We start from the raw sequence: 72,089 nt of genomic DNA, 5'->3' as shown, positions 1-72,089 counted from the left end.
CACTTAAAACTGTTTCAGGCTTATCTTGCCCTATAATCACCTATTTAGACGTTTCTTAAAGTTCTTTCTAATTTTGTTCTTTGACTAAATTTACTTTTTAATAGGGCCCAATGAGACTGATTAAAATTGTGAGTTATTTTACATGGGCTTTATATAAGATAATTCATAGCAGAATACAAAAGTTTCTTCCCACCAGTGGGAATCATTCAGTCACCCTGGTGCATCCTATTGCTAATTATGGTAAAACAGATCAATTTGTTAGAAGAAGTTTGAGAAATTAGTACCCTACACCCTCAACTGTACTTTGAGACCAGAGGAGTCCCATTTTCTTGTTAACCTTCTCAAAGCCATGATTCCAACTCTCTTAGATACCTCTCTAATTGGCACAATTAACTATGAAAATGCAGTGTTATTTTAGATACGCATTAGGAATAACACTATTTGGAAACCATCCTAGTAGAACTGGATCCAAATATGCTACCCTGAGGATGACTTCATCTTTAATTAAAAATATTTATATAAATACTCTCCAAGGACAAAGATGATTAATAGCAACAATAGAAGAGTGTTTTGTGAGTTTTTGATTGGTCTCCAGGGTTTGCTGCATTAAAGACATAAATTTCTTTTAACTTTAACTCCAGAAGGCGCATTCGAGAATTTAAATTAAAAGGGTAGTTTAGAGGAATTCTTGTGCAAGAAGACAGAATTGTTTTGTCTCCACAAAACAAAAAGTTAACCAGAAAATGTCCTTACCAATTACACAAATCCTTAAGATTACTTGTAATAAAGCATACTTATCAAGAAATATTTGTTCTTATCTATTCTAGGTTTGGGTAAGGTGTTATGAAAAAATATGGAATTCAGAATAAAAAGAGCTGGATTCTAGTGGTGAATTGGTACCAGCAAGAAATGTGCACATAGGATATTCATTCTACATTTTAAATTCTCAAGAATTTTATATGCCACAGATTATTTTTAAGTCTAAATTTAAAAATCCATACAAAGGAATGTATCCTCCATTTCCTGGTCTATTTCCCTGACTGAATCATATGCAACACAAATGACCAGATACATATCATATTTTACAAAAAATAAAGCAAACATCTAAAACAGGAGACTTGTCAGCTTCTTTCAATTACTCAGCCTAGGTTTCATAATTCTGCTTGCCATGCACAAAATGTCGTAGTTAAATGAGTCTTCAGAAATTGCCATGTTTTGCTTCTTCAACTATTTCTTGGTCCAATTGATAATAAAGATTATAATATAAAATGATAGCAAAACATATTTTTTAAAATTTAAATACATGATAAATTGACTATAATGAAAACTGTATTAGAGAATATCTATATACTTCTAAAACTAGCAACTAAATGGAAGAATACATAAAATATGGAAAATGAGAAACTTTGATAAATTTTGTTACCTATATATTAAACAATTTATCATTCAAACATAACATATTTCCCCAAAATATTCACAGAAAATGATTAATTTGATAACACATTAAGTTAGAAATAACATTTATGAGATATAAATATAGGACAAGAAATTTTCAGAAAAGTTATAGTAAAAGATAAAAATAATTTTAAAAAGAGAAAAAAGTAAAGGGACCTAACTGATTTTGAAAATGAAGCTAACAATACCAGAAGTATTAATTCTAATAGGAAATTAAACTTGCAATTTGAGATAATAGAAAGTAATTTTATGTAGAACTACCAGTAGTAGTAGGATAAAGCTATAAAATGAAAATATGCTAATATTGAAGATACTATGATTCTTAAATACTTTCATTCTACAAAAATAAAAATAAACAAATATTGAATTAAAAAATAATAAAGGCAAGAGTAGAGAATTACCATGGTTGACATTAATGAACCATTTATTTCTCACAGTGTATGCATAATATAAACTTATGAAATCGTGTATGTATGTATGCATTTCTCTACTGAATTATTAACATATTTATGAACTTTTGCTAGAAAGTAAGTACATTACAGAATGACATGGAAGCCAGCCTTCAAACACAGCACAATTTGAGCATCAAGACTGATAAAATGGTACAACCCACTAAATAATATAGTGTGGCTCAGAAGGTAAAGAATCTGCCTGCAATGAAGGAGACTCAGGTTTGATCTCTGGGTAGGGAAGATACCCTGGAAGAGGGAATGGCTAACCATTCATGTTCTTGCCTGGAGAATGCCATGGACAGAGGAGCTTGACGGGCTACAGTAATGGATCGGAAAGAGTCAAACGTGACTGAGTGACAAAGCACACTCTGAATCTATAGTGACTTATTAATCAAATATGTACATAAACATGGATGTATGTGTTTTGGCTTCCCTGATAGCTCAGTTGGTAAAGAATCTACCTGCAATGCTGGAGACCCCGGTTTGATTCCTGGGTCAGGAAGATCAGCTGGAGAAGGGAAAGTCTACCCACTCCAGTATTCTTGAGCTTCCCTTGTGGCTCAGCTGGTAAAGAATCTGCCTGCAATGCAGGAGACCTGGGTTAGATCCCTGGGTTGGCAAGATCCCCTGCAGAAGGGAAAGGCTACCCACTCCAGTATTTTGGCATGGAGAATTCCATGGATTGTACAGTCCATGGGGTCTCAAAGAGTCAAACAGGACTGAGCAACTTTCACTTTCATGCATGTATTTCAAATTGAACAACGCTTAACTTTAAAGAGAAGGCTAGCAGACACTTTTGTGTTAAATGATTAAAGCAAAAATTATCAGGAACATGACCAAATGAATTCATCTGCCACCAACGTGGCACAATGAGAAGACAGCATCACTTCTGTGATATTCCTATTTCACACTGAAAGAGACTAAGAATGCGTGGCAACAAATGTAGGCAATCTCTGCTTCTAATATAGACCTTCTGTTATAAAGGTTATCACTGGGAAAACTGCTACAAATATATGTGTATATATCATCAAAACACTAATTTTATTGATATATCCTTCAGATATAGACCCAGAAGTGGAATTGATTGATCATATGGTAGTTCTATTTTTAATTTTTTGAGGAACCATAGAAGTGTTTTCCAAAGTGGTCTACCAACTTACAACACCACTAACAATGCACCAGTGTTCCCTTTCTCTATATTCTCACCAACACTTTTTATTTCTTGTCTTTTTGATAATAGCCAGCCTAAGAAGGTGAAGTGGTTTTGATCTGCATTTCTCTGATGACTGGTGATGCTTAAGAAATTTTCATATACATGTTTTCTTTGTTCAATGTGTATTTGGGTCTTCTGTCCATTTTTAAATTAGATTATTTGTGTTTTTGCTACTGAGTTGTAAGGATTTCTTATATATTTTAGATTTTAATTACTTACCAGATATGTAGTTTGGAAATAGGTTGCCTTTTATTGTTTCTTTGATATTTTGATGAGAAGTCCTCAATTTATTTAATAAAATGCTTATGAGTCTTTGTACAAAAGTTTCCATTGTGGCTCAGCTGGTAAAGAATCTGCCTGCATGTGGGAGACCTGGGTTTGATCCCTGGGTTGGCAAGATCCCCTGGAGAAGGGAATGGCTACCCACTCCAGTATTCTGGCCTGGAGAATTCCAAAGACTGTGTAGTCCATGGGGTCGCACAAAGAGTCAGACATGACTGAGCAGCTTTCGCTTTCACCTATGAGTCTTTGTCCAAAATAATGTGATGCCTCCAGTTTTAATCTGTTTTTTTTTTTTAATTGGTCTGCAGAGTCTTTTGCGGTTCCATATCAATTTTAAGATTGCATTCTTCTATTTTTGTAAAAAATGACATTGGAATTTTCAGAGATATTACACTGGGTTTATAAATGGCTTCATATATTATAACATTTTAACAATATTAATTTCTCCAACCCATGAAAACAGAGTATATTTCCCTTATCTGTCTTCTTCAATTTCTTAGTTTTCCAAGAATAGATCTTTCACCCCACTGGTTAAAATAAAAGACTGTAGAAGCCAAAACATTGTACTAATGGGGGAAAAAACTAAACCAATAGTTCAACAAGCAATTATGCAGAAAGCAATAAAGGCTTTAAATAATCTGATCCACAACATTTAGATGTAATATGTATAACAAATAGCACTAAAGAAGGAGGAAAGTGATAAGTTAACTGAGAAAATAAATATATGAAAGTAAAAAACTGGAAAAAAAAAACAACCTAAACATGCACTATGTAAGGATAAGAACACTGGGTTAGCAATATTAGTATCAGACAAGTTAGATTACAAAACAAAGTGTTTAACAAGAGACAACACATTATTAGCCCACTTATTAAAGTGATAAAAGGTTGATAACACAGTAAAAATCAACAATTATAAATGTGAATGTCCACACTAACAAAACATCAAATATGTGAAGCAAAAACTTATAAATGCAAATGGAAACATAATGAAAATCAGAATTATAGATGGTGAATATAAATAAGCTTCTCTTGTTAAAATATAAAACAAATATAAAAAAATCAATAAAAACATAGAAGACAAGTGATATTATCAACTGTCTTAATCTAATTGACATTCATTGAGAATTACATTAAACATTCTTTAAACATTTCTTGCAACAGCAATCTTTTAAATTGTACATAAAATATTGGCCAAATAGATAATATCCTGGGCCATATAAAATTCTCAGTATATTTTAAAATAATTGAATCACTCAGAATGTGTTCCCCTACTACAACATTTAATTAGGAATCAAAAATAATAAAAAATTTAAGGCATCTAGAAAGTCTCCAAATGGCTGGAATAACATCTAAAAATCCATGGGTCAAAGCAAGAATAAATAAAAAGAAAAAATTAACTGAATGATTTACATTGAATGTTACTGAAAAAAACTTATCAGAATTACCGAGATTAAGCTAAAGTAGGCCTGCAGGAAAATGTATAGGAATTAATGTATACATAGGATAACAAAAAAGTATGAAATAATTACTTAAGCATCTACCTTAAGAAAGTAATAAAATAAGAAAAACCAAGATGCAAAATAATCTGAAGAAAGGAAGTAATAAAGATAAGAAGAGGAAGCAGTAAAATTTAGAAATTTAAAAAACTTTAAAAAAAAAAAAAAAACAGGAAAAAAGAAAAGCAAATCATTATATATAAAAACATTTCCAAGAAAACATTGATAAAATTGATAAACTTTAGCCAACTAATAATTAGAAAATTGGACACATATTAACCAATGTCAGGAATAAGAGGATGTCTATTACTATTAGAGAATTAAAAGACTATTAGGGAATATTATGAACAACTTAGTGTGAAAAATTTTAATAACATAAATGAAAAAAATTCCTTAAAGGACAAAAATATCCCATTTACTCAAAAATACTTAAAAATCAAAAATTTTCAATAAAATGTGAGCAAACAGAATTTTGCTAAAGGATTTTAATAAGAATGATAAAGTGTGATTTATTTCTGGAATGCAATTTCTACACATGAAAATGGATCAACATACCACACCACATTAAACAAATGAAGAGGGCAAAAAGCAATTATTTAAATTGATGTCGAAAAAGCATTTAACAAAAATCAGTACACTTTCATGGAAAAAACATTCAACAAACTATGAATAGAAGGAAAGAACCTCTTCATAATAAAGGCCATGTAAGAAAAACCCACAGCAAACATCATATTTAATGATAAAGACTGAAAGTTTCCCCCTAGGTTAAGAAACAAGGCAAGGACGCCCACTTTTGCCAGTAGTTTTCAACACAGTAATATAGCTCTAGAAAGAGCAATTTTGACAAGAAAAAAAAAGCATCCAAACTGGAAAGAAAGAAAACTATCTCTGTTTGGAGATAATATGATTTTATACATAGAAAACCTTAACTATTACACACACACACGCACACACACACACACACACAAAATAAACTCTTAGAACAAATAAATTCAGCAAAGTAGCAGAATACAAAGTTACACAAAATCAGCTGCCTTTCCACATATTAATAATGAACAACTAAAAAGAAAATTAAAAAAGTATTCTAAGAGTAAAAATAGTAGCTAAAATAATAAAATATTTAGGAATTAACCAAGGAGATAAAACTACAAAATATTAACAAAAAACTAAAGACATAAATAAATAGAAACATGTAACATGTACATGGATTGGAAAAATGAAAATTCTTAGGATGTCAACACTACCAAAAGCAATCTACAGATTCAATGCATTCAATATCAAAATCCCAGTGAGGCTATTTTTTTTTTTTTTGCAAGAATAGAAAAACCCATCCTAAAATTTATACAGAATCTCAATGAATCTCAAATAGTCAAAACTGAAAATACTGAAAAAGAAAGAATAAATTCCTCCTTTTTTCAATACTGAAATAAGAACAACAAAGCTGAAGGAATAACACTCCCTGATTTTAAAACTCACTACAAATCTGTAATACTCAAAAGAGTGTGGAGTTGGCATAAAGACCAGCTGATTAGAAAAGAGAGTTCACAAATAAACTCTCATACGTATTGGTCAATGGTTTTTGACAAGATGCCAAGATTTTTTAACGGAGAAAAGGCAGTCCCTTCAACAAATGGTGCAGGAAAACTGGATATCCACACTAACAAGAATAAAGTTGACTCGTTACCTAACAATAGATACAAAGTTTTAACTCAAAATAGATGCATACCTAAAGGTAAGACCTAAAACAATAAAACTCTCAGGAAATAAAATGGGCGAAACGTCACAACTTTGAATTTGCCTATTATTTTCTGGATATAACACCAATAGAATGGGGTATCTATATCTATATATGTATATATATATACAAATTGACCCTCACAAAAATGTAAAAATGCTTTGCATCAAAATATATTATCAATAGAATAAATTGCAGCCACCTAAAGAATGGGGAAAATATTTTCAAATCATATATTTGATAAGGTATTAGTATTCATAATATATAGGAAACTCCTAAACTAAAAAAAAGAAAGAAAATCAGATTCAAAAGTAGTCAAAGATGCCACCTTATAAACAATTAGGATGGCTACTACCAAATAAAACAACTTTTATGAAGATGTAGAGAAATTCAAACCTTTATACACTGTTGGTGGGAATGCAAAATGGTGCTGTTGTGGAAAGCAGTATAGTGGTATCTCAAAAAAATAAAAATAGAACTAACTTATGATCCAGCAATTCCACTTTTAGGTGCATACTCAATGGAACTGCCATTAGGGTGTCAAAGAAATATTTGTACACCATGTTCCTAACAGCCTAATTTATAATACCTAGTGTGGAAGCAACACAAGCGTATATTGATGGATGATTGAGTAAGCAAAATATAGTATATACATAGAATGGAATATTACTCAGCTATAAAAAGGAAAGAAATTCCGACATCTGCTACAACATACATGAAATTTGAAATATTATGTTAAGTAACATAAGTGTTAGTTGCTCAGTCACGTCTGACTCTTTGTGACCCCATGGACTGTAACCCACCAGGACCCTCTGTCCGTGAGAGTCTCAGGGCAAGAGTACTGGAGTGGGTTGCCATTTCTTCCTCCAAAGAAATATAAACCAGTAACCAAAAAGACATATCCTCTATGGTTCCATTTATATAAGGTAGTTAGAGAAATCAAAATCATAGAGACAAAAAGTACAGTAGACGGTGGTTTCCAGCAGCTGGAAGTCTGGGGAATGGGAAGCTGTTGCTTTTACAGAGTTTCAGTTTTCCAAGGTGAAGAGAATTCTGGAGATGGATGATGACGATGGTTGCACAACAATACAAATGTACCTGCAATCAGTGAACTGTACCATTCAAATGCTTAAGATAATAAGTTTTACTTTTTAAATTTTTTAAAATATTCTTTTTTTAAAAAAAGAGTTTTTTATGTGGACCATTTATTTATTTATTTTTAGTTGCGCTGAGTCTTTGTAGCTGCATGCGAGCTTTTCTCTGGTTGTGATGAGCAAGGGTTACTCTTCGTGGTGGTGCCCAGGCTTCTTAGGGTGGCTTCTCTAGTGGCAGAGCACAGGCTCCAGGCACGCAGGGTTCAGTTGTTGCAGTCAATGGGCTCAGGAGTTGCAGCTCGAGGGTTCTAGAGCGCAGGCTCAGTAGTTGGGGCACATGGGCTTAGCTGCCCTGAGGCATGTGGTATCTTCCCAGACCAGGGATCCAACAGGTGTCCCCTGCATTGGCAGGTGGATTCTTATCCACTGAACCACAAGGGAAGTCCATAAGTCTTATTTTATATATTTTACCACATTTTAAAAAATCTGACAAGAAAAAGATAACCTAAATCACCCTTTATCTATTAAAGATATTGAGTTTATAGCTAAAAGCTTCTCCACAAAGTAAAGTCCAGATTGAGATGCTGGTGAATTCTTTCTAACATTTAAGAAGAGAATAATGCAAATTGTACAAAATAGCTTGCAGAAACTTTTAAGAAGCATGATATTCTTATTTATTTTATGAGGTCAGTATTACTCAGATAAAAATTCCTGCTATGGCCATTTGAAAAAAAAAAAAAAAAAACTATAGATAAACTTTCCTTACAAACCAAAAAGATAATCCTTAAAGATGTATTATTAATAGTATCCCAGACCATCTAAAAAAAATAATAAATACATCATGACCAATGGGAACATACTGCATGCCAAGTTATTTTAACACTTGAAAATCAAAGCTATTCACCATATTATCAGACATAGAGAGAAAATATAGGGGGGAAAAAAAGAGTCCAAAGGTACTCTTAACATATATGGTCTATTGATTCTTGACAAAGGCAAAAAGCTAATTCAATGGAGAGAAAATAGTCATTTCACCAAATCCTGCCAGAAAAATTGTACATCATTATGCAAGAAAAAGGAGCAACACCTCTTAGCTCATGTCATGTACAAAAATTATTATGAGTACAATTTTAAAAATCTACAAGAAATATAGCATAAACATTCTTATAACCTCAGTTTAGGCAAATACATCTTAGTTAAGATACACAAGAGAGAAAAAAAATAGATTCCATCAGTATTAAAAAATAGTTGGTCTTCAAAATATACTGTTAAGAAACTGAAAAGGCTAGCAATAGACTGGAAGAAAATATTTGAAAAAGGCTTATCTATTAAAAGATAGTTATCCATAATAATTTTAAAATTTTACAACTCAATAATTAATAGGCAAATTTTAACAGAAATATTATCAGGCAAGATATATGAGTGTTAAATAGCCAAGTGAAAAGATCCTTAACATCAATAGTCATCAAGCTTGTGCTCAATCGCTCACTCATATCCAACGCTTTTGCAGTGCCATTAACTGTAACTCGCCAGGTTCCTCTGTCCATAGGATTTCCCAGGCAAGAATACTGGAGTGGGTTGCCATTTCCTTCTCCAGGGGATCTTCCCAATCCAGGGATCAAACCCACAGCTCCTACATTGGGAGGCAGATTCTTTACCACTGAGCCACCTGGGAATCCCCCAATTGTCATCAGGGAAATGTTAATTAAACTATGGTGAAATAATACACATGCACTAGAATGGCTAAAATTACACATACTGAGAATACCAAGCGCTGATAAGAATTTGAACACTCACACATTCCTAGCAGTAGTGTAAAGTGTACGGCCACTTTGAAAACTAGTTTGGCAGTTGCATTTAAGTGGGATTCCCTGATAACAGTAAAGAATCTGCCTGCAATGCAGGAGACCTGGGTTCCATCCCAGGGTGGGCAAGATTCCCTGGAGAAGGAGATGGCTACCTATTCCATTATCCTTGTCTGGGAAATCCCATGGACAAATCCTGGAAGGCTATAGTCCATGGGGTCGCAAAGAGTCAGATACGACGGAGGGACTAACACTTGCACTTTTACACTTATCTAAAGCAGCAATTTCACACAGTTATATCCCTGAGAGAAATGAGAATTCATTCCAATACTTTTATGGAAAGGCAAAAAATACAGAATAGTCAAAAAAAATGTTTTTAAAGAAAAAGTTGGAAGACTTATACTGGTTTGAAGATTAATAAAATGCTATAGCAATCTGGAACCATTGTATTGACATAAGAATGTATCAGTATAGCGTAAAAGAGAGAGCAAAAGACTATACCTGTATAATTTACTGATTTTTTACTAAGATGAATTCACTGGGGAAAGAGAAGTCTTTTCAACAAATAGTGCAATGACAACTAACCATAAGCAATAAACAATAAAATTCTTGATCACACTTTATATCATACTCCAAAACTGAATTAAATGAATCATAGATAAAACTAAAATCATTAAACTGACAGGAAAAAAAAGAGTATCTTTGCAAACTTGAAGTAGGCAAGAATTCCTTATACATACAAAAAAAGTAAAAATAACACTATATTAGGATTCTAGAGAAAGTTATTAAGCACATACATGACACTACATTATAATTTTAATACATCTGGATTTCAAGTACAGAGGAAGGAATTAATCATAAGTCTTGTTTCACACTACAGTATCAACTTGGGCCCATATATGAACATTAACCAGGTGGTTTTCTCTTATCTCATACCAGCATCCTCCTAGCCTAAGGTAACATTCATACTCCCTTGTTAATCATTCAGTTGATAACATCTAATATAATTTAAGTAATATGCCATCTTATTTTATTTTAGTTGTTTTTACTTTATTAAAAAGTATCACATAAAGAATTTCAAATAATTTATATATTCACTCTCCCCTCAGGAAGGTAAAGCTTAATTCCTTCCCCCTTAAGTGGGAGCTATACTTAGTGACTGGCTTCCAAAGAGTACAGTATGGACAAAAATAGTATAACTCTATAGAGAAGAAACTGGATAAACACTACCTCAGCCCGGTGAATATGACCAGAGGTTAAGTAATACTGGTAGTCGTTCTTGTCCAGTCTTTCACGTTCTTGTCCAGTCTTTCAGTGGTGTTCGAATCTTTGTGACCCCATGGACTGCAGCACTCCAGGCTTCCCTGTCCTTCACTATCTTCCAAAGTTTGCTCAAACTCCTGTCCGTTGAGTCAATGATGCCATCCAACCATCTCATCCTCTGTCGCCCCCTCCTCCTCCTGCCCTCAATCTTTCCCAGCACCAGGCTCTTTTCCAATGAGTCAGCTCTTCACATCAGGTGGCCAAAGTACTGGAGATTCAGCTTCAGCATCAGTCCTTCCAGTCAGGGTTGATGTCCTTTAGGATTAACTGGTTTTATCTTTTGCTGCCCAAGGGACTCTCAAGAGTCTTCCCCAGTACCACCGTCCAAAATTATCAATTCTTGGGCACTCAGACTTCTTTATGGTCCAACTCTCACATCCATACATGAATACTGGAAAAACTACTATAATATATTACTATATTATATATACATGTATATATATACATGTGTATATATATATATATATATATATATATATATCTTCTCTTATATGAGAGAAGCTTTTTGTATTTAGGTATATATTCTTTGGAAAAGTGTCAATCCAGGTCACCTGCCCATTTTTAATCTGGTAATTTTTTGTTTTGCTGTAGAGTCCTATGTGGTCCTTTTAATTGTGGCTACTAACTCTTTATATAACCAGTTCAGTTCAGTTCAGTCGCTCAGTCGTGTCCGACTCTTTGCGACCCCATGAAACGCAGCATGCCAGGCCTCCCTGTCCATCACCAACTCCCGGAGTCCATCCAAACCCTTGTCCGTTGAGTCAGTGATGCCATCCAACCATCTCAGCCTCTCTCGTCCCCTTCTCCTCCTGCCCTCAATCTTTCCCAGCATCAGGGTCTTTTCAAATGAGTCAGCTCTTCGCATCAGGTGGCCAAAGTATTGAAGTTTCAGCCTCTGCATCAGTCCTTCCAATGAACACCCAGGACTGATCACCTTTAGGATGGACTGGTTGGATCTCCTTACAGTTCAAGGGACTCTCAAGAGTCTTCTCCAACACCACAGTTCAAAAGCATCAATTCTTCTGCGCTCAGCTTTCTTTATAGTCCAACTCTCACATCCATACATGACCACTGGAAAAACCACAGCCTTGACTAGATCGACCTTTGTTGACAAAGTAATGTCTCTGCTTTTTAATATGCTGTCTAGATTGGTCACAACTTTCCTTTCAAGAGTAAGTATCTTTTACTTTCATGGCTGCAATCACCGTCTGCAGTGATTTTGGAGCCCAAAAAAAATAAAGTCTGACACTGTTTCCACTGTTTCCCCATCTATTTCCCATGAAGTGATGGGGCTGGATGCCACGATCTTAGTTTTCTGAATGTTGAGCTTTAAGCCAACTTTTCCCCTCTCCTCTTTCACTTTCATCAAGAGGCTCTTTAGTTCCTCTTCACTCTCTGCCATAAGGGTGGTGTCCTCTGCATATCTGAGGTTATTGATATTTCTCCCAGCAATCTTGATTCCCCTTGTGCTTCCTCCAGCCCAGTGTTTCTCATGATGTACTCTGCATTTAAGTTAAATAAGCAGGGTGACAGCATACAGCCTTGACGTACTCCTTTCCCAGTTTGGAACCAGTCTGTTGATCCACGTCCAGTTCTAACTGTTGCTTCCTGACCTGCACACAGGTTTCTCAAGAGGCAGACCACCAGGAGGTGGTCTGGTATTCTCATCTCTTTCGGAATTTTCCACAGTTTATTGTGACCCACACAGTCAAAATAAGTAGTTTCCAGATATTTTCTCCCATTCCATAGGTTCTGTCATTTTATAATTATTTCTTTGCTGTGCAGAAGATTTTTAGTTTCATGTATTCCAATTTGCTTATTTTTGCCTTTGTTGCTTATGCTTCTGCTGTCATACCCAACAAATCAATGTCAAGACTGATGTCAAGGAATTCTTTCCCTATGTTTTCTTCTGGGAGTGTTACAGTTTCAGGTCTTATGTTTAAGTCCTTAATCCATCTTGAGTTCATTTTCTTGGTTGGTATAAGGCAGTCAGTTCAGTTTCATTCTTTACATGTGAATATCCAGTTTCCCCAACATCTTTCACTGAAAAAACTGTTCTTTTATCACCGAGCACTCTTGGCTCCCTTGTCAAATATTAATTGATAAGGTATGTATGGTTTATTTCTGGGCTTTCAACTCTATAACATTGGCCTATGTATCTGTTTTAATACCAGGACCCTACTGTTCTGATTGCCATAGCTGTGTAAAATAGTTTGATATCAGGAAATAAAGGCTCTACTTTTGTTATTCTTTCTCAAGATTACCTTAGCTATATCTGGTCTTTAGTGGTTCCACACAAACTTTAGAGCAGTTTTTCTTCTATGTTCATGAAAAGAAAAAAAAAAAAAAATACACACCATTAGAATTCCAATAGATATTCCATTAAATCTATAGATGAGTTTGGATGGTATGGACATTGTAACAGAATTAGTTTTTCCAATTCATGAAAAGAAGATATCTTTCCATTATTTTTCTCCTTCAATTTCTTTTATTAACATTACACTTTTTAGTGAATAGATCATTCATTTTCTTGGTTAAACTAACCAATCCGGAGTCATATCCACTCTCTCTGGCCCTCACACCACAGCAGAAAATATCCCTCTGCCTAATCATCTCAAGGCCAGGAAACTAGGTATAACCCCTATAACCCAAAACCCTCTGAAATTACTCAAAGCAGCCAATCCTAACCTGTTCACCTTGCTCTGCCTTGCCTTTCTCACAGAGACCCTAACAAAGGCATAGAGCTTTTTCCTTGCATTATTCGTTTCCTTTCTTGGTGTCATGTGTGTCCGATTCATTGTGATCGATGAAGCCTTGAAAACATGCCTGTGCATTTGAAGAAGCAAACACATCTTTCAGTCTTTATTTCCGGGTTCTGGCAGGTAAAGTCTTTCCCCTGTGGGATCCCTGAGCTAATGGAATTACCTCCAGAATCACAGTTATGCTGGACTGGAATCAGTTTAAGGCTGTCTTTGGGTCTGCAGTAGGGTCCCTGGATGGGGATGGTCATTCCTGTCTGGTCATTGGATGAATAAGACCGCTTCCTGTGTCTTGTTCAGTAAGATAGCACTAGAATAAGGACCTGCTTCAGGGTCCATAGTTGGGTCCTTAGTCAGTGGCCTGATACCAGATACATGGACAGAAAGGAATGTCTCCCACTGGGTGTTTAGACCTGTAGGACTGCTGTCAGACTATGGCTGTGAAGAAATTGGATCCAAATATAGGACCCTTTTAGTATCTCTGGGGGTGCGGATGGAAGTGTCTTCTGTCCAGTATCTGGGCCAGCAGGGCTGTTTGTAGACTGCTACTAGGATAAGCTGGAGTCCAGTTACAACTTTGAAATCTACAGCCTGACTGAGGTTTGGTGGGCTTACTCCCAGGGCTCCCAGACTGTAGTCAAGGGGTTGGAGCTGGTTCACAGGCTATAGCCAGGACTGATGTCTATACACCTATTACCTGACCCATCGACGGGCATGATTCCGGCCAAGTCCCTTGGTGTATGGTGCTGGTGACAGGAGACAAACAGCCATATTCCAGTCTTCCAGGGCATGGAGCTGCTCCCAGGACATCAGTGAGTGACTCAGCCACCTACGTGCAAGCCTGAGATCTAAACACGGCTCTTCTCCATACTGGACGGCACCAGAGTTTCGCGGACTCCTACCTGATCTCCAGTCTCCCACAGAAGCACTCTTGTCCCTCTTGTCCATGGTTGGATGACAAGTTATTGTTGTTCAGAAGGCATATGAAAGGGAGATGTCTTATTTAGTCATCAGCTGATTTCACTCCTCCCCTCCTTTTTGTCATCTTTGAACAATATTTTTGTACCACATGATCTAGAGAATTTTATAATTTTCCACATTAAAGTCTTATATATCTTTTGTTAAATTATCCCAAAATCCTTAATAATATCTGATACACATATGAATAGAATAATCTTTTAAATTAAATATTGTAGTTGTTTACTGCTATTGTATGGACATGCAATTGGTCTTTTGTGTTAATCCAGATACCTTCATAAATCCTTCTTTAGATTGTTTTTGTAAATTATCATATAAATGACAGTTCAATCCTATATTTGATCCCCTATACATTAAAATTATGTTTATTATTGTATTGCATTTGTTAGATTTCTAATAGCATGTTGAACTGCATTTAGGGATAATGAGCACTTTGTCTTTTTCGTAATTTTAAAGAAAATGCTCCTAATATTTTCCCAATGAAAATGTGTGTTCATTTAGTTTGTAGCTATAATTTAGCCTACTGTTTTTAAAATCATAAAATACTGTTACAACTTATCAAATATTCTTTCTACACTTTTTGTGACAATTCTTTTTAAAATATTTTAATCTGTTAATTTGTCAAATATTTTTTGAGTTTTAATGTGGCATTAAACCACCACAATATTTAGGGTAATTATCCTCTGATTAAATTAATTAATTAAAATGAAATAATATGTCAAATTTAATTCTGCATTGTCTGACATTGAACCATCAATGCCTACCTGCTATATTTACAACTTAGCCATAATGATCACCTTTTATCATATTCAATATGTTTAAAATCCAATTTGATAATGCATATTAGGATGACATAGTTTCCTTAAATTGTGGAATATTTACAAGTTTAATAGCTAACTAAATGTGCCCCAGAAATTCCACCATAAAGGTTTTTTTGAGTTTAAATCCTCTGAACTTAAGACAATAAAACTAGAAATTAACAATAAAAATATATTGTCTAAATAAATCTACTATACTGAAAGAACAAACCTCATCTACATAAGCCTTTAATAAAAAGACTATTAAAATGAAAAATTATTTATATTGAATATAATAATGAAAGCAAAGGAAAATTACATTGAAAACTATATAAAAGTCTTAAACATTTTCCATTACAGTAAAAACAGAAAATAAATCAACCAAGCCTTCAACAAATGAATTCAGAAACAAAAGATTAACAAAACCAGAAAAACTTTAGGTATATTAAAATAATCATGGAGATATGCAAATGTTCATGCAGATATTGATTAATGAACACAATGTGTGTATTTATCAATTAATTTAAATAGTACAATATTTATGAGTTGCAGTTTGGAATACATCTAAACAAAACAAAACTAGAACAGGAAACCTATGTAACACCTAGATGTCACATCATAAACTACTTTGAAAATAATTATATGGAACTCAAAATTCTAATGGTATAAAGTCAAATTCATGGGAGATTTAATAAAGGAACTAAAGTGGAATAAAATCCTAAGATTTAAAAATAAAAATGTATAATTACAGACATCAAAAGAATTACATTACTATAAGACACTATTTTATGTCACTCCATGTCAATGTTTTTTCCAACTCTAGAGGAAAATAAGGATTTTCAATCAATATATAGATTACAAACATTACAAGAAAGAAAGTAATGAGATCAATAATATGTGTTTAGTCCCTAAGTCGTGTCCAACTCTTTTGTGACCCCATGGAATGTAGCCCACCAGGCTGCTCTGTCCATGGGATCTCCCAGGCAAGAACACTGAAGTGGGTTGCCATTTTCTTCTCCAGGGGAATCTTCCCAACCCAGAGATCGAACCCGCACCTCCTGTATTAGCAGGCAGATTCTTTACCATAAGCCACCAGGGAAGCCCTCAATAAATATAAGTAATACTAAAAATATTACCAAACATTTATTATTAAGACTCCCCATTACAAATAGGTCTACAGCAACCATACCATATTTTTTTAAATTTTTTGTCCCTTGATGAAATCATTAATGTTTGGACTATTAAGGATATTATAGGTGTTAATACTTTGGACCACTCCTTCATATAATTATTTGAGCAAGGCCAATGATTTATATTACTGTAGGACTTTCAACTCTCATTTGCAAAGATTGAATACTGGCAAACTCAACTATGATTTGGAGAAAACAAATTCCATAGAAATTTTAATAGTGTCTCTTTCTTTTTCCCCCAGATATATAGATGGATATATAGATATTCATATAATCATATATATTTTCAGATATTATATTAATACATTTAGTGTGTGTACTTATTTAGCAGTACTGTATTCATGAGCTGTAATTTTGAATATACCTAAGCAAAATGTTGGACACTAAATGAGTGACTGAACTGAACTGAATTGAACTGAACTGAAGCAAAACAAACAGAAACAAACCTTGTAACAAACAGATATCACACCATAAAATAACTATGAAGAAATATATTTACATTGATTTTCATTCATTTTTGAAAAATCTATTGATGTTAAAAAATAAACTCAAATCTTCAAAAATGTAGATGAATTACTTAGAATTATTCCATAACAAATTATTACATATATTGATTTTAGTCTAGCCTATAGTTTTACAGATGGCCAGAGGTCAATGAAAAGATTTTTTTCTCAACAATATCCTTTTCACAGCATTTTTTACCTCCCTGTTCCTTAGACTATAAATCAGAGGATTCAACATAGGGATGATAAGAGTGTAGAATACAGCTATAATCTTGTTCATCTCTGGTGAAGAGATGGCTCCAGGCTGGGCATACATGAAGAATACAGTTCCACAGAACAAACTCACCACAGTGATATGAGAGCTACAAGTGGAGAAGGTCTTACTCCTGCCATGAGTTGAGGGGATCTTTAGAACAGTGGAGAGGATACATGCATAAGAAGCCAGAATGACAGTTGTGGTAGTGATGATGATGAGGGCAGACAGAATAAAGAGTACAATCTCATTCACCAAGGTGTCCACACAGGAGATTGTGATCAGGGCTGGGACATCACAGAAAAAGTGGTCCAATCTGTTTTCTCCACAGAAATGCAAACTGAAGGTGAAACCTGTTTGGATCAGGAAGGGCGAGCAAATGGCTGAGAAGCGATCATATGCCATCACAGCTAGAAGAAAGCCTTCAGTCCCAACAAAAAGAGCAAAGAAAAAGAACTGGGTTGCACAGCCATTGTAAGAAATTCTCTTGTCTTTGGATAAGAAAGTGGCCAGAGTTTGGGGAGCAATGACGGAGGAGTAGCAAAGATCTAAATAAGACAGATTTCTGAAGGAAATACATAGGGGTATGAAGTCTGGAATCGATTTTAGTGACAACTAACACGCTGATATTTCCCACCACAATGACCATGTAGATAAGCGAGAAGAGTGAAAATAAGAGAATCTGTACATCTGGAGATCTTCAGAATCCCAGCAGAATAAACTCCATCCCTTCTCAGTAATTCTTATTCAGTTCATTCATCACAGCTGAGACCTAGCTGAGAAAATCAGTGGATGATCACGAATCCTATGGAAAGCCTCCTCAACTTTCTGTTCTTTTCTTAAAATTGAAATATAGTTCACGTACAATATTATCTGTTACAGGTATACAATATAGTGATGCACAATTTTGAAGTTATACTCAATTTATAGTTATTATAAAATATTGGCTATATTCCTTGTGTTGTACAATATATCGTTGTAGCTTATTTTATATATAACAGTTTGTACCTTTTACTCCCCTATCCCTATATTTCTCCTTCCCCCAACCTCACCCCAAAGGCAACCACTAGATTGTTCTCTATATCTGTGAGCCTGTTTCTTTTTTGTTATAGTCACCAGTTTGTTGTATTCTTTAGATTCCATAGATAAGTGATATCATACAGTATTTGCCTTTCTCTGTTTGACTTATTTCACTTAGGATAATACCCTCCAGGTTCATCCACGTGGCTGCAAATGAGAGAAAAACATGCTATTGGAATATGAAGTTCTCTTGGCAACATATCTAACAGAATAACTTTACTTTTGGAAAGACCGATAGCCAAATATATATAAATTTTTCTAATATATCCAATGTCAATGATATGAGAAATGTAGATGGGCAAAAGATGTCTGGGACAGTGATGCTATGAGTCATTTTATGCCATTTGTTCAGAACTTTGGGATTAGATAGACTAAGTCCAAATGTCACCTCTTTCAATCTGAAATAATCTAGAATTGCTATCTACATTTTCAATGCCTGAAGTCCTCTTCTGTGAAATGGGAGGTAATGATAACACCTAGTTTATAAGGTTTTTGTGATAAAAATGTGAAACTGAGTATGAAAAGCAGTATTTGCAGTTACTGGAACTTCTTAGATTCAAAGTAAACGTTAGTCAAATTAACAAGCAAATAGCCACGTAAAAAATTACTTTTGTTTTAGGAATATCAGGTGAAAAATTAGGTCAATTCTTTTTCCTATCACAAAATGCGGTTAGTTTGACTGTCTTAAAACATCCTGCTATATAAAAGACATTAGGAAACATGGGATGATAGTTTCATGGGATGGAACGAAGCACCAGTCTTACAGTCATCTGAAATAATGAATGAACTCTTACCTCCTACACTAGCTACACACCCTTCAACCTCTACTCCTTTACCACTTAACTCTGACTGCTAGTAGGCCTGCTTCCTTTCTGCAGCCAGACTCCAGCACATCTTTTTCCTTTAATGTAAAGCATTAACATCTCAGTACATGAATTATTGTTTATACAGAAGCAAACTTTATGATACAAGAAGTACAAGATTGACTTTCCTAAGAAGTATTTTTTCCCTGTCTATATTATTAATCAAACAGAAGACATTAATGGAAATACATAGAGCAAACAATATCTGTGTTGCACAGGTTTTGCTTTTTAAAATAACTATCAATGCTTAATACCAAACACTAAAGATGTATGTGGATAAAACATCAATAATTTTAATATATCTGAAAAATTAAATCCAAGTGGAAAAGATGAAATTTTATGTTATAAATGTGTGTCCATTTCTATCTTTAATTTCTGAAATATCAAAAAAAAACTTCCCATCAGTGAAATTAATGTCATATTTGAAGTTATTTTAATTTGGGCATTTTTACAAAATCAAAATTAGAGTCAGAAAAATTGAAATCAATCTTGCTTCTGTTACTATTTTTTTATGAAGTAAAAAATGTTTTATTAGTTAAAAGTGTGGCATTTAACACATGTAAACCTAAGTTTTAATCCAGGTCCTGACACTCACTGGATAAGTAATCTTGGGCAAATTGTTCATATTCTATGAACCTCTGTCTCCTCATCAGCAAAATATGTCTTAGAACATCTATCCCATAGGGTGGTATTGAAAGGATTAAATTAAGTGATGTCTATAAATTGAATAAAATATGTAGGACCTGGGAAATAGAAAGTGTTCATTAAGAGTGCATATATGAGAGATTGAATTTTTTTTCTAAATTAAGAAATCTATCTTTTAAAAAGTTGTGATTTTATAAAAATCAGGTACCTTACTTGAGATTCAGCAGATACCAAAAGAAACTCATTGAAGAATTTTATTAGCTCCTTTTTCCATTAAAAGAAGCTTTGAAGAAAGTGCGGTTAATTGCAAACATGTTTAACAGTATATATTCAATCTATTCAAGTGAGGGCACTCAATAAACAGACCTATTTATTTCTAAGTCTCATATACCTTATTTTTACTTGCTAGAACCAAAAGAGGATCAGACTGACTCTTCAGTTTGACATCAAGAAATATCCTACTCTTTATATTATGCAAAGACTGAACCAAAAATTGCTCCTACATAAGTTCTAAATCCTTTGATCTAACCATGTAGTTATTCTTGTAAAAAAGAAAGCAAATTAGATATAGATAGACAGATAGATAGATAGATAGATATAGATATATAGATATGTGGTCTTTCTGAAAAGTAAAAAGGGCTCTAGAGGTCAATTAGGTCATTGTTTGCTAAATTTCCCATATGTTAGAATCTGCTAGGGAGGTTTTGTTTTGCTTCACTTTGAATACTGATTCCTGGATCACACCTCCTTCTTAATTAGTCTCAATATTGAAAATTGTCTAGTGAGATGAGTGTGAAGAACATTCATTTATATTTTATGATTCTCAACTGACAACAATGAAGCCAGTTCCTACTTAGAAGTTCGGGGACAAGTGAATTTGGTCTCCTTATTGCTTCCTGGCAGAATAGCAACATTCTCACTCAAAGTCAATCAAAGGTATTATTAATCATACATATTCTTCTGGAAGGATATTTCCACCCTTCATTGCATTGATTTACAAATATCCTTTCCAGGAATTTCTGTCTTTGTTCAACACAGATGTGTAATAAATATAATCCATTTCTCATTTTCTGATGCCAGTGGATATCAAAACTAGATCACTAAATGCTGCATATATAAACCATGCTCCTCCCACCCTCCCCAATTCTCAGGCATTCTTTTAGTTTCTTTACATTTATACCTAATTGAAATCACTGTCTTTCTACTACTTAGGTGGATTGGAAAATAAGTTTAATTTCTTTTGCAAAATAAAAGAGTTGACTTCTGATTCTAGCAAAGAAAAAAGTAAAAGAAACCAGATCTCTGCCCGAATCAGTAACAACAGAGTCTCTTTCTTCCACTCTCGCTCTGGGTCTCTCTCCTCCCTCTCTCCTTCTTCCCTCTGATACATATGCCACATAGACACACATATGCATATATATAGTTCAAAACTATCCCACAGAGAAAAACTCTAGTTCAGTTTGCTGGTGAATTTTACCAAATACATAAGTCAGACCTTAATAATAATTCTACATAAACTTTTCCATGGAATTTAAATGAGTGACTACCTCCTAATTTATTTAATGAAGCCAAGATAAAGGTGGTATTAAACTAGACAGACACAGAAAAAGAGAAGAAAATACAGGTCAACATCTGTTGTGAACATTAACGTGAAATTTCTAAACAAAAATTTAGTAAATTTCATTTCAACAGAGGATCAAGGGATGTCAAAGGGATAAGACACTAGGATGAAACAGATGCTATCCCAGGAATGCATAACTGATTTATTGTTCAAAAATAATGTAATTTACTATATTAACAAAGTGGAAAGGAGAATATATACACACAAAAACAGACATTTAATTCTGATAACTCTCAGCAACTTTTCTCAGCCTGATAAAAGGCATCTATGAAAAATCTAGGGGTAATAATATCACCCTTAATGATGAAAGTCTGAAAGACTTTATCTGAAGATCGGGAACAAGACAAGGAGATAGAAAATTGTAAATATAATTGATATTAGTTTAGCAGAAACCTGGCAAGGATTCAGCATCATAAACAATTTTGTTGAAAGAAGATTATTTTTTTTCAAATACAGCAACTGATGACTTTAAATTTAATGGGACAACTAACTTGTAACTTGTAATGGTTTGGCCTGTCTAGTCCCCTCTGATAACCTTAGGGACGACTTCAAACTGTGGCTCAGACAGCATTTAGCGAAGTATGTCGAACCAAAGTTTTCCCACAGCAATTTGTTATAAAAAATCAATAAATGATTATAAAAAATTTAGTGTTTGTGTTAAAAATTTCTTCACTAGTAATAACTTTAGTAAGAATGCAAAAGGGACTATTTTGAAATATTGATTTACTTTGATATATAAGCACTTATATAAATGATTACTAAAAATGTTACTAAATATTTTGATTATTACCCCTTTTGCTAACCACTGAAATAATTGAATCATAAGTCAAAACTCTTCCTATGATAAAAAATCCTTTGTCAGATGGCAACTCCCATTAATTCCTGGAAAGCTTGAAACAGTGAATAATTTCAATGTTATACAATCTCTTCAGGATTTTTAAAATTGAGGAAAAATCCGCCATCTTTTAATGATAAGACAAGTTTAAGTACAAAATGTGGCATGATTAGTATGAAGAAAGCAAATAATGATCTATCTTGATGACAAATATATATATACAACAATTCTAAATAAAATCCAGTAAAACCCATGCAAAGGGATCTCAAGATAAAACAAATTCAGATATAATGTAATCGGAAAATATTTTCCATTTTCTGTTCCTCTGTTTTTTGAAACAAGCGGTGAGATCTCACAGGACTTATTTTTGGTGAGGGAAATAACAAAAGGAGGGGAGAGAAAACAAGACTCACAGTATCAGAGACAACTTTATCTTGTGAGACAGGGAGGTGTCTGGGGCTTTGCACATTGCTGGTTATTATTAGCCAAGCTCCTCTCCTCAGGACCTTCTGATGGGGATAGAAACCAGGTAACTAGGCAATAATTAGAATTCTTAACCATCATTCTGGAAGTTCCACTCTACCATAGTACCTAGAATTTTGTCTTGGTATTTGGTCAGACAACAGCCACCAGACGGCAGCAAACTGCAGCTGGATCAAGCTTTTGCGTCTGGAGCCAGAATCTTCCAGAAATCCTTAACGGTCCTGCACATCCTTGCCTGCATCACGTCATTCTATTTCTTTTTTAACCTGTTTCCTCATATTTTACAAACTCTTTTTCTTTATCAACTAACTGTTAAAAGAAAACAATTTTTTAGTCAAAGTGAGACTCTAAGCCTTTGGGAAGACTCACTGAAAATTTGGTGTAGTCTTTGTTAAGGAGACATTCACTTGCTATGGCAGGAAACAAAATAAACAGACAAGACCCATTTAAACACAACAGAAAATGTGACTCAGCATAGAGAAATATATGATTCTCACAAGTGTGATCTGACTTTTAAGAATTAAAGTAATAAACTTTTCTGCATATGGACATATAAAGAATATAATTTAAATATCTATAAAGTTATAGTGACTTCTATTTCTTATCTGTTAAGTGATACAAAAATATTTTCTGGAAAAATTCCATTACATTTCATATCGTTTGTTTATATATAAGAATAACTGACAGATATGTATAATCTAACAAGGCTCAGAGAACAATACTATCTCTAAAAGTAAAAGATGAATTTGAATAATTTGTTGAATCTTAAAGATTGAAAGGGGAAAATTGATACACTTGCTAATTACAGACACAAACGATGCAACATAGGCTTATACTTCTGAAAGATGGAAATAGCAGAAGTATTATTTTCCTCTAAAACAACATAAAAAAATGGAGCATACACAGAAAATACAAAAAATGACTTTAGTGAGTAAAGTGAAGTGAAGCAAAAGTGAAGACTAGAGTGAAGTGAAGCAAATAGATTTTTTTAAATGAATGTAAATGAAATATACTACCTTCATTTAAGAGAATTACATTTGTGATAATGGAAAGAGAACTTGATTTATAAAAAATCATAGCTATAAGAAATTTCATATAAAAACTGAAATTCAAAGTATAATATATATTGTGGATGATATACCACAATGTAGGTAAATACAATAAATTTGAGTTTTCTAAATTATGTTTGGTAGTTGAAGAAAAATTACAGTGCAGTCTTCTGTGGTTCTAAATGTATAATATATAGATTAAATATTTAAAAAATTGATTTTAAATGAGAGAGAGTAAACAAATATAAAGAGAATAAATTCTTATATGTAGACACAAATGATACATGCAATTTAAGGTTATATTTCTCAAAGTGAATTGGTAATTATTTATTTAATAGCAAAATACCAAAAAAAAGGAACACAGAACAAAGACATTTAAATGGCAAAAGTAAAGAACAATAACAGATCTTTACAATTAATGTAAATGAGATAATCTCCCTTATTTCAAAATATGGTGTCTACTGTATATGTGGAGTGGGAGGAGAAGTTTAAATTTTTCAAAGTCACAGCTATAAAATGCTACATTAAAAAGTTTAAAATCAAAGTTTTTATAAGACACACCAGATAAAAATTTTAAATAAACACATAGCTCATCACAGTGATGTAGACATTCTCTTTGTCTCTCTCCTTCAATCTAGAATCACTAAAGTGAAGTGAAAGTTAAAGCCACTCAGTCGTATCCAACTCTTTGCTACCCCATCGACTATAAAGTACATGGACTTCTCCAGGCCCAAATACTGGAGTGGGTAGCCTTTCTCTTCTCCAGGGGATCTTCCCAACCCAAGGATTGAACCCAGGTCTCCCGCATTGCAGGTGGATTCGAAAACATTCATAATTCAACAAATGTGCTTCTGTCCAACACACCAGGACACACCAGAGAATTCCACACATCGGCACATCTAAAGATGGGTGGACTGGAAACAGAGGAGGCAGAGCCAGGGCTAAGCAGGGTGGATGCCCCCCAGCTAGGCTTGCAGTCCCAGAGAGCCCAGGAAAGGTGGCACACAGGACTCAGGCCTCCAGGATGCAAGAGCCAACCACAGCCACAAGAAAACAGGCAGCGGCAGATCTGCGACCCCTTTTCTTTAGCCATAGAGGCATCCGTGACTCTGGGCCCTTGCCCACCCACAGCAGCCCCTGTGAACTCAACAACTCCAGACGTCGCTGAGGAACCTGTGACCATAGCTCCCCCGACACTTCTGTCCTCTCCCTGGGGTGGTTGGAGCTGCCATCCCAGGAGACCACAGAGGTAGCCGAGGGGACAGCCACACCAGAGCCCCGGGTGGCGACATCCACGACAGCAGCGGCAACACCAGCATCAGTGGCAAGGCACTACGGACCCCAGGGGCACACGTGGTAACAATGAGGGCAGAAGTGGTGGAAGGCGGCAAGTGCGAATCCTATCAAATAACCAGAGGCAGCCCAGGTAAGAGAAACGGAAGACTGGTGCTACAGGACCATCTACCGAACACAAAAAGAGGAACACCTCTAATTATTGACCTGTTGAATCATCATAATCAGGTTGCCAAAAAAAAAAAAGGCAGCCCTACCTAAGGATGAAAGATGTTCATTACTTCAAGTGCACTAGCAGAGAAACAGTTCATCAAGCACCTTGAAAAACCACCGTAACACAGTAGCTCAAAGTTAAAGTGATAGTTCTCCAGAAACCCAACTGGAAGCCACTTCATTTGTTACATAAACACATTTCTGGTTTCAACAGAGACATGTTCTTTAAAAGACAGAAATGTAACTAAAAGCATCTAAAAGAAAACAGAAAAAACAAATGCTTATTTCAGAGAATAAACAAACATGAGACAGTCTCATGAATGGATACCATTCCTTACATATTCCTTGGAATAGAGTAAACGCTTTCAGTTCAGTTCAGTCGCTCAGTCGTGTCCGACTCTTTGCGACCCCATGAATTGCAGCATACCAGGCCTCCCTGTCCATCACCAACTCCCCGAGTTTACTCAAACTCATGCCCATCAAGTCGGTGATGCCATCCAGCCATCTCATCCTCTGTCGTCCCCTTTTCCTCCTGCCCCCAATCCTTCCCAGCATCAGGGTCTTTTCCAATGAGTCAACTCTTCGCATCACGTATCCAAAGTATTGGAGTTTCAGCCTCTGCATCAGTCCTTCCAGTGAACACCCAGGACTGATCTCCTTTAGGATGGACTGGTTGGATCTCCTTGCAGTCCAAGGGACTCTCAAGAGTCTTCTCCAACACCACAGTTCGAAAGCATCAATTCTGTGCACAGCTTTCTTTATAGTCCAACTCTCACATCCATACACGACCACTAGAAAAACCATAGCCTTGACGAGACAGACCTTTGTTGACAAAGTAATGTCTCTGCTTTTTAATAAGCCATCTAGGTTGGTTATAACTTTCCTTCCAAGGAGTAAGCGCCTTTTAATTTCATGGCTGCAATCACCATCTGCAGTGATTTTGGAGCCCAAAAAATAAAGTCTGCCACTGCTTCCACTGTTTCCCCATCTATTTCTCATGAAGTGATGGGTCAGATGCCATGATCTTAGTTTTCTGAATGTTGAGCTTTAAGCCAACTTTTTCACTCTCATCTTTCAGTTTCATCAAGAGGCTTCACTTTCTGCCATAAGGGTGGTGTCATCTGCATATCTGAGGTTATTGATATTTCTCCTGGCAATCTTGATTCCAACTTGTGCTTTTTCCAGCCCAGAGTTTCTCATGATGTACTCTGCATATAAGTTAAATAAGCAGGGTGACAATATACAGCCTTGACGTACTCCTTTTCCTATTTGGAACCAGTCTGTTGTTCCATGTCCAGTTCTAACTATTGCTTCCTGACCTGCATATAGGTTTCTCAAGAGGTGGGGCAGGTGGTCCAGTATTCCCATCTCTTTCAGAATTCTCCACAGTTTATTGTGATCCACACAGTCAAAGGCTTTGGCATAGTCAGTAAATCGGAAATAGATGTTTTCCTGGAACTCTCTTGCTTTTTTGATGATCCAGCGGATGTTGGCAATTTGACCTCTTGTTCCTCTGCCTTTTCTAAAACCAGTTTGAACGTCTGGAAGTTCATGGTTCACATATTGCTGAAGCCTGGCTTGGAGAATTTTGAGCATTACTTTACTAGCGTGTGAGATGAGTGCAATTGTGCGGTAGTTTGAGCATTCTTTGGGATTGCCTTTCTTTGGGATTGGAATGAAAACTTTACCAACTATGAAATCAATCAATTCATGAATAATCAACAGTATGAAAAGAAGCAAATATTTGTTTAACAGGAAGTAATTCTGCAACATAGATCCCATTTCCTCACTGTTTAGATCATGATTTAAGCTTGCTAAGACGAACAAGTATTAGGGGGGCAGGGATGCAGCTTCTCTCTCTTTAGTCCTCTGTACTTTTTAATTGATTAAACCAACAAACATAGCGGGAAGGGTCCTGAGAGAAACTCTTTCCTGGGGAGAAAAATCAGAGTAGCAGTCATTCCCTCTGCAAGGGACCTAAATGTCTCTCTGACCAGTGTATTGCATCGTAAAACAAAAAAATGAAAACGAGAGAAGTAATTCCTCAGCAGACCTTCGGAAAACCAGCAAGGCCGGGACCCGGCCCCTGGCTCAGCTCCTCCGACGCCGCCTGGACCGAGGAGCCGGCGCAGTGATGCAGCGCTCGGAGGCCCAGAAGGCGGGCCTCGTGCTGGAGGGAGCACGGCGGCCTGATGCTGATGCCCAACGTGACCCGGCGGCGGTGGCAGCTCCCGCCGAGTATCTCGGCCTCCAGGACGCGAACCTGCGGCTGCAGCTGCGCGGGCTCTGCGGCTTCCTGGACGCCGCCGACCGGCGCAAGGAGGGCAGCGCGTCTGTGGCGGCGTGGTGGGCGCCCCGTTGCCTGCGCCTGCGGCACGAGGTGGCCCCGCGAGCCTCTGAAGCTGCGGAACCCGGGGCGCGCCGGGAGGCCCTCCTGCGCGGGAACCTGGAGCTCATGGAGCCTGCTGCTGCTGCCGGACCAGGAGGAGCGGGGACGCGGGCGGCGGCACCGGCTGCCACAGATCGAAGGGCTGCCGGGCCGGCTTGAGCGGGCGGTAGGCGGGCGGCCTGGGCTAAGGCAGCAGGTCGAGCGCCGCAGCGGCGGAGGCCCAGGCCGCTACCCGCGCTTCCCCGCCCTGCTGCCCCCTCAGGCCGCACGAGGCCCCCGGAGGACAAGGCCGTCACCCCGCACGCGTCCCTGGACGACCCGCTGGAGCCATCTCACCGCTGAAGCGTGCCCGATGGCCCGCGCGGTAAGGACGGCACCGGCCGGGCAGCGCGGGTCCACGGGTGGCCCCCACTCCAGACCCCTCCTCCGGCTCCGGACGGGAAGATCCCAAGTCCATCCGAACTGGGGCTTTGAGTGGTGATTTTCTGGCTAAGTGATGGAGGCGTGGAATTCGCAGTGGACCCGGTAGGTGAGTAGGAGAGGCTGGAACTCTAGGGCTGGCTGGAGGCGCCACATCCCAGCCTGGAAACCCTTGTCTGGTAGCCGGCAGATTTTCATGGGGGGAAAAAATGCAAGGCTATTCCATTTGCGCAAATGTGGAATTTCCTGTCTTATTTGTTGCGACCTGCTGCCCCAAACCTGAGCAGCGTCCATTTGTGTATGAATCCCACCCGGGCTTCTCGGTGCTGCCTGCCTGCCTGGAAGGGGCCCAAGAAGCTGGGCCAGAGGACCAGGGCCAAGAGCCTTCCTGGTCGGCCTTTAGTCCTGCCCTTCTCAGGGTCCAGGGACCTTTCTCAACCGAGGCTCTAAGACTTGGCAGAGGAATATGTGCTTGGAATGGGTTCTGGCTTTTGGTCTCCGCGTGCCTGAGTTTCCTTATCTGTAGAATGGAGACGATGATTCCTACACCTGGATTTAAGGTGGATAAAAGTGTCTGAAAGGATTTGTAGACTGTTGGTCACATGGCTCAGAAGGTAAAGATCTATGTGCAATGCAAGAGACCTGGGTTCGATCCCTGGGTCAGGAAGATACCTTGGAGGAGGAAATGGCAACCCACTCCAGTATTCTTGCCTGGAGAATCCCATGGACAGAGGAGCCTGGTGGGCTACAATCCATGGGGTCGCACAGACTTGCACACTGGAAAGTGAGTGACTAACACTTTCACTTTGCCAGAAGCCCCATGGCTGCCGGCTGCCAAGGTGGGGGTGGGAGGACTTCTAAGCCTCAGGAAAGCTGGGCCTTCTCCCATCCCCCCAGTGACTGTTGGGCAGATCAGAGGGGCCCCATTCCCCAGCCCTCTGGGTCAGTGCTCCTCCTGGCCACCTCGCCCCTCTCCTGCTTCCCTGTCCTTCCATAGTTTTGGGGGCTTAGCTCCTCCTCCTGGTGGCAGTTACTGCTGCCTCAGCTATTTGCCTGAAGGTAGAGATTAAACCGGAGAAGGCAATGGCTACCCACTCCAGTACTCTCGCCTGGAAAATCCCATGGATGGAGGAGCCTGGTAGGCTGTGGTCCATGGGGTGGTGAAGAGTCGGACACGGCTGAGTGACTTCACTTTCACTTTTCACTTTCTTGCATTGGGGAAGGAAATGGCAACCCACTCCAGTGTTCTTGCCTGGAGAATCCCAGGGACGGGGGAGCCTGGTGGGCTGCCATCTATAGGGTCGCACAGAGTCGGACATGACTGACGCGATTTAGCAGCAGCAGCAGAGATTAAACAACCCTTTCTGGTTCTGTTTGAAGCCTTTCCTAGTTCAGAGAAAATGTATCTAGGCCTTCAATGACTGTTGTTCCCCCGAGTGATGGGATGGGAACTGGACCCTCTCTCTCAGGTTGGATGGCCAAGTGGTCTCTGCAGGTGCCTTGTGTAGCGGACCGGGGTACTAGCCCCGAGAAGGTCGGGTGCTAGCCCAGCACAGTTTTTGCTTTACCTTCTCAGTCTGTCAGTTCACACAGAAGGACTAGGGTTAGAGGGATATTTTATTACTGATTAGCAATCTAAGGCTACAATTTGGGTTTCTCTTTATAACTCTGTGTACACCCTTCATCCCACTGCTGGCTCCTTCAGGCCAGAGGGAGTTGCTCAAAGTGAAGTTTTTTGATGCATCAGGGCTGGGCAGTCTAGGAGTGAGAAGTCCCAGTCCCAGCTTCAGTGAACTCACTGGTTGGGGGTCCTTGGGAGGGTCAGATTCCTGGGCCTCAGTTTCCCCAAGCACAGTATGATACCGGGGATCACTGCAGTCCTGTGGCTGGAAAACGAAATGTTTCTGGCTTTTAGCTGCATTGACAGGTGACCGGTGATTTAGGACGTGATTCTCTGCAGGTCAGTGAAGTGCTGGAGCATGAGAGCATATTTGCAGAGAAGTTCTGTCATGTTTTGGACAAGGAGACGCAGACCCTGTCTGGCCCAGGGTTTTGCTGTCGCAGTGCATGGTGTAGGAATTGAGGACTGGGCTTCACCTAAGGTTTCCCACCTCACTGGACAATGAGTAGAATGGAGCTTTTGGGTTTCCTGCAGTATCCAAGTCCCATGCACACTCAGCAGGACTGCCACAGATGTCGTGGTGGCAGAGCTTTGGGTTGAGACGAAATAGAGTCAGCACGATGATCACAAGTTTCAGCTACAGGTGGGATTGCTGCTGTTGAGTTCTGTCTGAAAGTTCTGTCTGGCCTTGAGACGTTCTCCCAATGACTGCGAGTAGGAGGCCTGAAAACAAGGAAGGGCCCTCCTTTTAGGGACCACTTTTCTGTACTTGGACTTGTAGTTTTAAGGTGAGTGGAAAGCAAGCTGGAGGTGAGAAAGCTCACAAGCCTCAATCTGGGTGCTGGCAAAGGTGGAGTCAAATACCAGGCTTGTGCCATATGTGCTTGCTGTTAGCTCATCCTCACAAAAGCTCTGGAAAGCAGTAGTATTTCCATTTTACAGCCAAACATCTGGAGGCTCAGAGAGGTTCTGAGCATCTCCTGGGAGAAAAAATTGAGATTGAAATGTCTTAGTTCCAACTGCCTGGCTGGGTCTCCCAGGGATTCTCTACTGCTCAGGCTATGGATGGGTTTCCTTTTCTGACTTGTTGTCCTTTTGGCCAATAATATTAATCAGCAGACACTAGGTGACTCCCCATTCTTGATTCCTGACCCAGGTTTGCCCTTCTCCCACCCTGAAAGTGTCACTTCCTTATCTGTGACCACTGAGCAGATGATTGATAATTGCACTACCCAGAAAGGTCAGGCTGTCTTGTGTTCAGATTTCCACTCTTCCTCTCCTCTTGGGCAACTTACTTCACTTTCCTAAGCCTCTCTCTGTTCTTCTTCTGTAAAGTAGGGCAACATCTACAGTGTCCCCTTTATCCCCACAGGATCAGGGGAGGTCAGGATCTGTACACAGTCAGCCTCAACAGTTGTCAGTATCTTAGTCATTCATAGTCCTTACCAGGCTCCTCAGGAAAAAAGATAGGGACCCATGGGGGTTTGCCAAATGGACATCACTGTTCTCTTTGAAACTTGGTTTGCTGTTTAGACAGACAGCTTGCTTCATTTTCCAAGCAAGCCAGTGTCTGGCTGCACCTGCCCCTGGGATAGGGAATAATGACCCTGTAGTCCTTCCTTGAGGTGCCTTAAAGACCCTAAGTGGCTATCGTGGCAGGTGGCCCCTCGGTATTCCAGGCAGTCCCTCACAGGGACTGGGCCTGGCTGCAAATGGGCCTTTCCCCTGGCTGTTTCATTTGACAGATATCTGGGTTGGGCTGACTAGTCTGGACTTGGATGCTCTTCGCTCTAGTCCAGGGAGCAGACAGGGGCAGGCAAACCCCAAACACCAGAAAGTCAAGTGCATCACTTTGAACTGATTTTCAAACAAAAGTATCTTCAACAATTACTCCCCTTCCACTCCCCCAGATTGAATATGATTCCCTGTGTGTTACAATAGGACCCTGTTGTTTATTTATTTTATATACAGTAGTTTATATCTGCAGATTAGTAGATATGTTAAAATTCATATATACCACTTTGTTATATTCAAAATACTTTTATTTTAAAAATTATCATTTCTGATGTTAAAAAATAGTATTTGCTATGTCCATTTTAGTATTAGAAGGATTTGTAGTGCTCTCTCCTTTTCATTCCTGACGCTTGTGATTCAGTGTTGCTGTATTTGTTAAGCTGGCTAGGGTTTTATGTATCTTACTAATCCTTCAAAAACTCAGTGTTAAGCCTTGTAAATATCCTATAGTATATATTTCTATTTAACTAATTTTGGCCTTTATTATTTACGTTGTTTTATTTTATTGTACTTTTTTTGCACCGACTCTTTTCTCCTTCACATAATTAAGGTGGATAATACATTTATGTTCCTTTCTTACTCATTTATAGTAGTTACTTCTGGGTTTTATATATCCCACTAAGTATAATACTTCTTTTTCTGCACCCCAGAAATTTAGGTATATCATAATTTATTACAACTTAGTTCAAACTAGATAAAAAGATAGTTTGATTTTTTTACCCATGGTCTTTTAGGCAGTGTTTATTTCTAACATCCACACTTTCTATTTGTCTATTTGTTATTCATTTCTATATTAAGTTGACCAGGATCAAAGAACATACACTGAATGATTTCAGTCTTTGAATTTATTGAGAATTCATCCCATTTATTGTTATTTCCAGTAAGTTTTTCTTAGATATTTATAAACAGTAACATGTTGTTATTCCTAATGGTATTGTGGGAAGTTTAGGAAATGAGAAAAAGTATAGTGAATTTTGTTATACTTTATGGATTAGATCCCAAAGCTCCTCTCCAAGTTCTTTCTAGTTGGAGATGTTAAAAAGTTAAAATGTCTCCTGCTACTAAGGTTCTTGACACAGAACTTTACAACCTATTGTAATAGACCCATACAGACTTGGGATTTGGGAAGACATAGTGTGTTTTGGATCAATGTTCCATTCATTTTGACTTTTTCTACTGGTTAGGAAGTTGTGGAAACATGAAGGCTTTTCTCTGAAGCCTTGTTGAACCTCTAACTTCCTAGGGAATCTATTTTGATGGATAAGAAAGTACTGACATATTTTCGCTGCTGTGTATATGATCCTTGGATCACAGTCAACAATATTGTTCTTAAACCATACCTACAATGGTAGCCTCACTTTGTGAATTAATTCTATGTTTTTCTAAGAGTCATTGCAAGAGTTTCAGCTAGAAGTTCATTCTGCCTTTCCAAATTTCATAGGCCTCGTTCACCTTAATTATTAACATTTTCCTGTTTAAAATTCCTGAACTTCTTTCTTTTTCTATACTGACCAAACTCTTAATGATACAAGAGGGAGGGGACATATAGTTGATTCACTTTTTTTATAGCAGAAACTAGCACAACATTAAAAATCAATTATGTCCTAAAAAGAGATTGCAATAACTTATGGAAATATTTAGGAAAAATGGCATCCTTGTATTAGGCTTGTTAAATAGAATATAATGTCTCTGGTTTTAATATAGTCTTTCAGTCACAGAGTAGCTATTAAGGAATTTTTAAATATTAGCCCTGATCTCTTATAAATGTTTTTACTAGAGATTTTAAAAATAATTTTATTGAATACGATCATTTATTCCATGATATTTTTAACTAATTAGTATTTAAATATACAAAATCATAAAATTAGCAAAGCCTTATTTGTGATTCAGATGGAATTTGTGTACCATGAAGTATATCTACATCAGAGAATATAGGAAGACCAAAATTTGGAGTGAATTTTTGCCTTTTACAATCATAGCTCATGTAATTTATTACATAATATTAAATATTTATTTATCTAAAACGTTTTTCATAGAGTACAGACTTTTCAATCTGTTTCCTTCTGCCTATTGACTTGGCCGCTGTGACAATGACCAGAAAGTTTTTCTTTGTCGATGTTCTCAGAAGACAGCCCTGGAGCCTGCACTTACGTCTCCATAATTGACTTTGCTATTACTCCTCTCCCAGTGGAATCCATCACAGGGGATGAGCAAAACCTCAAGGCTGAAATATCCTGAAGAAGGTTTCACAGGCTTAAAAATAACTAAGTGCATCATAAACACCATCGTTGATACTCCAGCTCACGATCATGAACTCTGGATGACACAGGGTTGCTTAAATATGCAAGTGTACCCCATTATTCTTATTGTAGGAGGTACAGAGCATACTAGAATTAAGGAGAGGAACTCCCTATGTGTTTTTCCTTAGGTTTACTTCCCCTGACTAAAGAGTGAGATCCCTTGAATTGATGCAGCCTTGGTAGAAAGGCTAGGTAGAAAGGCGTTCATTGCACTGTAAGGACTGGAATGTTCATAAGTTTCTCTCTCTCTGCTTCAAAAAGAGGCCTAATTGATTATGACATTTTAAAAATTGACTATTATAGAAATGAAATATTATAATGAGGAATATAAATGCATGTATTTGGGGGAATGGCTTTGATCTGAGGAAATGAACATGTATTTGGAATAGCTTTAGAGAATTTTGTTATATCTAGTCTTAGCAATTTTTGCTGTTAATTTAACATATCAATAACCTATCTATTTCTATTATGTTTTCAAAGATGGATACAGTTATAGCAGAAATAAATAAATTGAGATGTAATAAGGTTAAAATATTTTCAATATATTCATCACTGTTATTACCATTGTATTGTGATTAAAACAAGGATTGCACTATCATAATGGCTACAAACACTATCATTGATATTATATGTGCCAATCCTGTTTTAGATAATGTATAATATTCCTAATTTAGATTGCTGTGTAATACTCCTATTTTAGATAAGCATAAATTTTAACTATAAACATATTAAAAATAAAAACTCAGAATGTGAGTAAAATTACACAGGAAAATATGCTACTTTCTTATTTACTTCCCTGAAAAAATATGATTTAAACAAAATAACCAAAGGACTTCCTTTACTGCTTAATAGACTAACAGTTTCAGAAGTCTAATGACATCTAATCCCTAATCTTGCATCTTCTTGACAATAAGATTGTTTTGTATGCAATATCTCATTAAGTTGTTAATCATATATATCTACATTTAAGACAGTATTGATAGCACTAGAATCAAAGCCACAGTTTCATTTATTTTGCCTTGTGCCTCTCAGCAGGTTTCTGCCATGGGTCACATGGGAACAACCAACCACTCAGAAATGACTGACTTCATTCTTGTAGGCTTCAGGGTCCTCCCAGAGCTCCACATTCTCCTCTTCCTGATATTTTTGCTTGTCTATGCCATGATCCTCCTAGGAAATATTGGCATGATGGTCATTATTATGACTGATCCTCGGCTGAACACACCAATGTATTTCTTCCTAGGCAACCTGTCCTTCGTCGATCTCTTCTATTCTTCTGTCATTGCACCCAAGGCTATGATCAACTTCTGGTCTGAGAGCAAGTCCATCTCCTATGCAGGCTGTGTGGCCCAGCTCTTTCTCTTTGCCCTCTTCATTGTGACTGAGGGATTTCTCCTGGCAGCCATGGCATATGACCGCTTCACTGCCATCTGCAATCCTCTCCTCTACACTGTCCAGATGTCAACACGTCTCTGTGTTCAGTTGGTGGCTGGTTCCTATTTTTGTGGCTGTATCAGCTCAGTTATTGAGACCAGCATGACATTTACTTTATCCTTTTGTGCTTCTCGGGCCATTGACCACTTTTACTGTGATGACCGTCCACTTCAAAGACTGTCTTGCTCTGACATCTTCATCCATAAACTGGTTTCTTTCTGTTTATCTGGCATCATTATCTTGCCCACCATCATAGTTATTATTGTTTCTTATTTGTACATTGTGTCCACAGTTCTAAGGATACCCTCCACCGAGGGACGTCAGAAAGCCTTCTCCACTTGCAGCTCCCACCTGGGAGTCGTGAGTGTACTCTATGGTGCTGGCTCTTTTATGTACCTCACTCCTGACAGATTTCCTGAGCTCAGTAAAGTGGCCTCCTTGTGTTACACCCTACTCACCCCCATGTTGAATCCTCTGATTTACTGTCTGAGAAACAAAGATGTCAAAGACGCTCTGAGGAGGATCCTGAGGGAAAATATATTTTTATTTATTTCTGTTTAACAGTAGTATACCTGGGAGACGTAGGCTTTATAACATCTTGGGGAAGCACTAACTCAAAAAATGCACCCATTGATCTTAGAAATATTTACTCTTAGAGAGTTAGTTTATTTGAATACCATGTACTTAAAACCAAAGAATATATTTGGAATATATTTTCTCTGGCTGTTGATTTTGGAGTGAATGAAAAGACTTCCTCTGTACTTCATCTTAATTTGGGGTAAAAATAATTATTACCATGTAATTTTATTTTAGGGAAAATATATTCCAAATTTGCTTGTCTCTCTGAGATTGCTTCTTTTACATGTATTGTTAATCTTGAGTCAGTAACATGTGTTATTTGGATATGTATGCAACTGATAGAGGTAATCTGATGTAATAAGATTGATCTGATGTAATAAGCAAGAGAGAAGAAAATATGAGATTTACTGGAGAAATCTTCATGAATGTTTAGTGAGAGAATCAGATGCTCTGAAGTGCACAGAGTCTGACGGGAGACTTGTATGTAACTTAATTGTTCAGAGGCTATGTGAGTGACACGTTTATTTCATGGTTTCTCTGACTCGAATCATTATTATTTCTCCCCCTCATCTGAAGGTCTGCTAGACTGATAAATTACTTTTGAATATTCTCCCTTTTCAAAAGAACACTGTAATAAAAATAAGCAGGAATAAAAATAATTTATATTTTGTTAGATATACCTTACTATTCATTCATCAAATTAACATTTACTGAATTTTGATGTACTGTTTGCCCTAAAAAATTCTTAGGTGTAAATAATTTCTGTACTCGAGCTCACAAACTGAGGGGGAAATAGCTGAATAGAGAGCTGGCATGTCATATGGTCAACCCAGTGAATAAAGGAATATGCAGAAAATATCAAAGGAGAGCAGCTTTCATAGATGAGTGACCTAAATAACCAGGGAACACTTCAAAAGTACATGTTGAAACATAAGCGGATGTGAGCACGATGAAGCACAGAAGATTTTGTGCAAAGGAAATTAAATAACTATATTAAGCTCCCTAAAGTTTGACACCTGGTTGTTAATGTGCAAGAAAGGGAGTGAGAGGTAAGACTTAAAAGGAAGTGCATGGAAATTGTGCACACATAAAACAAAGAAGTTGACCTTTATTCTATAGGGAGCGGGGAAGCACTGGGGATATTTTTAAAAGGGTATATCATTTTCAAACTGGCATTTTATAAAAAGTCACACTGGTAACTTCTACAAATATGCATAGAAGAAGATAATCAATGAAAGTGTGTGATTGTCCAAGAAAGAGGTTTTGGTGGCCAGAACCATGGCAGTCTTCTAGGAGACAGTGAAGAGGGGGAATATCTTTAAGGCCATGAAGAACTGAGCTGAATATTAATTGATGGTTGGTAAAATGAGAACTGGGTAGAAGTGAATAGTGACTTCTAATGTTTGAGCATCTTTCATTGGGGAAATGCTACCTCATAATAGGAAGAGGAAATAGGGGTAATATTGTTAATCATTAAGAAAATAAAATCAGGTCAGACTGAGCATTCAAATCCTGGTCTTACCTATGTGCTCCATATTCAACTGTATTGACTTTGCAGTAACCCTTGTTTCTCAGTTTAATAAAAGATTCAGGTCAGTTCAGTCACTCAGTCATGTCTGACTCTGCAACCCCATGAATCACGGCACACCAGGCCTCCCTGTCCATCACTAACTCCTGGAGTTTACTCAAACGCATGTCCATCAAGTTGGTGATGCCATCCAGCCATCTCATCCTCTGTCATCCCCTTCTCCTCCTGCCCCCAATCCCTCCCAGCATCAGGGTCTTTTCCAGTGAGTCAACTCTTCGCATGAGATGGCCAAAGTATTGGAGTTTCAGCTTCAGCATCAGTTCTTCCAGTGAACACCCAGGACTGATTTCCTTTAGGATGGACTGATCTCCTTGCAGTCCAACAGACTCTCAAGAGTCTTCTCCAACCCCACAGTTCAAAAGTATCAATTCCTCGGCACTCAGCTTTCTTTATAGTCCAACTCTCACATCCATACATGACTACTGGAAAAACCAAAGCCTTGACTAGACGGACCTTTGTCTATTGGGCAAAGACCCTGTGCCTGGGATTTAGGTGAGCTGGAATTAAAAAGAATTAGGAGCCTCTTTCATTGAAGGCTTGTTCCATTTAGGACTCAGTGTTGCATGAAAGATTCTGTACTTTATGCCCAAAGAGTCTGTACTTCAGTAAAATATGCTTAAGTAACTTCTTAAAGAGTATACTCTTCTAAAACATCTTTACTCATCTTTTGATATTACATTTATAATTATAGCTGATTATAGTGTCACAACTAGTAAGATTTTCTTTATTTAAATGATAGTGTTCATGGTATTGAATCCTCACCAGATGCTACTACACTAAAAATAATTATGTTTAAAAGTTTTACCCTACTTGTAATATTCAGATTTTATATAAGAAATATCTAAATAAACCAGTTAATAATAAGTGTTATTTATTATTCAAATAATAAATGCATATCATATTATAAATAAGTAAAGAGTAAATTTTACATTTCCTGTGCTTTCTATTTTTCAGGTGAAAATGAAACCTTCATTCAGAAAAAAAAATATTTCTGAGTCTTTGTTCTAAAATGGAAATCTTTGAATCTAAAAAAGATCTACTCATTTTTTGTTCCAAACGCTTTATTAAGGAATAATTGGTGTGAAATAAACATTCAAAGTGCACCATTCTGTGAGTTTTGGCATCAATAAAAACACCACCACATTAAGATACTGAACACTACCTTCATTTCCAAAAGTTTGATTATGCCTCCTTGCAGTCCATGCTTCCCTCTAAACCCATCTGCAGATAACCAGTGATCTGAACGATGTAGAATGGAATCATACAGTATGGGCCTTTTCTCTCAGGCTTCTTTCACTGAGTAAAATTATTTTGAGATGTGTTCATTTTGTCATATATAAGTAATTCATTCTTTTTATTGCTTAGTAGTATTCCATTTTCCAATGTGCAAATTTTGTTTATGAACTCTTAAATGAGCAGTTGATATGTGTGCAGTTTTTAGATACTGTGAATAAAGCTGGTATGTGTTCATATGTGTTTGCCTAGATTGTTTTCCTTAATCTTTGGTAAATGTTGAGGATTGAGATGCTTAGATCTTATAATAAATACATGTTTGACTTTTGAAAAGACAACCAAGGAAACATCTGGAAATGAAGAAAGAAGAAACAAAAAAATATTACCCAACAAAATCTACTAAGTCTCAGGAAGAGAAAATCTATGACATTTGAGCCAGGACCCACTCCCTCCCTGCCCTCTCTCATCCCAACAGAGGTGAAAGTGCAGTCGGGCAAGTGCAGGCAGGAACACAGAGATCCCTCTGCCCCTGGATCCCAGTCAAAGGTTACCGTGTCCCCTTGATTGTAGTTGCTGCAAACATTACTTATCCCCTCCAGCTCCATGCTGAAGAAGCTCTATTCAAGGCTAGAGTTGCTGATACATCTGATGAGCTCTACCCAGCTCTCATTCATAGGGTGAACACTCTACCCGTAGCACGCCAGGCCAGGAGTATTACTGCTGCTCCAGTCTCCCCAAAGACAGACGTGCAATACTCAGAAGACCACAGGCTACTGACCTTACCCAGAAACCTGCTCCTCAAGCAGCATCTTCTTGCCTGTTCAATCAGTCCCAGCCCCTGTAGGCCAGCTGTTGCTCTATACTACTGTGCTTTTCATACTTTTAAGATACTGTCCTATAAGATTTTAAATGTTTTCTTCATTTTTTATGTATTTTTTAATATGTTATTTATTGAAAAGTATCATAAACCTATTAGAGTACAGTACTATGTAACTGACTGTGATAGTTGAGTACCTAGGCTAACTTGGTTGGACTTACAAACAAACTGAACTTACTAATGCACTCTAGGAACAGAGTTTCATTAGTATGTAGGCAACTTACTATACCTTAGCTGAAAAACACACTGGAGGGATTCAGCGGCACACTAGAAGTGCAGAAGATTGGATCAGTGACCTGTGGATGAAACTTCAATTAATAATCAAATTAGAAGAAAAAAGAGAATTTTATTTGAGGTTTATAATCTGAGAGACAGTTACAATGCTAGCATCAGAAGAAAGGAAGATGATCTCTCTGGACAAGCAGGCATTCCCATCTTTGAGGGCCTCTGGTTAATGTGTAGGGGCTTCCCATGTGGAACTAGTGGTAAAGAACCTGCCTGCCAGTGCAAGAGACATAAGAGACATGGGTTCAATCCTTGGGTCAGGAAGATTTCCTGGAGGAGAGCATGGCAAGCCTCTCTAGTATTCTTGCCTGGAGAATCCAATGGACAGAGGAGCCTGGTGGGCTACAGTCTAGAGGTTAATGTGTATTACAGAAGCACACTGCATATTAGTGAGGGAGGGAGGAGGCCAAATAGACACACAGGGAGAATTTTGTGTCTATTTTTTCTTGTCCTGCCTCCAAATATAAATTTTATCTCATCACCTGAAATGCAAGGGCAGAAAAATATCATCCAAAGGAGCAGCAAAAAACAAACAAAATTCATAAAAAGCGTATATCAAAAAGTGAAGAACATGTAAGAACATCAAGCAGAGTAAAACACATGTTTCCAGAAGGAAAAGAATGAGAGAAAGAGGAATACAACTATATGAAGAAGTAATGGCTGGAAATGTGCATAATCTGAAGAAGGAAACACACATCCAGGTGCAGGAAGCACAGAGTTGCAAGTTAGTTAAATGAAAAGAGAACCACGCCAAACACATTATAGTTTAAATGTCAAAAACTAAAGATAAAGAATCTTCATTTTTAAAAAAAAGTTTATTCATTTGCTGTGGTGTAGGATCTTCCTTGCATGGTGCAGGGGCTCTCTAGTTCTGGGGCGCAGTCTTCAGAGAGAGCAGACTCACTAGTTGCAGCATCCGGGCTTAGTTGGCCTGTGGCACTTGGGAGCTTAGTTCCCGGACCAGATGTTGAGCCCACATCCCCTGCACTGCAAGGCAGATTCTCGACTGCTGGACCACCAGGGAAGTCCACAAAGAGAGAAGCTTAAAAGGAGCAAGAAAAAGCAACTTTATACATACAGGGGTACCCATGAGATTATCAATTGACTTTTTTCAGCAGAAACTTTGCAGAACAGAGGGGAGTGGCATGATACATTCATAGTGCTAAAAGAAAAAAAAAAAATACAAACAATAATATTCTAACCTGGAAAGATTATCCTTCAGAATTGGAGAAATTAAGAGTTTTCCAGACCAGCAGAAGTTAAAGGGATTCATCACCACTAAACTGGACCTATAAGAAGTGTTAAAGTGACTCTTTGAGCTTAATTTCTAAAATATACAAACAGCTCATACAACTTAGAAACAATAACAACAAAAACAACTCAAAAGAATGTGCTGAAGGCTTAAACAGAAATTTCTCCAAAGAAGACACATATGGCCAATAGGCACATGAAAAGATGTTCATCACTGCTGATTGTTAGAGAAATGCAAATCAAAACTGCAATGAGGGGCCACTTCACAGCAGTCAGAATGACCATCATTAAGAAGTCTACAGATAAATGCTGGAAAAGGTGTAGAGAAAAGAGAACCATCCTACACTTTTGTTGGAAATATAAATTTGTACATCTCTGTGGAAAACAGTATGGAGATTACTCAAAAAACTAAAACCAGAGCAACCATATAATCCAGCAATTCCACTCCTGAGCATAATAGACACATAAATCTCTTATTCAAAAAGATACATGCACCCCTATGTCATAGCAGCACTATTTACAATAGCAAGACATGGAAACAACCTAAATGAACATCAACAGATGAATGGATAAAGATATATACAATGGAATATTATGGAGCATAAAAATTGAAATAATGCCATTTGCAGCAACATGGCATTGGACCTAGAGATTATCGTACTAAATAAAGTAAGTTTCAGAAAGAGAAAGACAAATGCCATGTGATATCACCTATGTGTGGAATCTAAAATATGACACAAATGTACTTATCTATGTAACAGAAATAGAATCACAGACATAAAAGAACAGACTTGTAGGTTGCCATAGTGGAGGGAGGGGAAAGGAGGCATAGATGGGGAGTTTGGGATTAGCAGATGGAAACTATTATGTATAGAACAGATAACCAACAAGGTCTTGCTTTAGAGCACACAGATCTATATTCAATATCCTGTAAAACCATAATGGAAAAAGATATGAAAAAGAATAAAAAAGGGAAACTTTTAAGTTAAAAAGAAAAGCTGCTGTGTTGTAAAGGAGATGTTTGAAAGTAAAAATCTCACTGGTAAAAGCAAATATATAGTAAAAGTAATGGTTAAACCACTTGAAAGCTACTATGAAGATTAAAAGACAAAATTAGTAAAATGAACAATTACTGCAATAATTAGTTGAGGCATATAAAATATATATCAAATATATAACACATGGGGTGAGTAAAAATTTATTTAGAATGCCAGCAATGTAAAACAGCAACTTTTAAGTTGCTTTATATGTATATACATAATTTATATAATAATCACAGAACAAGCTGAGATATTTTGATCATCACCCCTTTTGGTAACTAAATCACTGCAGATGGTGACTGAAGCCATGAAATTAAAAGACACTTGCTCATTAGAAGAAAAGTAATGACCAACCCTAGACTGCACATTAAAAAGCAGAGACATTACTTTGCCAACAAAGGTCTGTCTAGTCGAGGTTATGATTTTTCCAGTAGTCGTTTATGGATTGGACTATAAAGAAAAGCTGAGCACCAAAGAATTGATGCTTTTGAACCGTGGTGTTGGAGAAGACTCTTGAGAATCCCTAGGACTGCAAAGCGATCCAACCAGTCCATCCTAAAGGAGACCAGTCCTGAATATCCATTGGAAGAACTGATGCTGAAGCTGAAACTCCAATACATTGGCCACCTCATGCGAAGTTGACTCATTTGAAAAGACTCTGATGCTGGGAAAGATTGAAGGCAGGAGGAGAGGGGGACGACAGAAGATGAGATGGTTGGATGGCATCACCAACTCAATGGACATGAGTTTGAGTAAACTCTAGGAGTTGGTGATGGACAGGGAGGCCTGGCGTGCTGCAGTTCATGGGGTTGCAAAAAGTCAGACATGACTGAGTGACTGAACTGAACTGAACTGAAAATGACTAAATCATAAGTCAAAATTTTTTTCATAATAAAAACTTTTTGTCAGATGGCAACTCCTATCAGTTCTTGCAAATCTTGAAAGTAGGAACTATTTCAGTGTTTTAATATCTCCTCTTCAGAACAAAAAGGAGGAAAAATTCTCCATCTTTCAATGTTATTAAGACAGCTTGAGTCTATACTGTGCCATGATTAGTATGAAGAAACCAAATGATGCTTTGTCTTGATGATGAATATATTCACAACAATTCGAAATTAAATCCAGTAAAAGCATAAAAAGATATCTCAAGACAAATTCAGATATAATATAATTGGTTAATATTTTTCATTTATATTCACCCCTTTTTTGAAACAGAGAATGATTTCTTACAGGCCTTACTTTTGATGAGGGAAAGAACACAAGGAGGGCAAGAAAAATAGGACTGACAATGCCAAAAATGAACTTCATCTCAGGAAACAGGGTGGTGTTGGGGCCTTTGCCCATTGCTATTTATTTTCAGCCAACCTCCCCTCTTCAGGACCATATGATGGGGGTGGAAGCCAAGTAACTAAGAAATACTTGGATTTATTAACCATTATTCTGGAAATTCCACTGAATCACAGTACCCAGAATCTGTGCCTTAGGTTTACTCGGAGTTGACAATTAACAACCACCAGATGGCAGCAAACCGCAGCTATGTCAAGCGTTTGCTTCTGGAGACAGACGCCTCCAAGAATACTGATCAGTTCTGAAAATCCTTTCTTGGATGATACCATTGACTCTACAGTAACTAAGTACTACTTTTAGGGGAAAAGATATTTTGATACTGATAATAGTAATAATAATAACAGTTGAAGCTAGTATGAACTGAAAAACGTTCTTGTGCCCAAAGCTTAATTTATAATATTTTATGTAAGCCTTAACATCTAAGTAGGGAAAATAATAGTGTTCATTCAATCTTAAAATCATTCAAAAAGTTTTCAAATCTATGCTCAGTGGTACGTAGCCTTACAGCTAAGCTATCTGATACTAGAAGCAATACTCTTATCTGATTCTTACAAATGAGGATTGTAAACAAATCAATGATTTACTAAATGCAAATAAGAATTATTTTTAATGCAAAAGAATGAAGTTCACTGAAATAATGAGTAATATTAGCAGAGAAATTTTTGAGAAAGATGTATCCCTATTAGGTATTAAATCCTATTGTGCAATTAGCATGTGATACTAGCATGAAGAGACAAGCAAATCAATGGAAGAAAACAAAGAACTTGAAATGCATCTAATATGTATAAAATGTACCACATGATCAAGGGCTTCCCAGGTGGCACAGTAGTAAAGAATCTGCCTGCCAATGCAGGAGATGCAAGAGACACACTTTCTACTCCTGGGTCAAGAATATGCCCCTGGAGGAGGAAATGGCAACCCACTCCAGTATTCTTGCCTGGAAAACTCCATGGACAGAGAAGCCTGGCAGGTTACAGTCCATGGAGTCGCAAAGAGTCAGACATGACAGAGCACACACACAAGGTACTACATGATCACAATAAAAAATCTCACAAACTAAAATAAATGATAATTTCTTAGAAACTTTGATATAATTTGGGGCCCTATTGACTAATATTTTACCAGAAGACCAGTAATTTCTTGATCCTGCCTGACTTTGCATCCTATCACAAATTATCTGATTTATTTGCCCAAAGTGACAGTACCAAATTATCATTAGCATCATTATTTTAATTGGTTGGAACTGAGTGTCAAATTGAACTAAAGCATTTGGGGAAGCCATGAGTTCTTGAAGTAATTCCCCTTTTGCCTAAATTCAATTGTTAGTATTAGTTTATGGAAGAGAGGAAAAAACCTCGTCACTATGGAATTGAGTACAACCCATGTGCAACACGATGTGTGGGCTTCCTTGTGGCTCAGTTGGTAAAGAATCCACCTGCAATGTGGGAGACCTGGGTTTGATCCCTGGGTTGGGGAGATCCCCTGGAGAAGGGAAAAGCTACCCACTCCCGTATTCTGGCCTGGAGAATTCCATGGACTGTACAGTCCATGGGGTCACAAAGAGTCAGACACTACTGAGCGACTTTCACTTGCACTTTCATGTGTGAGACAAAGGAAAAAGAAAGAAATAACCTTCTGGTCTGACCTGACATGGATAATTGTCAGAACAGTGACAAACAAGTCTATACAATTTTAAATAAAACAAGTGGTTCTCTCCCATTTATCATTTAGCTTGATTAGATTCCTAGATTCTTATTTAGTATTCACATATATATTTAAAGAAACAAAATAAAATTATGGCAAAAACTTTTACTTCCCCTTTTTTTAAGAGAAATATTGGCAAGTTGATAGAAAAAAATTAGGTCAAGACCTCAGTCTACCTTATATTGAAGAAGTATTTTATGATAACCAATATTTTAAATTAATATATTAAAATTAGCATTAGAAAGTATTTGATTTTCAGTGCATAAGTATATGTAATAGTTTAAAAGAGAAGACCCATAAATAAAACTTTATTAAAATATCCTGCTCTACACCAAAAATAAATTGATTAATGTGTTTAATAGAAATACAGGATATTATTTATACACATAATAAAAGAAGAATGGTCAAATTTGTTATAGGTCCCAGACTGGCTCCATATCCATACTTCCATTCAGAAATTGATTGTTTCTAGGCTGTGAGACTATATTTTTAAACTATGCCACCTGCTTTGGAAGATATATTTGGGTAATTAAATCCTGGAGCCATACTGGTGAAGAGTGTTGGCTACAGCAAACTGCCTAGTTTCAATTTCCTCAATTGAAAATCATTATTAAAAATGATTATGACCTATAGTACCTGTTAATATGTATCAGCCTTTATTATAAACATTTTATACTAAGATGAAAATGGGGAAATGAAAAGTAGTAAAATATTATTGACACATTTTCCATATAAATAACTGTTTCTCAAATACTATATGATGGGCTTCTGTTTTACAATAACTTTATGGATGATATACCTCAGAATAAAACCTGGATCTTGGAAAAGAATAGACCTTTCATCATAAGTGTTCTATGTAACCAAACATTAATATTCCATTTTGCCACTTACTCAATGAGGCTGTTATCTTGCTCAGACAAATATCAGTTTAATTGCTTTGTAGAATTAAAGTTTTTTTCCTGATTTAAGTAATAATTATTATATCTCTTGATGAAGGTAAAAAAGCTGTCTTGAAACTCAACGTTCAGAAAACTAAGATGATGGCCTCTGGTCCCATCACTTCATGGCAAGTAGAAGGGGATAAGGTAGAATCAGTGAAAGATTTTATTTTCTTGGGGTCTAAAATCTTTGCAGACAGTGACTGCAGCCTTGAAATTAAAATACACTTGCTCCTTGGAAGGAAAACTATGACAAACCTAGCCAGGATATTAAAAAACAGACATCACTTTGCTGATAAAGGTCCATATAGTCAAAGCTATGGGTTTTCCAGTAATCATGTATGAATGTGAGGGTTTGCGGGGAGCCAGCACACGAGATCCCACCCATGACAAGGTTGTGAGGAGGAGACCTGACAAGCAAGGCCGATCAGGACTTCAGGGATTTTGAAAAGCTGCCCTGATGCTCACCTTAAAGATGATCTCTGTCTTTCTGATGCTTGCTGTATTAGACTACTCCCTAATTTCTGTGACACAGGTAGAAGGCCTTCCTCGATCTCTTTCCAAACAGAATCAACTTAGAACTTTAATTAATATGTCCGCCGGACAGTGGTATCCTATAAGATTATCCAGGATGAAAGGAGTGTTTCAATTTAGACCCCTCTGCTGGCATTCTAGCCTGCTTGGCAAATGCATATTAACGCACATGACTGCTCACGACACCTTAATCATAAACAGCATAAAGAACCTGATCACATAAAGGCCCTAATAGGCACAGAGCCCTTCGGGGGTGAGGAAGCCCTATTAGAGAACATAAAATATTATTCTAAACGTGGTTATAGTTAAAGATTTATAGAATAAGAGTTTAGAATTGTTAATTTTAACCAGGAATGCTAAACAGGGGCTGCCTCACCGGAGCTGCAGAGCTAGATAAATTTAGCTGATAACTTCTGCAAAAGGACTGACCTTTGTGTTCATTAAAGAATAGATTACGGAAAACAGCTTTGCATTCACCTAGGTCATAGGCCCCAAGGCCAGAAGATAATGTACAAGACCTTCATAAACAAAGAAGTATGCAGAAAACACCCTGGTTTCGTGAAGAACAAGCTGATGTAATGTTAAACTATCTTCCACTTAGAAATATACTAATTTAGGGTATAAAAGCCATGGTAAAAAATAAAGCATTGCCAGACTCTGCTGCACCCCACTGTCTGGTCACTCTCTCTCTCTCTCTTTCTCTCTCTCTTTCTCTCTCTCTCCCTCACAGACTTGGCCCTATCAAGGCTGGTCTCATGTCTCTCTCTCGCCGACCCCGTTCATCCTGAGGGTATCCCCTGGATCCTGCCAAGGCTGGACCCCAGCAAGGGTTAAACCATAAAGAAGGCTGAGTTCTGAAGAATTGATGCTTTTGAAATTGTGGTGCTGGAGAAGACTCTTGAGAGTCCCTTGGACTGCAAGGAGATCGAACCAGTCAATCCTAAAGGAAATAAACTCTGAATATTTGTTGGAAGGACTGATGCTGAAGTTGAAGCTCCAATACTTTGGCCACTTGATGCGAAGAGATAACTGTTTGGAAAAGAGGCTGAAGCTCGGAAAGATTGAAGGCAAAAGAACAGGGCGACAGAGGATGAGATGGTTAGATGGCATCACCGATTCAATGGACATAAATTTGAGCAAGCTCCAGGAGATAGTGGAGGACAAAGGAGAATGGTGTGCTACAGTCCATGGAGTCAGAGAGTCAGACATGGCTTAGCAGCTGAACATCAACAAAATATATGTGTGAACTATGGTATAGTATTATTCACACAGATACAATATTATTCATTCAGATATAATATTATTTTAATGAGTAAAAGCAACCCTTAATATTTACTTCCTAATCAAGGTAATATTGAAATGCAGATATTATTATCACAAGTTGAGAACACACATGTTTTCATATGTCCTAATCAAATAAAATAATGATCTATGTACCTAAATTATTAAAAATATTTTATAAAGCAGCAAAATATTTATTTTTATATATGCAAATATCTTTGGCATAGTAATTTTGCAAAAACAAGAATAACGATGACATTTAGAAAACACGGTTTGCCCATTATGTATTATAATAACATTACAAATATGAGCAGAGAATCATTTACTGTGTAATATTCTTTTCACAGCATCTTTCACATCCCTGTTTCTCAGACTGTATATTAGAGGATTTAACATTGGGATTACAAGGGTGTAGATCACAGCTACAAGCTTGTTCTCTTCTGGAGACGAGATGGCTCCAGGTTGGGCATTCATGAAGAACTCAGTCCCGTAGAATAAGCTCACCGCTGCTATATGAGAGCCACAGGTGGAGAACGTCCTACTCCTGCCATGGGTTGAAGGGATCTTTAGGACAGAAGAGAGGATATATGCATAGGAAACCAGAATGACAGTTGTGGTGGTGATGATGATGAGAGCAGAAAGAATACACAGACCAACCTCGTTCACAAAGGTGTCCACACAGGAGATCTTGATCAGGGCTGGGACATCACAGAAAAAGTGATCCAATCTGTTTTCCCCACAGAAACGCAAACTGAAGGTGAAACCTGTTTGGACTGCAGCATTGATGCAGCCACAAGTATAAGAGCCGGTTACCAACTGAACACAGAGTTTTGGGGATGTGTGCCCAGGACACAGGAGTGGGGAGCAAATGGCTGAGAACTGACCACATGTCATGACAGCCAGAAGAAAGCCCTCAGCGGTGACAGACAGAGCAAAGGAGAAAAACTGGACTGCACAGCCTCTGTAAGAAATTTTCTGTTCACTAGACAAGACGTTGGCTAAAGTTTTGGGAGCAATGACTGTGGAGTAGCAGAGATCTAAATAGGACAAGTTTCTAAGGGAGAAATACATAGGCATTTGAAGTCTGGAGTCCATCTTAATGACAACTATCATGCTGATATTTCCCACCAGAGTGACCACATAGACCAGCAGGAATCCTAGAAACAGGAGGATCTGTAGCTTTGGAGGAGTTCTAAATCCCAGCAAAACAAACTCAGTCACCTCTGAGAGGTTCCTATTACACTCACTCTTCATAACTGAGGTATGGCTAGGACTGAAGAGATGGTTACATAAACAAAATGAGTGATCAGAATACGTTATAGTAAAAATAAGTAGGAACCAGTATGGAAAAGATTCATTTCATACTATGTTGTCCCAATATTTTACAAAGCACCAATGAATATAACGAGATTGCCTTTCTTAAAATGTTATACTAGTGAAGAGTTCTGTCTGATTAGCCTTTTTCATATACGCTCATTTGTAAATAGTGCAGATTGGCTGTCCAAGTATGCTTTGGTAAAGTGGAGATTCTAAGAAAATATCTGGAAATAAGAGCCTTCCCCCACCCTGGATTTATTATCAGTTTACTGCTGTTGAAAGTTGCTTCCATGGATGATATTCCTCACAGACATTATAATCCACTTTTTTACCTAAAATAAAATCTGTTCAATTCATAATCTCATCTTATTATTGAAAAATAATATGTAAATATTATATTTGTCTTTCTTACATAAGGAGGAAGACTCCAGGTCCTCACAACAGCATGATTCTTTCACACATTTATATCATATCCTTGTTTCTTTCATTTTTTGTCCCTGTGGTGACATACAATTTTAGGGGCACAGTTTTCTAAGAACAGAATGATTCTTGCTGATATTTCACAATGAAATCAGACTTTCGTGTTTCCTTTTGTTCCTTCCTACTTTTCTTCTCTCTTTTGCTTGCTTTGGATTTTGCAAATTAGAATGCAAGTGGAGAATTCTAAGATCTTGACAGAGATTTTCCTGTCTTTTCAGAAACAGGCAAATTTAGTTAGAGATACAATAATATGTGCATATGAGTGATAAGCATATAGGACAATTTAACAATAGCTTCTAAAGAAAAACTATGTATTTAAACAAGCTTGTATTATTTAGATTTATGCTATATGACTATAAAACATCCTCAGATTAAAATGCAGTGAGAGGTAAGGAATGGAAGTAATATTTATTCTAATTTTATAAATGGGGAAATTGGGACAAAAGCAGATTTAATTGGTTTAGAGTCATGAGGTTTATCGGCATAACGATTTTTTTATTCACTAGTCATAAAATGTAAAAGAAAACTGGCAAGCAGTAAATTTAAAACTTGTATACTATAGAAATATCTTTTATAACCTTATGAGAATAGAAATTTATAATTTTATCTATAATTATAGTAAATAAATAAAATTATATATGATCTAAAAACATAAAATGTCTCATAATGTTTCTTATAATTTTTGTAATTGGAATTGCTACGGTTTTAATTCTGACATAATTTTAAGATAGTTGGAACTATTAAAGTATATTAAAATCAATTTGGAGCAGTTGCAATATCTACTCTTTTAAAAAAAATAGTGGTTAACAGAAATGTTGACTGACAAAATTTTAATAGAATACAGAGCAATGGTCAAAATGCATTCTGGCAGTGTTGTCAACTACAAAATGTATAATTTTCTTAAGATTCATATTTTATAGAAAGTTTTTGGTTTCAACAGAAAAATTAAAAAGAATGATGTAGAGAAATATATCTAAAAGAGAAGAGAACTGAGAATAAACAACTTAAATATAAAATATATTCTTAAGAATGGGTACCACTTCTCATCTTAGTAAACCCTCTACCATAGTTTCTGTATTATACATTTATGAAGAAACAACAGGAAGAAAAGAAGCAAACCTTTAACAGGAAATTTTTCTGCATGGTGAATTTCATTTCCTTACTGTTAAGATCATGTCTCAAATTGCTAAGGTGAACAACTGCTAACACAATTTATAACTTATCTTTCTTTCTCTTTTTTGTTTTGTTTACTGTAGTTTTCATTGATTAAACCAATAAATATACCTGGAATGGGAGGGAAGCCAAAAAATGGTGGACACGCTCTCTGCAAAGTATTCATCACGGACTAAGGTCTCTCTCACCATTACTATATTTTGTATCACAAGGTAAAAATTAAAATGAGAGAAGAAATTATTAATTAGAAAACTCACAAGACCATTAGAAAGTTAGAAGCTCTCTCTAGAGGCTGTATGATCTAAACTTCTTAGAGAACAGAATTTTTAAAAAGTACATGTAGATGAGAAACACTTGATTCTCTTTTCATTTTCGTGATTTAACACACAGGGACATTCATGATTTTTCATTAGAATGTATTACAACCTTTAGTTTTGAAAACACGTTTCTTTACTGTGAAAACTTCATGCTTGTATTAAGATTAGAACAGAGAGAAATCTAATCAGTCAATGGGAGTAATGTTGGTAAAGAAGGAGTGATATTTTTAAAATATTATTGGACTATAATTGATGTAAAATTTTGTGTTACTTTCTGCTTACAACAAAGTGAATCGATATACATATACATATATCCACTCATCTTTAAATACCTTTCACATGTAGGGCATTACAGAGTATTGAGTAGAGTTCCCAGTGCTATACAGTAGAATCCTATTAGTTATCTAGTTGACATTTAGAAGTGAGGATGTGTCAATCCCGGTGTCCCAATTTGTCCTTTACCCCCTGTCCTCTCTTGACAACTATAAGTTTGTTTTCTACATCCATGACTATATATCTCTGTTGTAAATAAGTTCATCTGTACCATTTTTTGATTCTGCATATAGTATATAAGTGACACTATATATTTGCTATTCTCTGAATTACTGCACTAAGTATGACAGTTATCTATGTTACTGCTAGTGACATTGTTTCCTCATTTTTATGGCTGAGTAATATTCCACTATATATATCTACATATATATATATACATATATACACACCACATCTTCCTTCTCCATTCCTCTCTCAATGAACATTTAGATTTCTTATCCTTCCTGGCTGTTGTAAATAGTGCTATAGTGAACATTGGGGAGGATATGTCTTTTTGAATTATGTTTTTTCCTGGGGAAACTTTGAAGTTACATAGGTATTAGGAAGATCAGAATGTCATAGCTTTACCTGTGATTTCAAGGCACTAGAAAAGGGGTGTAAAAAGATCTCAGAAGTCTGAAAGTCTTTTCATGGCTGAGAACCATGGCAAGGTTTCCGCACTAGGTGCTGGAACCAAAACGAGAAACAATACAAGAAGCAGACTGAAAAAGAAAGAAATGCATTCATCGCCCACATCCTCACTTCTGCCTTTATAATGTGAAAGCAACCAGGGAAAATAGATAACTGAATGAGTCTGAGGACTCAACACATAGACTATAGAACTCTGTAGGACTCACTACTCTAGAATATACAAAGATTTCTCAACAAATATTTTGGGAAAGTAGAAATCTTACATAATTTTTTAAGACTCCACATTTATATTCTCTGCATTTCAAAATGTGCATTTCGAAAAAGCAAGAGAGTTCATTAGGAACAATTTTTTTGATTTCTTCTGTAAGTGACATTCATCAAGAGACTCTTTAGTTCTTCGTCACTTTGAGCCATAAGGTTGGTGTCATCTGCATATCTGAGGTTACTGATATTTCTCCCTGCAATCTTGATTCCAGCTTGTGCTTCCTCCAGCCCGGTGTTTCTCATGATGTACTCTGCATATAGGTTGAATAAGCAAGGTGACAATATACAAACTTGACGTACTCCTTTTCCTATTTGGAACCAGTCTGTTGGTCCATGTCCACTTCTAACTGTTGCTTCCTGACCTGCATACAGGTTTCTGAGAGGAAGGTCAGATGGCCTGGTATTCCTATCTCTTTCAGAATTTTCCACAGCTTATTGTGATCCACACAGTCAAAGGATTTGGCATAGTCAATTAAACAGAAATAGATGTTTTTCTGGAACTCTCTTGCTTTTTTGATGATCCAGCAGATGTTGGCAATTTGACCTCTTGTTCCTCCGCCTTTTCTAAAACCAGCTGGAGCATCTGGAATTTCACGGTTCACGTATTGCTGAAGCCTGACTTGGACAGTTTTGAGCAATACTTTACTAGCATGTGAGATGAGTGCAATTGTGCGGTAGTTTCAGCATTCTTTGGCATTGCCTTTCTTTGGGATTGGAGTGAAAACTGACCTTTTCCAGTCCTGTGGCCACTGCTGAGTTTTCCAAATTTGCTGATATACTGAATGCAGCACTTTCACAGCATCATCTCTTAGGATTTGAAATAGCTCAACTGGAATTCCATCACCTCCATTAGCTTTGTTCATAGTGAGCTTACTAAGGCCCACTTGACTTCACATTCCAGGATGTCTGGCTCTAGGTGAGTGATCACACCATCATGATTATCTGGGTCATGAAGATCTTTTTTGTACAGTTTTTCTGTGTATTCTTGCCATCTCTTCTTAATATCTTCTGCTTATGTTAGGTCCATACCATTTCTGTCCTTTATTGAACCCATCTTTGCATGAAATATTCCCTTGGTATCTCTAATTTTCTTGAAGAAATCTCTAGTTCTTCCCATTCTATTGTTTTCCTCTATCTCTTTGCACTGATCACTGAGAAAGGCTTTTTTATCTCTCCTTGTTATTCTTGCTAACAGAAGAGTCTGAAATACAGTACTTGGATGCTATCTCAAAAACAACAGAATGACCTCTGTTCATTTCCAACGCAAACCATTCAGTATCATGGTAATCCAAGTCTATGCCCCAACCAGTAATGCTGAAGAAGCTGAAGTTGAACAGTTCTATGAACACCAACAAGACCTTTTAGAACTAACACCCAAAAAAAATGTCCTTTTCATTATAGGGGACAGGAATGCAAAAGTAGGAAGTCAAGAAACACCTGAAGTAACAGGTAAATTTTGCCTTAGAGTACAGAATGAAGCAGGGCAAAGGCTATTAGAGTTTTGCCAAGAGAATGCACTGGTCATAGCAAACACCCTCTTCCAACAACACAAGAGAAGACTCCACACATGGACATCACCAGATGGTCAACACCAAATAATCAAGTTGATTATATTCTTTGCAGCCAAAGATGGAGAAGCTCTATACAGTCAGCAAAAACAAGACCAGGAGCTGACTGTGGCTCAGATCATGAACTCTTTATTTAAGCCAAATTCAGACTTAAATTGAAGAAAGTAGGGAAAACCACTAGACCATTCAGATATGACCTAGATCAAATCCCTTATGATTATGCAGTGGAAATGAGAAATAGATTGAAAGGACTAGATCTGATAGACAGAGTGCCTGATGAACTATGGACGGAGTTTCGCGACATTGTACAGGAGACAGGGATCAAGACCATCCCCAAGAAAAAGAAATGCAAAAAAGCAAAATGGCTGTCTGAGGAGGCCTTACAAATAGCTGTGAGAAGAAGAGAAACAAAAAGCAAAGGAGAAAAGGAAAGATACACCCATTTTCTTAGATAGAAAGTTTTCATTTGATCTCTACTCTCCTTCTTTGGCTCTTTAAAGATGGTAGCCTATTGTCTTCTTTTTTGAATTTTTCTGACAAAATGTCTATGCTTTAACTTTTATTTGATGATGTATAATCTTTCATTTTCCTTCCTGCTATTTTGACAATATTCTATTTTTCACCTGCTTTCAGAAATTTTATCCTCATATTCCTTCATTCAGTTTTATTTCTGTTCTTTCCACTTGGGTCTTTATGAATTTTCTTGTGTTTGTGTGTTCAGAGTTGTCATCCACTTTGAAAAGAAGACTTGCCCATTATAATTTCAAATATTTTCCATTTCTCTCCTTTTTCACTTATATGAGTTACATTTTCTCAGTTATCTCTGAATATCTGTTAACCTTTTTATTATAACTCTATGCTTACGTTTGATTTGTTTCAATTGCTATGTATTCATATTTAAAATCTTCTTGAATTGTTTCTATTTTCTTGGGCATTGCAGCCATGTGTTGCTACTATACACTATCATAAAGTAGTTGGCTCATAGAATCACTACAGTTTGGATTTTGTCATGGAAGGCACATCTCATCGTAGTTTTTTGCTCACTACTAGATGTGGTAGCTTTGCTCACAAGTAGATGAGGAAGCATCTTAAAGTCATTATTTTTCAAAGTTCAGTGATCTTTATATTTGTAGGATAAGTACACACTTCAGTGAGATTCTTATTCTTTCTGCATTAAAATATATTATTTGTTAATATTGTGTTTAGATCTTTTGAAGGCAAATTTATGAGGGAAGGTTGTGGTCAAGACGGCAGAGTAGGACAACCTCGAACTCACCTCTTCCTACAGACACACCAAAATCATAACTACTTACAGAGTAGCTACCTGTATGAACATCCTAAGGAATATCCAGCAACATTATCTGTAGATGCATACACAGAGAGGAAAGAACAATGAGAAAGACTGGAGGGGAAGAGACATATTATAATCAAAACCCACAAATGGAAGGAATATCATAATTATAGAGGTTCTCTCAAATGAATGGCATGGTTCAAGCCCCACATCAGGTTTACCAGCCCAAGGGATCCTGCACAGGAAAGATAAGCCCTCAGAACATCTCACTTTAAAAACGTATAGATTTTCTATTCAGAAGATCTGGAGGGCTATCGGAAACAGAAAGCCCACTTCTTAAGGGTACACACAAAATCTCATACATTGTGAGTCCCAGAGCACAGGCAATCATATGAAAGAACCCTGGCTCAGATCCACTTGCTGACCTTGGAGAGCTTCCTGGAGAGGCAGAAGGCAATTGGGACTCCCACTTGAGAAAGGAACACTGGAATCAGCCATTTGAGTTCATTCATTCTACGGTGATGACATCAGCCTTGCAAGTGTCATTTTATAAACTTGTCTTTACCCTCTCATCACTGAGGGGTTTAAAACCCATCAGCAAGTCAACTTCAGGCCCAAGATCCATTGAGCTATGAAGATAGTCACTAATTGGCCTATCCCCGGCTTTCAGCAGGCCAGCACCAGCCCTGACTCCCCCTGTGCTAAGGAGACAGCAGATGGGGAACTGGCCCTGCTCTCCAGTGGGCCAACAGCAGCATTACCTAACACCCCCGCTGCACAGCAAACCATGATGATAACTGCCTTGTCCTCTGGTGGGCCCATAGCCAACATAGTAATCACAGTCTCGTGGACTACTGAGCTAGGGGCCAGAACTACCTACCAGCACACCGGTTGTAGTCAGTCCCACAATAACAGAATGGTGCATTCAGCCTGTATGAGGGCATCACTGGAGCATATATTTCTGGTGACCAGAAGAGAGAGTGCTTCTGAGCCTCTTTGGATGTTTCCTACATAAAATCACTCCTCCAAGATTGGGAAATGTAACTGATGCACATAGAAAAATACATAGAGAGCTGCTGGTAGTAGTCTCTTATGACCCTTTGTATTTCAGTGTTGTCAGTTGTGATCTCTCCATTTTCATTTCTAATTTTGTTAATTTGGTTCTTCTCTCTTTGTTTCTTAATGAGTCTTGCTAATGGTTTGTCAATTTTGTTTATTTTTTCAAAAAACCAGCTTTTAGCTTTGTTGATTTTTGCTATGGTCTCTTTAGTTTCTTTTGCATTTATTTCTGCCCTAATTTTTTAAGATTTCTTTCCTTCCGTTAACCCTGGGGTTCTTCATTTCTTCCTTCTCTAATTGCTTTAGGTGTAGAGTTAGGTTATTTATTTGGCTTTTTTCTTGTTTCTTGATGTAAGCCTGTAATGCTATGAACCTTCCCTTTAGCACTGCTTTTACAGTGTCCCATAGGTTTTGGGTTGTTATGTGTTCATTTTCATTCATTTCTATACATATTTTGATTTCTTTTTTGATTTCTTCTATGATTTGTTGGTTATTCAGAAGCGTGTTATTTAGCCTCCATATGTTTGAATTTTTAACAATTTTTTTCCTGTAATTAAGATCTAATCTTACTGCACTGTGGTCAGAAAAGATGACTGGAATGATTTCAATTTTTTTGAATTTTCCAAGACCAGATTTATGGCCCAGGATGTGATCTATTCTGGAGAAGGTTCCGTGTGCACTTGAGAAAAAGGTGAAGTTGATTGTTTTGGGGTGAAATGTCCTATAGATATCAGTTAGATCTAGCTGGTCCATTGTGTCATTTAAGGTTTGTGTTTCCTTGTTAATTTTCTGTTTAGTTGATCTATCCATAGTTGTGAGTGGGGTATTAAAGTCTCCCACTATTATTGTGTTACTATTAATTTCCTCTTTCATACTCGTTAGCATTTGCCATACATATTGCGGTGCTCCTATGTTGGGTGCATATATATTTATAATTGTTATATCTTCTTCTTGGATTGATCCTTTGATCATTATGTAGTGTCCTTCTTTGTCTCTTTTCACATCCTTTATTTGAAAGTCTATTTTATCTGATATGAGTATTGCGACTCCTGCTTTCTTTTGGTCTCCATTTGCGTGAAATGTTTTTTTCCAGCCCTTCACTTTTAGTCTGTATGTGTCTCTTGTTTTGAGGTGGGACTCTTGTAGACAGCATATATAGGGGTCTTGTTTTTGTATCCATTCAGCCAGTCTTTGTCTTTTGGTTGGGGCATTCAACCCATTTACATTTAAGGTAATTATTGATAGGTGTGGTCCCATTGCCATTTACTTTGTTGTTTTGGGTTCATGTTTATACAACTTTTCTGCATTTCCTGTCTAAAGAAGATCCTTTAGCATTTGTTGAAGAGCTGGTTTGGTGGTGCTGAATTCTCTCAGCTTTTGCTTGTCCGTAAAGCTTTTGAATTCACCTTCATATCTGAATGAGATCCTTGCAGGGTACAGTAATCTAGGTTGTAGGTTATTCTCTTTCATTACTTTCAGTATGTCCTGCCATTCCCTCTGGCCTGGAGGGTTTCTATTGATAGATCAGCTGTTATCCTTATGGGAATCCCTTTGTGTGTTATTTATTGTTTCTCCCTTGCTGCTTTTAATATTTGTTCTTTGTGTTTGATCTTTGTTAATTTGATTAATATGTGTCTTGGGGTGTTTCACCTTGGGTTTATCCTGTTTGGGACTCTCTGGGTTTCTTGGACTTGGGTGGCTATTTCCTTCCCCATTTTAGGGAAGTTTTCAGCTATTATCTCCTTGAGTATTTTCTCATGGACTTTCTTTTTGTCTTCTTCTTCTGGGACTCCTATGATTCGAATGTTGGGGCATATCACATTGTCCCAGAGGTCCCTGAGGTTGTCCTCATTTCTTTTGATTCTTTTTTCCTTTTTCCTCTCTGCTTCATTTATTTCCACCATTTTATCTTCTACCTCACTTAGAGAAATTAAGGAAACAATACCATTCACCATTGCAACAAAAAGAATAAAATACTTAGGAGGATATCTACCTAAAGAAACAAAAGACCTATACATAGAAAACTATAAAACACTGATGAAAGAAATCAAAGAGGACACAAACAGATGGAGAAACATACCGTGTTCATGGATTGGAAGAATCAATATTGTCAAAATGGCTATTCTACCCAAAGCAATCTATAGATTCAGTGCAATCCCTATCAGGCTACCAATGGTATTTTTCACAGAACTAGAACAAATAATTTCACAATTTGTATGGAAATACAAAAAACCTCGAATAGCCAAAGTAATCTTGAGAAAGAAGAGTGGAACTGGAGGAATCAACCTGCCTGACTTCAGACTCTACTACAAAGCCACAGTCATCAAGACAGTATGGTACTGGCACAAAGACAGAAATATAGATCAATGGAACAGAATAGAAAGCCCAGAGATAAATCCATGAACCTATAGACACCTCATCTTTGACAAAGGAGGCAAGGATATACAATGGAAAAAAGACAACCTCTTTAACAAGTGGTGCTGGGAAAGCTGGTCAACCACTTGTAAAAGAATGAAACTAGAACACTTTCTAACACCATACACAAAAATAAATTCAAAATGGATTAAAGATCTAAATGTAAGACCAGAAACTATAAAACTCCTAGAGGAGAACATAGGCAAAACACTCTCCAACATAAATCACAGCAAGATCCTCTATGACCCACCTCCCAGAATATTGGAAATAAAAGCAAAACTAAACAAATGGGACCTAATGAAACTTAAAAGCTTTTGCACAACAAAGGAAACTATAAGTAAGGTGAAAAGATAGCCCTCAGATTAGGAGAAAATAATAGCAAATGAAGAAACAGACAAAGGATTAATCTCAAAAATATACAAGCAACTCCTGCAGCTCAATTCCAGAAAAATAAATGACCCAATCAAAAAATGGGCCAAAGAACTAAACAGACATTTCTCCAAAGAAGACATACAGATGGCCTACAAACACATGAAAAGATGCTCAACATCACTCATTATTAGAGAAATGCAAATCAAAGCCACAATGAGGTACCGTTACATGCCAGTCAGGATGGCTGCTATCCAAAGGTCTACAAGCAATAAATGCTGGAGAGGGTGTGGAGAAAAGGGAACCCTCTTACACTGTTGGTGGGAATGCAAACTAGTACAGCCACTATGGAAAACAGTGTGGAGATTTCTTAAAAAACTGGAAATAGAACTGCCATATGACCCAGCAATCCCACTTCTGGGCATACACACTGAAGAAACCAGATCTGAAAGAGACACGTGCACCCCAATGTTCATCACAGCACTGTTTATAATAGCCAGGACATGGAAGCAACCTAGATGCCCATCAGCAGATGAATAGATAAGGAAGCTGTGGTACATATACACCATGGAATATTACTCAGCCATTAAAAAGAATTCATTTGAACCAGTCCTAATGAGATGGATGAAACTGGAGCCCCTTATACAGAGTGAAGTAAGCCAGAAAGATAAAGAACATTACAGCATACTAACACATATATATGGAATTTAGAAAGTTGGTAATGATAACCCTATATGCAAAACAGAAAAAGAGACACAGAAGTACAGAACAGACTTTTGAACTCTGTGGGAGAAGGTGAGGGTGGGATGTTTCGAAAGAAGAGCATGTATATTATCTATGGTGAAACAGATCACCAGCCCAGGTGGGATGCATGAGACAAGTGCTCGGGCCTGGTGCACTGGGAAGACCCAGAGGAATCGGGTGGAGAGGGAGGTGGGATGGGGGATCAGGATGGGGATTACATATCACTCTATGGTTGATTCATATCAACGTATGACAAAACCCACTGAAATGTTGTGAAGTAATTAACCTCCAACTAATAAAAAAAAAAAAATAAAAATTAGAAAAAAAAAAAGAAAAGAAAAAAGAAAATAAATAAATAAATAAATAAAAACATAGATAGTGACAGTAGGTTTTGAGAAATATTGTGTAATTTCACAGAAAATAAGGACCCAGAGGAAAAAATGGAAGCATACAGTCTAATAGTTTTACATTCAGACATGTACTATTATCCTGTTTTATGCATTATCCTAAATGCATGTTTTACTAGAGCTAAATATGCTGTATTTAAATTATTTTCATGTGTACATACTGTTATAATGAATGTACTAAAATAGAATGAAATGTCTATGAATAAAGTGTTGGCTTCTAAAATAAATTTAAAAAAAAGAAAAGAAAAATACATAGAGAACTGGGCAAAATAAGGAGAGAGGGAAATATATTCCAGATGATGAAACAAGACAAAACCACAGGAAGGAAAACAAAGTGGAGATAAGCAATCTACTTGTTGAAGAGTTGATGGTAATGATCTAAATATGCTCATTGAACTCAGAATAAGAATGGATGAACACATTACAAATTTCAGGAGATTTAGAAAATATAAGTAAAAATCAAATGGGGCTGAAGAATACACTGAAATAAAAAAGCAACAACAGGAAGAGTCAGCAGTAGAATAGATCTAACAGAGGAATGGATCAGTGCTCTAAAAGACAGATCAGTCATAATCACACAAGATGAACAGGAAAAAAAAAGAGGAAAAGAATTTTTGACAAATGAGAAGGGCTTAAGGGAGCTTTGGGATGACATCAAGTCTATCAGCATTCACATTATAGAGGTTCCAGAACGAAGGAAAGAGAAAGGAGTGGAAAACTTATCTGAAGAAAAAAGTGGTTGAAAAACTCCCTAACTGGGGAAGGAAAAACACCCAGGTCCAACAAGCACTGAATTTCAAATAAGATGAACTCACAGACAGACACCAATACACATTTTAAAATTAAAATGCCAACTATTAAAGATAATGAAGTGAAAGTCACTCAGTCATGTCCAACTGTTTGTGACCAATACTGGAGTGGGTAGCCTTTCCCTTCTCCAGGGGATCTTCCCAACCCAGGGATCGAACCCAGGTCCCCCTCATTGCAGGCGGATGCTTTACCAGCTGAGCCACAAGAGAAGCCCACTAAAGATAATGGAGACTCTTAAAAGTAACAAGACAAAAGAAAGTAATTATGTTCAAGGAGACTTGCATAAGAGCATGTGCTAATTTTTAGCAAAAAAGAGGCATGCCAGAAAGAAATAGCATGGGCATGATACAGTCAAAATGATAAAAGGATAAAGCTAGAACTAAGAATACTATACCCAACAATGTTATCATTAAGATTTGAAGGAGAGAGTTTTCTACAGAGAAAGAAAACCTAAATTGTTTAAGTATCACTAAATTGACTTTTCAAGCAATGTTTAAAGGACTTTAAGTGAAGAAGAAAAGGCCACACTAGAAACAGAAAAATTAAGAAAGAAAAAAATCTCATTGGTAAAGAAAAACAAAAGTAGTAGATCAGCCACTTATCAAAGTAAAATCAGTATAAGTAGTAGATCAACCACTTATAAAGCTAGTAGTAAGATTAAAAGACTAAATTATAAAAATAATTTATACTCACAATACATAATAAAGATACATGAAATAAAATGTGTAAAATATGATGTCAAGACCATTAAATATGGAACATGAATTAAAAATGTAGAGTTGTTAGAATGCATTCAAACTTAAGACATCATCAACTTAAAATAATCATATGTACAGAGAGAGATATCTATAGATAGATAGATAAACAGAAATGTAGTTAAAAGTGTTATGTATGAATCTCATGGTAAAAACAAAAATCTTACAACACAGATGCACACAAAATGAAGAAAGGAATCCAAAAATAGCTCCAAAGATAGTCATTAAATTACAATGGAGAGGAGCAAAAGAATAAAGGAATGAAATGCAACCAGAGAATAATGAAGTCGCCGTAAGTGTATACATATCCATAATGACTTTAAATATAAATGGACTAAACGCTCCACTCCAAGGAGATAAAATGACTGAAAGGATACAAAAACAAGGTCTTATATATGCTGCCTACAAAAGACTCACTTCAGATCTAAAGATAAATCGACTGAAAGTGTAGGGATGAAAAACGGGATTCCATGCAATTGGAAGCAAACAAAAGTTCAGGTGACAATACTTACTTCAGACAAAATAGACTGTAAAGCTGAGATTGTAACAAGACAATAAACAACATTACAGAGTTATTAAAGTATCACTTGTGAAAGAATATATAACAATTATAAATATATGTATGTCCCCAGTATCAGAACAACTAAATATATAAAGCAAATACTAACAAACATAAAGGGATAAATTGACAAAAACACAATAAGAGTAGGGGATGATAACATCCCACATATATCAAAGGACAGGTCAGCCCAAAAGAAAATCAATCAGAAAACACTGACCTTAAGTGATACCTTAGATGAGAAGAAATTTATATATGTTTATATAGATATAGAGATTCAGTGAAGTTCAGTTCAGTAGCTCAGTCATGTCCAACTCTTTGTGACCCCATGGATTGCAGCACACCAGGCCTCCCTGTCCATCACCAACTCCCGGAGTTTACGCAAAATCATGTCCATCGAGTTCGTGATGCCATCCAACCATCGCATCCTCTGTCTTCCCCTTCTCCTCCTGCCCTCAGTCCCTCCCAGCATCAGGGTCTTTTCCAATGAGTCAACTCTTCGCATGAGGTGGCCAAAGTATTGGAGTTTCAGCTTCAACATCAGTCCTTCCAATGAACACCCAGGACTGATCTCCTTTAGGATGGACTGGTTGGATCTCCTTGCAGTCCAAGGGACTCTCAAGAGTCTTCTCCAACACCATAGTTCAAAAGTATCAATTCTTCGGCACTCAGCTTTCTTCACCGTCCAACTCTCACATCCGTACATGACCACTGAAAAAACCTTAGCCTTGACTAGACAGACCTTTGTTGGCAAAGTAATGTCTCTGCTTTTTAATATGCTATCTAGGTTGGTCATAACTTTCCTTCCAAGGAGTAAGCATCTTTTAATTTCATAGTTGCAATCACCATCTGCAGTGATTTTGGAGCCCACAAAAATAAAGTCTGACACTGTTTCCACTGTTTCCCCATCTATTTTGCTTGAAGTGATGGGGCCAGATGCCATGATCTTAGTTTTCTGAATGTTTAGCTTTAAGCCAACTTTTCACTCTCCTCTTTCACTTTCATCAAGAGGCTTTTTAGTTACTCTTCACTTTCTGCCATAAGGATGGGGTCATCTGCGTATCTGAGGTTTTTTGATATTTCTCCCGGCAATCTTGATTCCAGCTTATGCTTCTTCCAGCCCAGCATTTCTTATGATGTACTCTGCATATAAGTTAAATAAGCAGAAGAGATATAGGTGATATAGATACGGAGGGCAGGGAAACTCATTCCAGTATTCTTGCCTGGAGAATCCATGGACAGAGGGGCCTGACAGAATCCATAGGGTTGCAAAGAGTTAGACACGACTGAAGCGACTCAGCACGCATAGATATAGTTATAACCATTTGGTGGTGGTGGTTCAGTCACTAAATTGTATCCAACTGTTGTGACCCCTTGGACCTGTAGCCAAACAGACTCCTCTGTCCGTGGGAATTCCATGCGAGAATACTGGAGAGGGTTGGCATTTCCTTCTCCAGGGCATCTTCCTGACTCGGAATCAAAACCATGTTCCCCTGCATTTCAGGCACTTCTTTACTGCTAACATATATATATGAACTAAAGAACCTCTTGATGTAAGTGAAAGAAGAGAGTGAAAAAGCTGGCTTGAAACTCAATATTCAAAAAATGAAGATCATGGCATACAGTCCTATCACTTCATGGCAAATATATGAGGAAACAATGGAAACAGTGACAGACTTTTTTGGGGGGAGCTCCAAAATCACCTCAGATGGTGACTGCAGTCATGAAATTAAAACACGCTCGCTCCTTGGAAGAAAAGCTATGGCCAACCTAGACAGCATATTAAAAAGCTGACATTATGTTGCCGACAAAGGTCCGTCTAGCCAAAGTCATGGTTTTTGAGAGTCCCTTGGACTGCAAAGAGATCAAACCAGTCAATTCTAAAGGAAATCAGTCCTGAATATTCATTGGAAGGACTGATGCTGAAGCTGAAACTTCAATACTTTGGCCACTTGATGCAAAGAACTGACTCATTGGACAAGATCCTGATGCTGGGAAAGATTGAAGGCGGGAGGAGAAAGGAACGACAGAGGATGAGATGGTTGGATGGCATCACTGACTCAATGGACATGAGTTTGAGCAGGCTCTGGGAGTTAGTGATGGACAGGGAAGCCTGGTGTGCTGCAGTTCTTGGGGTCGCAAAGAGTTGGACATGACTGAGCAACTGAACTGAAATGAACTGGTAGATATATATTTCTCTTATATATAAATTCACACTGTTTTCATGTGTACACAGAGCATTCTTCAGGACAGTTCAAATTCTAGGTCACAAAACAAAAGTCTCAGTATACTTAAGAAGATTGGAAAAATATTAAGCATCTTTTGTGACTACAGTAGTATGAGACTAGAAATCAACTATGGGCTTCCCTCGTGGCTCAGTGGTGACGAATCTGCCTGCGGGGAGGGAGATGCAGGAGAGTCAGGTTCAGCCCCTGGGTTGAGAAGATTCCTTGAAGGAGGGCATGGCAACTCACTCCAGTATACTGCTGGGAAAATTTTTATAGACAGAAGGACTTGGCAGGTGATGGTACATAGGATCGTAAAGAGTCAGACAAGACTGAAGTGAATCAGCATGCATGCATGCAGAAATCAATTATAAGAAAAAATAAACACGTGGATATGAAGCAATATGCTACTAAATAACCAATGATTCAGTGCAGAAATGAAGAGGAAATCAAAAGTAATGGGAGAAAAACAAAAGTGAGAAACAATGAATCAAACTATGGGAAGCAGGTAAAGAAGTCCCAAGAGGGAAGGTTGTAATGGTACAAGGGAAGAAAAATCTCAAAGAAACTATCTAATCTTATACCTAAAAGAACTTTAAAAGAAAAAAAAAAGAAGAAGAATAAATAAAGACTACTACAAAGTAAGTAGTAAGAATGAAAGAAAGGATTAGAATTGACAGATAAAATTGAGACTAACAAACAATAGAAACAAATGAAACAAAGATCAGTGCTTTGAAAAGATAAACAAAATTGATAAACTTCTGGTCAGACTCATCAGATAAAAGAGAACTCAAATATATAAAATCTGAAACCGAAGGAAAAAAATTACAGACAAACCACAGAAATACAAAGAATTAGATGCTCACTGCTCAGTCGTATCTGACTCTTTGTGACCCTTTGGATTGTAGTTCACCAGGCCACTCTGTCAGTGGGATTCTCTAGGCAACAATACTGGAGAGGGTTGCCATGCCCTCCTTCAAGGGATCCTCCTGACCCAGGGATTGAACTCACATTTCCTGTGTCTCCTACATTGCAGGCAGATTCTTTACTGTTGAGCCATCAGGGAAGTCCCAAAAAGAATAATAAAACATTACTAAGAACAAGTATACGCCAATAAAATGAACAACTTAGAAGAATAAATTCCTAAAAATGTATAATCTCCTAAGACTATATCAAGAAAAAAGAGAAAAATGAAAGACTGATTGCCAGTAATTAAATTTAATCGGTAATAACAACCACCTAAAAAGCAGAATTCCAGACCAGACACTTCCACAGGTGAATACTATTGAACATTTCAAGGAGTGTTAACACCTATCCTTCTCAAACTATTCCAAAAATTGAAGAGGAAGGAACAACTTTCAAACTCGTTGAATGAGGCCAACATCATCACCGTGATGACAGAACCAGGCATGACACCAAAACAGAAGAAGAGTAAAGGCCAACATCACTGTTAAATATAGATGCAAAAATCTTGAACAAGATATTAACAAAAAATTTTCAACAATAGATTAAAAGTATCATTCACCATCTTCAAGTGGGATTTATCCATACATGCAAGGATAAGTCAGTCAACTGTTCAGTCAATGTGATCACTCCATCACTAATTGAAAATAAAAGTTATATGATCATCTGACTAGATACAGAAAAATCTTTTGACATGATTCAACATCCATTGTCCCTGAAATGATCAACAATGAAGATCTAGAGTCATCTTATCTCAACATAATAAAGGTCATATGTAACAAACCCCCAACCACTCTGTGCTTCATGGTGAAAAGTTGAAGGTACTTCTTCTAAATTAGGAATGGGCAAGACGATCAGACAAGGAAAATAAAGTAATCCAATTTGGAAAGAAAGAAATAAACTGTTAATATTTGCAAATGATATGATACTCTACACAGAAAATCCTAAAGATGTCAGCCATACACAGAAAATCCTAAAGATGTCAGCCAAAAAACTGTGAGACTTAATAAACGAATTCAATAAAATTACCAGATTAAAAAAGCTTAATATACAGACTTCTGTAGTGTTTCTGTATACCAACCATGAACAAGAAAGAATTTTTTAAAATCCAATTTATAATTGCATCAAAAATAATAAAGCATCTAGGTTTAAATCTAACTAAGGAGATAAAAGATCTGAACTTGGAAAAATGTTTAAGACATTCATAAAAGAAATTGAAAACAACACAAACAAGCAGAAAGATACACCATACTCACAGATCGGAAGAATTAATGTGTTAAAATAATCATACTACACAAGAAAACCTACAGATCCAGTACAATCCCTATTTAAATGCTAATGGTATATTTAAACAGGATACAACAAGTAGTTCTAAAATTTGAATGGAAGCACATTAATAAAAGTTCCCAAATTGCCAAAATTATCTTAAGAAGAAGGACAAAACTGGAAATGTTGTGATCCTTTATTTCAGTCTATAAACAGACATAAGTAATCAAAACAGTATAGTACTGGCACAAAAATAGACACATAGGTCAATGGAACAGAATAAAAAGCCCAGAAGTAAATCCAGGTTTCTATGTCAATTATTCTACAATAAAGGAGGCAAGAATACACAACGGGGAAAAGGCAGATTCTTAGATACATGGTGTTGAGAAATCTGAATGCTGCTGCTGCTAAGTCACTTCAGCCGTGTCCGACTGTGCGATCCCATAGATGGCAGCCCAAGAGGCTCCCCCGTCCCTGGGACTCTCCAGGCAAGAATACTGGAGTGAGTTGCCATTTCCTTCTCCAATGCATGAAACTGAAAAGGGAAAGTGAAGTCGCTCAGCCGGGTCCGACTCCTAGAGACCCCATGGACTTCAGCCTACCAAGCTCCTCCGTCCATGGGATTTTCCAGGAAAGAGTATTGGAGTGAGTTGCCATTGCCTTCTCCAATGCATGAAAGTGAAAAGGGAAAGTCAAGTCGCTCAGCCGTGTCCGACTCCTAGAGACCCCATGGACTTCAGCCTACCAGGCTCCTCCGTCCATGGGATTTTCCAGGCAAGAGTACTGGAGTGGGGTGCCATTGCCTTCTCCAGGAAACCTGCATAGCTACATGCAAAAGAATGATATTGATTTACTTCCTCATACCATATACAAAAATAAATTGAATTGGACTTAAAACTTAAAAAGGATCTGAAACCATAAAATTCTTGGAAGAAGCCATAGACAGTTTGTTCTTTTACCTCAGTCGACACAATATGTTTTTGATGTGTCTCCTCTGCCAAGGGTAACAAAAGTAAAAATAAACAAACGAGACTACATCAAGACAAAAATCTCTTGCAGAATGAAGGAAACTATCAGTAAAATGAAAGGGCAGCCTACTGAAAAAGAGACAATATTTGTGAAGAGTATATCTGATAAAAGGATAATATCCAAAACACAAAAAACTCATGCCATTCAACTTCAAAAAAAAGAAAAAGAAAAATAAGAAGACAACTTGATTAAAAAGCAGGCAGAGGACCTGAATAGCCATTTTTCAAAAAAACACACAGATGACCAATCTGCTCAGTTCAGTTCAGTTCAGTCGCTTAGTCCTGACCAACTCTGTGACCCCATGGACTGCAGCACACCAGGCTTCCCTGTCCATCACCAACTCCCGGAGCTTACTCAAACTTATGTCCATTGAGTTGGCGATGTCATCCAACCATCTCATCCTCTGTCGTCCCCTTCTCCTCCCACCTTCAATCTTTCCCAGCATCAGGGTCTTTTCCAGTGAGTCAGTTCTTTGCATCAAGTGGTCAAAGTATTCAAGTTTCAGCTTCAATATCAGTCCGTCCAATGACTATCAAGGACTGATCTCCTTTAGGATGGACTGGTAGGATCTCCTTGCAGTCCAAGGGACTCACAAGAGTCTTCTCCAACACCACAGTTCAAAAGCATCCATTCTTCTGTGCTCAGCTTTCTTTATAGTCCAACTCTCACATCCATACATGACTACTGGAAAAACCATAAGCTCGATTAGATGGATCTTTGTTGGCAAAGTAATGTCTCTGCTTTTTAATATGCTGTCTAGGTTGGTCATAACTTTCCTTCCAAGGAGTAAATCTGTTATAATTTCATGGCTGCAGTCACCATCTGCAGTGATTTTGGAGCCCCCCAAAAATTAAGTCTGTCACTGTTTCCATTGTTTCCCTATCTATTGGCCAGGAAGTGATGGGACCAGATGCCATGGTCATAGTTTTCTGAATGTTGAGCTTTAAGCCAACTTTTTCACTCTCCTCTTTCACTTTCATCAAGAGGCTCTAAAAAGGAGCGTCTTTAGACTAAAGTTCCTTTTCAATTTCTGCCATAAGGGTGGTGTCATCCGCATGTCTGAGGTTATTCATATTTCTCCCAGCAATCTTGATTCCAGCTTGTGCTTCATCCAGCCTAGGATTTCTCGTGATGTACTCTGCATATAAGTTAAATAAGCAGGGTGACAATATACAGCCTTGACATACTCCTTCTCCTATTTGGAACCAGTCTGTTGTTCCATGTCCAGTTCTGCCTGTTGGTTCCTGACCTGCATACAGATTTCTCAAGAAGCAGGTCAGGTGATCTGACATCCCCATCTCTTGAAGAATTTTCCATTTTGTTGTGATCCACACAATCAAAGGCTTTCGCATAGTCAACATACCAGGAGTAGATATTGATCTGGAGTTTTTCTGGAGTTCTCTTGCTTTTTCAATGATCCAGCAGATGTTGGCAATTTGATCTGTGGTTCCTCTGCCTTTTCTAAATCTGGCTTGAACATCTGGAAGTTCACGGTTCACATACTGTTGAAGCCTGACTTGGAGAATTTTGCGCATCACTTTACTAGCATATGAGATGAGTGCAACTGTGCAGTAGTTTGAGCATTCTTTGGCATTGCCTTTCTTTGGGATTTGAATGATAACTGACCTTTTCCAGATGACCAATAAGCCTTAGCTAACCTTAGTTAATTTTTTCCTGTTTAAAATTCCTAAAGTACCTTCTCTTCCTAAACTGATTGTGCTTAGTTGCTCAGTCATGTCCAACTCTTTGCAACCCCATGGACTATAGCCCACTAGTCTCCTCTGTCCATGGGGATTCTCCAGGTGAGAATACCAGAGTGGGTTGCCATGTCTCCTCCAGGGGATCTTCCCATCCCAGGGACTGAACCCAGGTCTCCTGCATTACAGGTGGATTCTCTTGCAATTGAGCCACCAGGGGAGCCTAAACTGATTAAACTTTTACTAATACTCACTTGTAATAAAGAGAGTATCTGGTCTCACATCATTTTTGCTCCTTATACACTTAAGAAACCCAGATAAATTCTAAACATACTTTTTAATTTAAAAACTCAGTTTTTAAAAAATAATATGAAAATTGACTTAAAATATTTAAGAAAATGACATTATCAAATTTGACTTATTAAATAGAGTAGTAGTCTTTTAATTTAATTGTAGTCTTTTAATCACATTGTAGTTTTGAAGGAATTTTTAAATAAAGATTCTAATCTCATAAATATTTTACTAAAGATATAAAGATAATTTAATTGAATGCTAGTTTCCTCCAGTATATTTTCTGTTGGGTATTTAAATATAGGAGAACAGAATCAGCAACCATTATCTGACTTTGAATTTGTGGTTTAGAGGACATTAGTCATATCACAAATTATAGCTATATCAAGAAATACAGACAATCATAATTTCAAGTGAATTTTTCTCTTTTTAAAATAGCAAGAATAATTTACTACATAGTTTAAAATATATTTATCTAAAACTTGTTTCATATAGTACAAACTTTTTTTTCCATTTATTTTTATTAGTTGGAGGCTAATTACTTAAATCTCTTTTCTATGTCTATGAATATCTATGTGATAATACTGGAAAGCTTTCTTTGTCAGTGAAGAAAATAAAGTCCAGAAGGCTTTCCCAAAAGATATACACAACTAGAGAAGGGAAAGTCCCTTGCTTTTAATTATTATTAGACCATTTGTTTGTACCTAAGGTCACATAAGTCCTCATAGACAATAGCCCAAGAGTCTGCACTTATGTCACCATAATTGACTTTACGATTGCGTACGTGCCAAGTCACTTCAGTAGTGTCCAACTCTTTCAGACCCTGTAGACTGTATCCCACCAGGATCCTCTGCCAATAGGATTCTCCAGGCATGAACACTAGAGTAGGTTGCCATGACCTTCTCCAGGGGATCTTCCTGACCCAGGGATTGAACCTGTGTCACTTATGTCTCCTGCATTAGCAGGCTACTCCTCTCCCAGTGGAATCCATCACAGGGGATGAGGAAAACCTCAGTGCTGAAATATCCTGAGGACGGTTTCACAGGCTTATAAATAACTAAGGCCATCACAAACATCACTGCTGCTACTCTAGCTCATGATCATGGACTCTGGACAATACAAGTTGCTGTGGGCTTTAAATAACTGTAATTACCCACTTATCTTTATCTTGACACATCCAGTGTAACAGAATTTAGGAAAGGAATTTTCCTGTCTGGAAGCCAGTGAAGTTTACTTGCATTGTTTAAATAGTGAGATCTCTTAAATTGATGGAGCTTTGGTAGAAAGTCATTCATTGCAGTATAAGGATTGGAATATCTGCTACCTTCTCTCTGCTTCAAGAAGAGGGCTAAATGATTAGATTTCTTTAATTGACTGTTAATGGAAAAGAAGTATTTATAATGTTACAATAAAAATGTGTATATTTGGGATAATGGCTTTGACCTGAGAAAAGAATACTGTTTCAAAATAGCTTTGGAGAACTTTATCTTCTAAGTGTCATTTTTGTATGTTATTAACATACCAATAACAACTATTTTTATTCTGTTTTCAAAGATGGCTACAATAAGGAAAACTACATATATTGAGCTAAAATAAGGTGAAAATATTTTTTATATATTTACTACTGTCATGTAATGAGTCAAAACACTGACGTAGCTATCATAATGGCTATAAATACTATCTTAAAGATTAGATTAATTGCTCCTATATTAGATAATATGAAATACTGCTATTTTAAATGAAGAAAATCTCTTACCTATAAATATACAAAGAGTAGAAATATTGAATGTGAGGAATCTTAGGCAATAAAATATGCCAATTTCTTGCAGAAATCCATGCCACATATGATTTAATAAAATAACCAAAGAACATCTTTTGCTGTTTAATAGAATAACAGTTTAAGAAGCCTAATGACATCTACTTCAAATTCTTGCATCTTCCTGACATTAAAATTTATTTGTATGCAATATCTCATTAAACTGCAAATAGTTTAATTTTACATCTAGAGAGTATTGATAGCACTAGAATCAAAGCCACAATTTCATTTATTTTGCCTTGTGCCTCTCAGCAGGTTTCTGCCATGGACGACAGGGGA

The 72,089-nt window shown here is 37.1% G+C and overlaps 3 protein-coding genes and 1 pseudogene across 3 annotated transcripts in view; 2 read left to right on the top strand and 2 right to left on the bottom strand.

Annotated features, from left to right (window-relative positions):
* Window positions 1-17,230: 17,230 nt before the first annotated feature.
* Window positions 17,231-18,095, bottom strand: LOC133043402 (olfactory receptor 9S13-like; annotated as a pseudogene).
* A 16,860-nt stretch (window positions 18,096-34,955) lies between these two features.
* Window positions 34,956-35,936, top strand: LOC133043140 (olfactory receptor 9K2-like). The gene has a single exon (XM_061123994.1). The coding sequence runs from the start codon at window positions 34,986-34,988 to the stop codon at window positions 35,934-35,936; it is 951 nt and encodes a 316-aa protein (XP_060979977.1). The 5' UTR covers window positions 34,956-34,985.
* Window positions 35,937-48,350: 12,414 nt separating this feature from the next.
* On the bottom strand, window positions 48,351-49,286 carry LOC133043139 (olfactory receptor 9S13-like). The gene has a single exon (XM_061123993.1). It carries the CDS (start codon window positions 49,284-49,286, stop codon window positions 48,351-48,353), a length of 936 nt encoding a protein of 311 aa, XP_060979976.1.
* Window positions 49,287-72,027: 22,741 nt separating this feature from the next.
* LOC133043138 (olfactory receptor 9K2-like) overlaps window positions 72,028-72,089 on the top strand; it is a 1,019-nt gene continuing 957 nt past the window's right edge. Inside the window, exon 1 of the mRNA XM_061123992.1 lies at window positions 72,028-72,089. This exon is cut by the window's right edge and continues 957 nt beyond it. Within this exon, the coding sequence (XP_060979975.1) occupies window positions 72,075-72,089 (15 nt within the window). The 5' untranslated portion in view covers window positions 72,028-72,074.

The sequence above is a fragment of the Dama dama genome, chromosome 22, assembly GCF_033118175.1.
Source record: "Dama dama isolate Ldn47 chromosome 22, ASM3311817v1, whole genome shotgun sequence".
NCBI classification, from domain to species: domain Eukaryota; kingdom Metazoa; phylum Chordata; class Mammalia; order Artiodactyla; family Cervidae; genus Dama; species Dama dama.
The sequence above is the reverse complement of the archived record's forward strand: the minus strand, read 5'-3'. Positions and strand labels throughout refer to the sequence as shown.

Bases quoted from the DNA above. Each gene is read 5' to 3' on its own strand.
- LOC133043140 (XM_061123994.1), top strand. From the start codon at position 34,986: ATGGGTCACATGGGAACAACCAACCACTCAGAAATGACTGACTTCATT.
- LOC133043139 (XM_061123993.1), bottom strand. From the start codon at position 49,286: ATGAAGAGTGAGTGTAATAGGAACCTCTCAGAGGTGACTGAGTTTGTT.